Source organism: Notolabrus celidotus, chromosome 16, assembly GCF_009762535.1.
Source record: "Notolabrus celidotus isolate fNotCel1 chromosome 16, fNotCel1.pri, whole genome shotgun sequence".
NCBI lineage: Eukaryota > Metazoa > Chordata > Actinopteri > Labriformes > Labridae > Notolabrus > Notolabrus celidotus.
In genome coordinates this window covers 474,643-541,217 of record NC_048287.1, presented here as the reverse complement: position 1 = coordinate 541,217, position 66,575 = coordinate 474,643, and the positions used below count along the sequence as shown (strand labels likewise).

Below are 66,575 nucleotides of genomic sequence, written 5' to 3'. Positions count from 1 at the left end.
TTAACCACAGTCTGATACAGCACCTTTTTCTGGCTCTCCCTCACCACCAGCCTCCTCCTCTCTCTCTCCTCATTCTGTTTTTATAATAATCAGCTATAGACCGCTTCATTTGTGGAAATAGTGAAACGCTTGTTGTGAAGTTCTGTCTGTCTTTGGTGTGTGATGCGTGTGTGTGCTGCACGTGTGTGCAACGGCGCTCTCTCTTCAGAACAGGAGAGAGTGCAGGTGGAGGAGACTGCCTGAAGCCAGTGAAAAAGAGGGAGACTTTCAACCACAATGTCTAATACAGTGCCTGTGTTAGAGGGAGCATTAATGCACTCGCATGAACGCGACCAGATGAAATTTTTACTCGCACATGCTGAAAAAAAGTTTGCATATGCGCATTTTGGTCACAGTCTCGAGCCCTGACTTAGCATGGATATAAAGATTTAGACACAGCCTTCGACTGACATATCTCTCCATGATACATGATGCATTGAGTTACCCAGGACTTCCACCAGGTCCATGTCCGGTCTTTCCCTGATCCACTGTGGTCCTGCTCCGAGCTGCCTTTCCAGGACCTCCGGACAGCTGGAGTCATGTGACCGGGGTTTTCCCTTGGTAATCACTGAATCAAGGATTCTCCTCCTCCTCTCCTCATCCATGTTGTCTTTCTGGTCCTCTGAAAACCTCTGACCTGTTGACTCCAGGCCTGGCTCCGCTCATCATGACTTTGGTTTGTTGTTGTAGTTAAGTGAAATACGATCTGGTGATAACACAGAGTGTTTTATTCTGAAAATTAACCGGATGTTTTCATTTTGTTTTGGTGAAACCTGACTTCCTGTCCCGCTCCATCTGCTCTGGCATCCGGCAGAAATAGAAGTCTTGTGTATCTGATCCTGAGGATGCCAACCTGCTGGATCAGAGATGCAGCCGGAACCCAATGGAGCGGATCCAGTGGAAGTTAACACATTGACCAGAATGCTGTGCTGTGACGGATCAGAGACGGACCAGACACAGATCTGGTGGAATTTTGCACATACGTATATACCATGAATGCAGGTTACTAACTCTGTCCCTTTTTAAAGTTTATCCATCCACTTCAAGCAAAGTTCTCCCAAAGATTGCTGTCTTTAGAGGAATTATCCTGCTTGCTAATTTTGTAACATTTGGCTTTCAGTACAGTTCTAGAGAATATGTTCGGGACCTCCACTGTATTCAGATTGTTTATGCAAATGTTTTCTTGTGAGCTCCAAAACTGAAATGTTCTTGTCTTAACACAGAGCACAGAAACAAACTGCACCAACCAAACTCATATTTAAATGAAATAATACATTTGTTTAAAGGTGACATATCATGCAAATGGACTTTTTAATGGTTCTCTACCTGAAATATGTTTCCCTGGCATGTCTACAAACCCCCCGAGAATGACAAAAATCCATTCTGCCCCTGTTCTGATTTCTACACCTTTCTGTAAATGTGTGTGAAACCAGCCGTTTCAGACTTCAGTGTTTTTGTTACGTAACAACAATATCCGGTCTGTCACGGAGTCAGAGCTCGGAGCTTGTTCAGCCCATAGACTGTATAAAATACAACTCAACCCCTCCTCCGTTTTTCATTACCGTTTTTCATGTGTGCTAACAAGGAGCTTGGGAGGGAGGCATGCTAGTTGTAGGCTGTTTTAATAAACACAAAGGTCGGTTTTACTCCCCACGTCTGCAGATTTGAAGATCTAGTGGATGATTTTTATTTATCATGGATAAGTGCTAGCGCTAGTTAGCATAGCTACATAGCTACATGTCGTAGCTGTAGCTGTAACTGACAAATAAAACAACAAGAAACACTAAATCTGTGACCAATCCTTCAGAAAAGGTCCCACTGCGTTTCTGGCAGAGGTCGGTTTTACTCCCCACGTCTGCAGATTTGAAGATCTAGTGGATGATTTTTATTTGTCAGGGATAAGTGCTAGCGCTAATTAGCATAGCCACATAGCTACATGTTCATAGCTGTAGCTGTGTACCAAGACACACGTCGACATACTGACAAATAAAACAACAAGAAACACTAAATCTGTGACCAATCCTTCAGAAAGGTCCTGCTACAGGCGCCTCTCCGTCAGGATCAGATTCTGGATCAGATTCAGAGGGTTGAAGTAACGTGATCTCTGAGCAGCCGTGTATAATCAGCCAACATGTAAACATTAGATCAACGTGCTGGAGAGCCGAGGCCACATCCACTTCCTGAGGGGGCGTGGTCAGAGAGAAAACAGAGTGTTCTGATGAGGACTGAAGAAGAGGGTTTTTCAGGCAGACCAAAATCTGATTTCAAAGTGTTTTTTTGAGCATAAACTTTAAAGACATGTTTTGGGGACCTCTTAGACCAATATATATTGATGAAAAAAGCTTGATATGTCACCTTTAAGGCTTCTGAACGAGGCCGAGGGCAGAGTGGTGGCAGTCATATCAGAGGCAGGTCCAACCTGACAGAGCTGAATATGAAAAGATCACTGCACATTTCCAGCCTGTGGTTACTGCAATAACAGTCATATATTTGGAGATAGGTGTTGTTTGACACCTAGTGGTTTCAGATGGAAAGAGAAGCATGTGTGTGGGAGCCTCATGGTTCTTCTTTGATCTGGACTGTCTACATAACATACTATACTTTCTGAGTGTTTCCTCTGTGAATGACATGATTTCAGAGATGGTTTAACATTTGGCACAATGATGATGAAGGTTATGATGTAAATGAAACAAAGAAATTGCTTAGTATTATTGCTATTAATACCGTTATTATTATAATTATTATTATTATTTAGTATTAAGTTATAGTATATTTATTTATTTAGTTTTAATTGATAATATATCCAACTAATTACTGTTATTATTATTAGTCTTATTATTATTGGTATTATTATTATTAGTAGTAGTAGTAGTAGTAGTACCCTATTTCTTACTTGCCCACTGAACAATTTCCCCTTTTTTAAATTATTATTATTATATATTTTTTTTTACTATTTATTTATTTATTTATATATAATTTGTATGTGATGGTAGTAATGATGATAACAATTATTATTATTATTTGTGATTATTATTAGTAGTAATAGTAGCCATTCTATTTTTTTCCCTTTAATTTATTTATCTTTTATTAATATTATTATTAATTGATTAATTTATCATTATTTAATGTTTGGTCTCTGTATTAATTATTAATTTAGATCCCCCCCAGATTTGTTTCCATTTCTTTCTCCCACCCAGTTTATCTCAAACTATTGTTCTTTTTGCTGCAATTACACATACAAATTGGTCTTTCACTTTGTTTTGTACGTTGTGTACAGTATTGTCATGTCTCCACCTATCTTGTATTGTGATGCAACACTTTAATTAAAAAATAAAAATAAAAAACTTTTGGCACAACACTATAACAGGTTCCATATCTCTAAGTCATCTTATTTAAACATATTGCTAATTTGGCTCCTGACACCACAGTATCATTCCTCTATACCCTACCAATGAAATCCATTATTATCCATTTTCATCCTTTCATCAGTTCCCACATGCTGACAGAGCGAACAGATTACAGCAGCCTTAAAGCCTCTGAGAGCAAATCAGCTCAGGCCTGCTGCAGCTACACACCATCTAATGATTTCACATCTTCAATGCTACTTTTATATATTTTATAAATGTTAATTTTTGCAGTTTCAATCTTTGTAGCTGTAGATTTTTTTTAGCTGCTTTCAATCTTAAAGGGGACATATCACGCTTTTTTCATCAATATATATTGGTCTAAGAGGTCCCCAAAACATGTCTTTAAAGTTTATGCTCAAAAAAACACTTTGAAATCAGATTTTGGCATGCCTGAAAAAACCCTCTTCTTCATTCCTCATCAGAACAGTCTGTTTTCCCTCTGACCACGCCCCCTCCAGAAGTGGACGTGCCTCGGCTCTCCAGCACGTTGATCTAATGTTTACATGTTGGCTGAATATACACGGCTGCTCAGAGATCGCGTTACTTCAACCCTCTGAATCTGATCCTGACGGAGAGACGCCTGCAGCAGGACCTTTCTGAACCATTGGTCACAGATTTAGTGTTTCTTGTTGTTTTATTTATCAGTATGTAGACGTGTGTCTTGGTACACAGCTACGAACATGTAGCTATGTGGCTATGCTAACTAGCGCTAGCACTTATCCATGATAAATAAAAATCATCCACTAGATCTTCAAATCTGCAGACGTGGGGAGTAAACCCGACCTCTACCAGAAAGGCAGCAGGACCTTTTATGAAGGATTGGTCACAGATTCTGTGTTACTTGTTGTTTTATTTGTCAGTATGTAGACGTGTGTCTTGGTACACAGCTACAGCTACGACATGTAGCTATGTAGCTATGCTAACTAGCGCTAGCACTTATCCATGATAAATAAAAATCATCCACTAGATCTTCAAATCTGCAGACGTGGGGAGTAAAACCGACCTTTGTGTTTATTAAGACAGCCTACAACTAGCATGCCTCCCTCCTAAGCTCCTTGTTAGCACACATGTGTGCAGGTAATGAAAAACAGAGGAGGGATTCAGTATTATTTTATACAGTCTATGGGCTGAACAAGCTTCGAGCTCTGACTCCGTGACAGACCGGATATTGTTGTGACGTAACAAAAACACTGAAGTCTGAAACGGCTCGTTTCACACACATTTACAGAAAGGTGGAGAAATCAGAACAGGGGCAGAATGGATTTTTTTCATTCTCGGGGGGTTTGTAGACATGCCAGGGAAACATATTTCAGGTAAAGAACCATTAAAAAGTCAATTTTGCATGATATGTCACCTTTAACTAAATATAAACACTTGGTTATAAACGGAACACACAACCTAAAGTTGAGGCAAACTGAATGAAGTCATTTGTATTATTATCTATAACTGTAACTGATGATACCACATACATGATTTATTGGTCTGGCCAATGAATCAGCTGATCAGTGCGCTGCAGGCGGAGGAGCACGTCTGTGTTGTGTCCACAAATAATGCAAAAACAAACAGGCTCTCTGGTGTCAAAGTGAAGTGCTAAATAAAATCACAAGTAGAGCGTACACCTAAACCGTGATGAGAGCTCGGGTCAGAGTCTTTCAAAATTAGCTGAATTACCTGGTAGGACTGACCCGGTCTGCAGAAACTGTAGCCTAGCTTGCGTGCTGTTTCTCCTGCAGTTTCTCATTACAGGGGCCGAGCTGAGCGGCATCCGTTATGGCTAGTACAATTACTGGTGACATAAAACTCATACAACCACACTTCAAAAACACTGAAATATCCCTTTAAGATTCCCATCAGAGAAATAAAACCCTGAGAGGAGGAGATGTGGATTCATTATATTAGACGCTCGAAAACTATGAATACTGATGAGGCGGCTGTGGCTCAGTGGGTAAAGTTGGTCATCTATCAATCTGAAGGTTGGCGGTTTGATCCCAGCTCCGGGAGTCACATGCTGAAGTGTCCTTGAGCAAGACACTGAACCCCAAATTGCTCCCTCTGTTGTTCAGCGGTGTGAGAATGTGTACGAATGAGATTAGCTAACACTGATGGTCCCTTACATTAGCAGCCTCTACCATCAGTGAGTGAATGGGTATGAATGGGTGAATGTCACGGTTAGTGTAAAAGCGATTTGAGTGGTCAGAAAGACTAGAATAGTGCTATATAAGTACAAGTCCATTTACCATTTACCATCAAAACTATGAAAGAACATTTATGGAATTATTGAATGAACCAAAAAGTGTTAAACAAAGCAGAATCTGTTTTATATTTTAGATTCTGTAAAGTAGCCCCCTTTTTCCTTCATGACAGCTTTGCACACTCTTGGTATTCTCTCAGTCTGCTTCATGAAGTGGTCTCCTGGAATGGTTTCTCTCAGTCTGGTTAATGAAGTGGTCTCCTGGAATGGTTTCTAATTAACATGAGCCTTGTCAAGAGTTTCATTTGTAGAATGACTTGCCTTCTTAATGTGTTTGAGACCATCAGTTGTGTTGTTCAGAGGTAGGGTTAGTACACAATGGATGTAATGTTGCAAATGTTGTAATCCAGATTATGGTAAAACCAGATTATTTCATAGTTTTGATGTCTTCAGTATTAATCTACAATGTTGAAAATAATAAATAAAAAAACATTGAATGAGAAGGTGTGTCCAAACTTTTGACTGGATGTGTAATTATCAGACATGTTCTGAAATCTGTATTATAATGCAATGTATATTTATATTTCATGAATTCATAACACATCCACATAAAGCTTGTTACTGGCAAAGATGTTCAGTTGTGCTCATACGTTTACATACCCTGGCAGAATTTGTGATTTTTTTTTGGCATTTTTCAGAGAATATGAATGATAAGAGAAAAACTTTTTTTTCACTCATGGTGAAGTGGTTGGGTAAAGCAAATTTTTATCGAACAACTGTGTTTACTCTTTTTATATCATAAAGACAACAGAAACTACCCAAGAAATCATAAATTCTGCCAGGGTATGTAAACTTATGAGCACAACTGTATATTAGGTTGTAATGTGCATGGCATAATAGATGTTATTATTACCGATGTTATTATTACTATTACATTGTTTTCCTTTCTCCTGGTGATGTTCATAAGTCCTTTCTGATGAAGATAGCATTTAATTGCACACATCTGGGAAAAGTTAAACACAGGGAGAAGGGGATCTGGACAGGAAGACAGCTCTTCCTGTGTCATCTTTTATGGTTTGATGGAATGTTAAAAGGGAAGTAGGATAGTCTGTTTTTTGGGATGACCTGGTCTCTGGTCACCTCAAAGAAAGGAGTTTTCAATCCTTCATTTTGATAAAAGTTTTTCCTGTTTTTTTATTTATTTATTTATTTTTTTTAAAGTTATGTTTTTGGCCTTTTTGCCTTTATTAGATAGTACAGCTGAAGAGAGACAGGAAATGTGGGGAGTAGAGAGTGGGGGAAGACATGCAGGAAATGGTCGACTGGCTGGGAATCGAACCGGCGACCCCGGCGACCCCTGCGACGAGGACTGCAGCCTCTGTACATTGGGTGCTTAGACCGCTAGGCCACCAGCAACCCCTTTTCCTGGTATTTTGAAACACTCACATGCGCTGTCCTCACTACACAAGCACCGGTGACAGAGAGGGAGTGCTCATTTTCTGCACCTACATATAGCCTTCTCCTACAGCACCACACTAACCAGCCTTAGACAGAGAAAGTTAAACCATGAGCGGTGGTGATGACAGCAGCAGGGTTCAAAGTTGTGACATTAGTTTCTTTTTAAAGGTGTGTGAACCACAGAGCTCAGAGAAGAAGGAGAGCTGAATGAGGACAGTTTCATGTTCAATCCACCACAACAGGCAGAGAAGAATCCATCACCATGGAACGATCACTGACGAGGAATCACTGGGACTATTTTTAAAAACTATTTTTTATTTTTTATTTATTCAATTTATTTGTAAAGGGACCATGTACAATATTTAACATAAATGTCACCATCTGATGCATTGTACCAGAGTTAGCTTAAAGCTAATTGACATCTGCAGTCCCTTTGCAGGTCACAATTAAAACATCACATTGTAAAAACACTTGCTTGCACACACACACGCGCACACGCACACACACACACACACACACACACACACACACACACACACACACACACACACACACACAGACAATCAAACAAAGAAACAGTATGTATATCAAGTTAAAAGCATCAAATCAGTGGTTGCAGTGTTGAGTGTCCTTGAGCAGACTTTTCAGTTTGGTTTTGAAGCTGCTGAGAGATTCACAGATCTTAATGTCCTCTGGTAAGGTGTTCCACTGAGTTGTGGCTTTCACAGAAAAAGCTGACTGCCCAAAGGCAGTAAACAGTAACTGTAAACAGAAATAATATAAATCAATAAAATCATCTTTAATCAATGATTTTAACTACATGTTTGTATCTTAAGTTAGTAGCCGGATAATAAGTGGGATAATGTATGGTTAGCAGGTTGTTATAACATTGTTATATCCCTTTCATATATTATATAATATATATAACATTATATATCGTCTATCGGCCAATCTGCTGACTCAATTTCAGCATCAGCTGTTAAAAAACTGCTACAGGCTGATAAATAAAACAATCAGAAACATCCTGTTCAAAATGATTAATCTCAACCTCAAAGTAGTGTGAGAGGAAAACCCAGGGGTTCACCTGAGCCTGTCAAGATGGCGCCAGTGCGGTGTGCATGGCGAGCCTTCTGTCAGGACTGTTCAGACTACTCTTTGCTCTTTTAGTTTGTAGCTGCTGTCTTAATGTCTCTGCTCTGCTTGTATGTGATCACCAGTCGCTTCTTAATATCAGAAATACTCAGGAAATGGCGTTTGAGCGCAGTCTGGGGAAACTAACTTTGTCCCCCCCCCTCCTCCATTTTTAAAGTCCATACCGGTGTACCTGCGGCGCTCGGCAGATGCCGTTCTCTGCAGGAAGAGCCCGAAGAGACTGGGAAGACGTTGTGGTGTTCTAGTGAGGATCAGGGCTTACCTGTGGTCCAGCCGTGGTAATCATCTAAGCCTCCCACGCAACTTTTCTCCATATATTCGGCGCCCGTTGGAGGTTGGGGAGCGCTAGATCCTACCCATCGTTCCCGGTGGTCTCCCATGGAGCCAGCTTTACAGATCGACAGGAGCTCCTCATCCCAGGCAGTCTCGGGCTCGTAGTGGTGGTGTGGACCATGGAAACCTTTGCCTGCTGAATCGAGTCCAGTCGATGGGCAGAGAGGAGCTTACTCTCCGGCTGGCTCTCATTAATACTAGATTGCTATAGGGGTGACCCCAAATAGTGGAATATTCGACGATTCGTTCTAACGAGCCTTAGTCGACTGCCAATCTCATAGTGGAATATTTGCATATGAAACGTGGATCATTCCATTCAAACCATGGGGGTGCTCAATGTCTAATTGTACATTATTTTCCTGTTTCCCGTAAAAATAGTGTCTCATATATCCTGTTTTGATATAAATATAGACTTATTTAATGTAATTCTGAGAACAGCTCTTGAAGTGTTAAATCTCCTTAAAGTGGTAATTAAATCTCCCCTGGTAATTAAAGGTGGACTCTCCCATTTAGCGGGACCTGTGGAGCAGACGTACCTCAGCTGGCCTTTAAATCTTTCTACATTCATGGTAGCTCAAAATGTCAGGAAATAAAACTTCAGTTGATTCTAAAACTAGTGATGAAGATGAGGAGCAGCTTCATGAAGAGGACTGTGAGATCAAGGATTACCGGACCACACAAAAACTGTACGGGGCCAAAAGAACGAGGAGGGATACCCAAAGCTGTCTGAAGCCTCAAAAACAATCCACAGCATCCCATCCACCTCCACACCATCAGAGAGGATATTCTCAAAGACAGGATTTACAGTCAACAAAGACAGGAGCGCACTTCTGCCCGTACACACGATGGTTTTCCTCAAGTACAATTTGAAAAGACTCAAGCGGACATAGACGAGATGACAGACTGTTTTAAAAGGTTCTGTTAAGAGATTTAAAAACCCTTTAGCTGGTTCAGGTTTGATTTTGAACATTATAAACATGTTTAGTCTTAAGTTGGACAAACTACCCTCCACAGTGCTGCTCTCCTCTGTGTGAACACTGTTTAAATATCTCCTGATTCCTTATTCTATAGTGGTGTGTTGTTCCATGTTTAACTGATGGTGGCCTTATTTGAGTTTTCTCTCCTTCATCACCTCGTTGTTTTTGTAATATAGATTTAAAAAATCTAAGTTTTATATTTATAATATTCTGTTGTCCCTTTTACTTTAAGCTATGAGTCTCTTAATTGTAAAGGGTTATGTGTAATATTGTCATGTGGTCACCATCATGCAGACTTTGGGTCAATAAGGAAAAACAACAAACATTCCACTATTCATCCACTATGGGCAAAATCTGATGAATCAGATTCGACTAAGCAAATCCTTAGTGGGGCTCACCCCTAGATTGCTTTCCAACAAGACTTTCCTGCTGAATGATTTCTTCATGCCCCAGGAGTTGGATTTTATGTTTCTGACAGAGACCTGGCTTCACGCTGGTGAGTTTTCAGCATTCTCTGAGCTTCTTCCTCCTGAGTGTGTCTTCATTAGCTCCCCCGGGACTACTGAATAAGGTGGAGGGCTAGCATCTGTTTTCGAATCTGCCTTCCACTGCAGACAAACGCCATTTGACAGCTTCTCCAGCTTCGAGCTGCAGCTCTTTGAAATGTGTTTAAAACTTCCCGTGTTGTGTGCATTGATCTACCGTCCACCAAAGTTCAATAAGGAGTTTATTCAGGACTTCTTGGACTTCATGGCAGGGATAATATTGAACTATGATGGCGCTTTAATCATCTGTGATTTTAATATCCATGTGTGCTGTGGATCCAGACACCTGGTCAGAGACTTTCTGGATCTCTTTGACTCTTTTAATCTCACCCAGTCGGTCACTGGTCCAACGCATGAAAACACACTGGACCTTGTATTATCTCATGGATTAACTGTCTGTATAAGTGAGATTTGCGACACACGTATATCGGACCATCTGCCGGTGTTATTCACTGTGACACTGCCCTGCTCGCTGGCTGATACGCCGGCATGCATTTAACCCTTCAACCGCGTCTCAGTTCTCCGCTGCCTTCAGTGACTCTGTGCCTCCTACATCGGAGCTTGATAATAGTGTCAAGGAGTTAGCTACCCTTTTTAGCTCTTCTTGCACCGCGATCCTGGACTCGATTGCTCCCTTCAAGGCAAGAAAAGTCTCCAAAAACATCTTTCATTTCTTTTTTTTTTTTCTCTTGTCTGCATATATATTTCTGGTTTGTGTCATGTTTGTCACAAACTGTCAACTATTAATGCAATTTATTCTTGCAGCAAAAGAAAAGAAAGAAAACCTTTTTCTTCTGTGCTTGTGACTGTGTGCATGCAACCATCACCATCCCTCTTAGAACTCTGGCCTATCTTTTATTGACAGCTAATATCATGTTCTGTAAAAGAGGGCGTGCACACCTAGGTGGACCAAAAAATAAAATAAGAGAAAGTGAAAGAAAGATTACATAAGGATATGCAAAGGGACAAGGAGAGAGAAGGAGAGAGAGACCTAACACACTTAGATGGAGAGGGACCATCTCACCATGATGCCAAAAAAAAATCCGTGTGGTGATACTAATGATTAAGCAACCCTTAGTGTCCACAATCATTACTGAAGCTTGGGTCGCAGAGGGTTGCCGCCGTGCTGTGTTCTATTTGTGTAACGAGACCACCACTGGTGCAGATGAAACCACTTGGGTCAGATCAGCCGAGCGGTTCGGCCCGGCACCCGGGCCGCGAGAGCAGTCAGACCGAAGGACCCAACCTGCCGCGGGAGACCCAGGCCAGGGGACAAGCCAAGGACCCAGACCGGAAGCAAACAGGTACCGCCGGAGCACCCAGGGCGACCCCCAGGTCACCCAGTAGGAGGAAAGGGGGGCGAGGGGGGAGAGATCCCGCAGCCCCCCCAAGGGACACCCCCACAACACCGCCCCCACAGCCCCCCAAGACGGAGCCAAAGGAGCCACCAGGGCCGAGGGTGCCCGGCACCAGGAGCAGACAGCCAGGCAGACGGGCAGGACCAGGACCAGAGCCCGCCAACCGGCGCGCCGGAGCGCGGGGAGGGCGGAGGCGGCAGGGCAAATCCCCCCCCGCTCCCCCCAGACGGCCCGACCACTCCCCCCAGCCACGCCCCCCACCCACGCACTGCAACTGATGGACCAGGCCGCGGGGGCATGGAGGGACACCCCAATGGCTGCCGTAGTAACACCCCCCCAGCTGCGCGCCACCCCACCCCCCAAAGAGGACCGCGAGGGAACCCCCGGGAAACCCGGCCCCGAGGGCAGCCGCGGACCAGGCCCCCACAGGGGAGGGGGCAGCAGGGGGACGGAGGATGACAGGGACACCAGCCACCCACCCAGCCCCAATGGGCCCCCAACGAGTAGGGCCGAGCCAAACACTAAGGCCCCGCCAAACCTGATCTGTGTGTGTGTGATATGATTTGAATTTTGTTTTGTTTGTTTGTTTTTTTTTGTTTTTTTTTTCATCTTTCATTTCTAATCTTGTATCCAATAACAGCCACAGACCTCGGGTCCTTTTTGACACCTTTAATTGTCTTATAAATCCCTGCTCCTCTCCTTGTATTGTATCCTTGTTTGTGAAGAGTTTCTTGTATTTTTCAACAATAAAATCTCCACCATTAGGTCTTCACCTTCTCCCTCCACCTTAGATCCTGCCATCTCACCTGTGGCTGTCTTCGAGCATTTTGAGCCTGTGACGCTGGCTGAATTGATTAAGGTGGTTCACCTTTTAAGACCTTCACATTACCCCTTTGACAGTATTCCTCCCAGACTACTTAAGGACGTTTTTTAACACTGGTGTCTAACATTGTGAATTTGTTAAATACCTCACTTACCTCTGGTTGTGTCCCCACTGTTATTAAACATGCTGTAGTATAACCCCTTATTAAAAAGCACAATCTAGATCCTTCTGTTCTTTCAAACTTTAGGCCTATTTCCAAGCTTCCTTTCCTGTCTAAGGTTATAGAAAGAGTAGTCTTTAACCAGCTGCAGTCTTACCTTGATTTTAATGACATTTCAGAGAAGTTCCAGTCTAGTTTCAAATCCCTTCACAGCACTGAAACAGCACTTTTAAGAGTTCTTAATGATCTTCTCCTAAGTGTTGATGCTGGGAACTCTGCTGTGCTGTTGCTTTCAGACCTGACTGCCGCATTCGACACAGTCGATCACCAGATACTTCTGTCAAGCCTTGAGCTTTGTGTAGGCATTAAAGGTAATGTCTTCAAATGGTTCCAATCCTATTTGTCAGAGAGGACCTTCTCTGTCCACCTTGGCCAACACTCTTCAGAAGAGGCCCCTCTAGTTTGTGGGGTCCCTCAAGGCTCTATTTTAGGGCCAGTACTGTTTTCATTATATATGCTACCACTGGTATCCATCTTTACAAAACATGTTATCTCCTTCCACTGTTTTGCAGATGATTTGCAAATCTATCTGTCTTTAAAATCAAAGGACTCCATGGAAGCCTTGTTGACCTGTCTTGGAGATGTAAAATTATGGATGGAGTTAAATTTCTTGAGTGTGAATGAAAAGAAAACTGAAATGATTGTTTTTGGTGATTCTGATCTGCTGGATGGTGTTGACAGTGCCTCCATGCTCCAGTCAGAGCACTCAGGTCAACACCCCAGGTGCTTCTTGATGTCCCATGAGCAAGGCTAAAAACTTGAGGTGACAGAGCTTTCGCAGTGTCTGCTCCCACACTGTGGAACAGTCTGCCTCTGAATATAAGGACAGCTCAGACTACTGAGGGCCCGATCTACTAAGGGTTTGCGTGTATAAAAACACATGCAAACTTGATAGCGCGCGCAAAGCAGATTTACCAACCGGCATGAGTATGCAGAATACATGTAGATCATCAGAACACACAAAATACTTGGAGGAGGAGATGCAAATGTAATCATTTAGCACACGCAATGTGATTTATCAAACCTGAAGCAGATAGCGAGCGGTATTTTTGCGTCTATATTTAGCACGTTTGAAAGGCAGCTGCAAACTGGCACAGCGTTACGCACACATGGCTGCGGTCACTGTAAAGCTCATCATAACATCGCTTTACAACATGCCCACAACAGCTGGGCTTACAAGAATTACTACAGTTTTTACACACAGTTTATGTCATTTTGAAGTCAATCAAACGGACATGAAGTCTAACAAACCAAGAGAACAACACAAATAAATAAATAAAACAACACAAATTTAAAGCAGTTCAGCACCACGGATAGCGACCGCATCATTCTGACACACACTTTAACTTTTTCAACTAATGAGAGCACAGTAGGTCACTGTATCAACAGATATACAGTTTAGTCAAATTGGCACAGCGGCCCACATGTTCACATACAAACAAAAAATCAATATGAAGTACTCGGCCTACTCACCACTGTCTGGACGAGCCTTAAGCTCCGTGGACTTGTCCACGATGCACTGTATGTCCATTTTCTTTGATCTGTCATTCTCAATAGATAACATGATATGTCCACTCTGTCCCACCCTACTCCTCAAGGGGTTTTTAGTTAGTTTTAACTTGGAGAATGAGCGCTCAGAAGGTGCAACGTTGACGGGAAGAGTAAAAAATAAAAGCAGGGACAGGCCTCATCAAATCGCTCTCTAAACTCCATCAAAACACTGATTGTGTTTTGGAGTAGAGTAGATGTGTTTATTTCATCGGCAGATCTTCTGTTTTTTCTCACATCATTGACCTTTTCACAGATGGCCTCCCAAATCGTGTTTCTAACGCTGAGATGTCTCTGCTGGAGTTCACCGATGTGTTTATTTCCCTCCTCCACAAAGATCTCCAACTCCATGACTTCAAACTTCATTTATCACTTAAGACCACTCTGTTCTCTCAAACTCTCCATGGTGACAGCCGATAGCACACGCAAAATGCTCATTAAAGGGCGGTCCGCATCACTTTTGCACTTGTTATCATTTGCGCACGCAGTCTTAGTAGATCACCCGCAACACGCCCAGAAATAACACGTGCAAAATTATTATCTGCACACGCAAATTAGCGCTCGTTATTTGGGATCTTAGTAGATCAGGCCCTGAGAGTTTTAAACTGTTACTTAAAACACTCCTCTTTGCATTGGCTTATAATCCCTGTTGAGCGAGACATCCTACGGAGCCCCTAAAGTGACATGTGCAGAAATTTTTTTTTGGAAAGTATCTCGTGCGCACCAGATACTTTCTCGTGAGACCAGAGCGCACCGAGACCAGAGCGCACCGAGACCAGAGCGCACCGAGACCAGAGCGCACCGAGACCAGAGCGCACCGAGACCAGAGCGCACCGAGACCAGAGCGCACCGAGACCAAGACTAGTCGATATCATCCCGCATTTAGGCAGTTATTGAATGAGGACTATGTTTGATCCTTTGTTACAATGGGTAGCCTATCTGCAAACGTTTTATCCTCACCCTGTTACTGTATTATTGATCAGTCTGACGTTCGTTTACCTGCATATGAAAAGTGCTTTAATTCCTTTAACCCATTATGTTAACACCATGATGATGTTTTATGCTTGGTCCAGATTTGCTGAAGTCCGTTTTACACTGCTGGTATATCAAAGTTAATAGAACACTGATTAGGAAATTGCTCAATGTATTTGTAAAGCACTGGAGTGCGCAGGTGTCTTCTTGCTGTGGAGAATAAGCAAAGCTTGAGTCGGTCTCTACTCTTTAGACTTTGACATATTTATTGAGGCCGTACAGGAGGTTTCATCATTAATATCCTGGCATAAAACATAATCTCCTGCTCTCCTCTTCATTAACATAACAGGGCGCAAATACTGTGTGATGACGTCACATCTGCACGCAGTGTAACCTTTGACAGAACAGTACAATACAAAGAGCAAGGGCGCCATCTAGTGACAACATTTAACAGTATTATTACCACAGATAATATCTGATCAATAAGAATAAGTTCACTTTGATTTGCCAAAGACTACCAAAGACTACCAAAGCTAAATCAGTTCTTCAGTATAATGTTCAAATTAAAGGAATTATAGCACTTTTCATATGCAGGTAAACGAACGTCAGACTGATCAATAATACAGTAACAGGGTGAGGATAAAACGTTTGCAGATAGGCTACCCATTGTAACAAAGGAGCAAACATAGTCCTCATTAAATAACTGCCTATAATGCGGGATGATATCGACTAGTCTTGGTCTCGGTGCGCTCTGGTCTCGGTGCGCTCTGGTCTCGGTGCGCTCTGGTCTCGGGCATGGCTAAAGGGATCGCTTCACAACCACATACCCTGGAATCGTGCTCACGAGAAAGTATCTGGTGCTCACGTGAAAGTATCTGGTGCGCACGAGAAAGTATCTCGTGCGCACCAGATACTTTCCAAAAAAAAAATTCTGCACATGTCACTTTAGGGGCTCCGTAACATCCAACTTTTTATTTTGCTTTTATTTATTGTGTCTTTTTCTTTTACTATCTATTGTTTTTTTTTTTTTTTTTTTTTTTTTTTTTTAAATATCTACTCTTTTAAATTTCATTAACTACTTGTTTTTATTGATTGTGTTTCTAAGCTTGTACAGCACTTTGGTCAACTGCAGTTCTTTTAAAATGTGCTATATAAATAATGTTTGACTTTGATTTTGAGCCTGAGTTATACAACTCTGTATGTTTGATCAATGGGGGCCATGAAACTCATAGCTAAAGTCTGGAAGCATCTATCAGCTTGGCAAGGAAAGTACAAGGAATTGCTAATGCACAAAAACAGGAGCCTTTTGAAATCATTATCATCATCATCAGCTGTTATCTGTATGGATGTGGCTCAGTGGGTAGAGTGGGTCACCTCTCAATCTGAAGGCTGGTGGTTCGATCCCAGTCACATGCTGAAGTGCCCTTGGGAAAAGACACTGAACCCCAAATTGCTCCCTCTGTTGTTCCTCTAGCATCAGTGAGTGAATGTGGTGTGAATGGGTGAATGTGACGAGGACAGTAAAAGAGCTTGGAGTGCTCAGAAAGAAAAGAGATATACAAGTACAAGTCCATTCATCTGACTGAGGTTGTGAGGGCATTGTTGGTGCACAGTTGTTTGTTTTTTTGACAGGTTTGAACAAGGAAATCAATGCACACACACACACACACACACACAGAGAGAGAGAGAGAGAGAGAGAGAGAGAGTTGTTTGTGCTCACAGGTAATCTTGCTCATTACATCTTGCCTGATTAAAACTTGATTAGCACCCTTTCTTAAACACACAGTATGTTCCAGACAACAGCTGCTCCTCATGCAGGTAACAGCAGAATCTTTGGCTGTAAGTCAGTTTAATACACAGCCGTATTGTTATTACTCCTCTGATGACATTAATCAAATGAGAAGACATACAAAATGTGTTTTATGTTCTTAGAAAACTGATTTAAAAACAGGACTATTCCTGGATCTTATAAAGCCACGGTGCTGGAGGACACTACAGGGAAGAATTCTGTTTTAACAGATTGAAAACATTTCGTGGTCGAGTCTCCCACTGAGTCCGACCACTTTCTTCTCCAAGATAGTGAGTAACCCATCTCTTGCCTCAAAGTGTCTCTCTGCTTTGTGACTGAGCAGAAGGAAAACAACATATTGTTATCTGTGTCTCTGGGGTAGGTGCTGTTTTCCTCTCCATCTGTCTTTCATCTTTTTATTCTCTCACTCTCTTTCTTCGCTGTGTTTTCCAGCATTGATAAAGGATGACTACGGCCCCGCTCAGCCTCTTCTCTTTAGGTCACATCTGGAAGAAAGTCTGTTTATATTCAAGCATATGGTTTGTTATGTGATAGCAGTAAGTGGATGTATCCATCATCTTAAAGTGAGTTTCCCTCTCAAAGAGGGGGATCGTATTTATCATCATTGTCTTTCAATGCACTCTTTTATGACTATGTCAATCAATCAATCTTTATTCGTATAGCGCCAATCACAGCAAACGTTCTCTCAAGACTCTTTTACAAACAGAGCAGGTCTAGACCACTCTATGTCAAATTATGAACAGAGACCCAACACCAAGACAGGATAAGACTCAGTCTGACCCCACATTAATCCACCATGAGCATTGCACCTCACAGTATTTAGCTAGTTACAGTGGAGAGGACAAACTTCCTTTAACAGGAAGAAACCTCGAGCAGGACCAGACTCATGTTAGACAGACATCTGCCTCGACCGGGTCCATCGGGGCTGGGTGGGTGGCTGGTGTCCCTGTCACCCTCCGTCCCCCTGCTGCCCCCTCCCCTGTGGGGGCCTGGTCCGCAGCTGCCCTCGGGGCCGGGTTTCCCGGGGTTCCCTCGCCATCCTCTTTGGGGGTTGGGTCGGCGCGCAGCTGGGGGGGTGTTACTACGGCAGCCATTGGGGTGTCCCTCCATGCCCCCGCAGCCTGGTCCATCAGTCGCAGGGCGTGGGTGGGGGGCGTGGCTGGGGGGAGTGGTCGGGCCGTCTGGGGGGGGCGGGGGGGATTGGCCCTGCCGCCTCCGCCCTCCCCCCGCTCCGGCGCGCCGGTTGGCGGGCTCTGGTCCTGGTCCTGCCCGTCTGCCTGGCTGTCTGCTCCTGGTGCCGGCCCCCTCGGCCCTGGTGGCTCCTTTGGGTCCGTCTTGCGGGGCTGTGGGGGCGGTGTTGTGGGGGTGTCCCTTGGGGGGGCTGCGGGATCTCTCCCCCCTCGCCCCCCTTTCCTCCTACTGGGTGACCTGGGGGTCGCCCTGGGTGCTCCGGAGGTACCTGTTTGCTTCCGGTCTGGGTCCTTGGCTTGTCCCCTGGCCTGGGTCTCCCGCGGCGGGTTGGGTCCTTCGGTCTGACTGCTCTCGCGGCCCGGGTGCCGGGCCGTACCGCTCGGCTGATCTGACCCAAGTGGTTTCATCTGCACCAGTGGTGGTCTCGTTACACAAATAGAACACAGCACGGCGGCAACCCTCTGAGACCCAAGCTTCAGTAATGATTGTGGACACTAAGGGTTGCTTAATCATTAGGATCACCACACAGAGTTTTTTTTGGCATCATGGTGAGATGGTCCCTCTCCATCTAAGTGTGTTAGGTCTCTCTCTCCTTCTCTCTCCCTGTCCCTTTGTATATCCTTATGTAATCTTTCTTTCACTTTCTCTTATTTTTATTTTTTATTTATTTTTTGGTCCACCTAGGTGTGCACACCCTCTTTTACAGAACATGATATTAGCTGCCAATAAAAGATAGGCCAGAGTTCTAAGAGGGATGGTGATGGTTGCATGCACACAGTCACAAGCACAGAAGAAAAAGGTTTTCTTTCTTTTCTTTTGCTGCAAGAATAATTTGCATTAATATTTGACAGTTTGTGACAAACATGACACAAACCAGAAATATATATGCAGAAAAGAGAAGAAAAAAAAAGAAAAAAAAAAAATGAAAGAAAAAAAAGACATCTGCCTCGACCGAGTTGGGCCTGGAAAGAGGGATAGAGGAGAATAAGAGAGAGAGGGAGCGGTGATAGTGATGAGACGAGTAGTAGTAGCTGTTGCTATTGGAGTCTGGAACGTCCACAGCAGGAGGACGTCTACAGCAGTGCAGAGGAACCTACGAGACAAGGGAGCTCAGGGACTCCAGAAAGGTCTCTGGTTAGTAACTTTAATGGGACAGGGAGAGTTAAAGTAAGTGATGAGGGGGTTGGGGGGAAGGGGGTGAGATAGGATCCCAGTGTGTCAGTGCGCCAGTTCCCCCGGCAGTCTAATCTTATAGCAGCATAACTAATGTAGCGTTCACATCAGACGTGAAAATGTTTTGTGTTTACTCGCTCAATTCCCGTGTCAAAATTGCATGTACACGAGTGCTCAAGAAGCTAATATTCGCGAGAGGGAGGGGGACTCCCTCGCCACACCAGTCTGTTGTTATCAAACAAGGTCGAGCTCGCGGACAAGCTCAACTGAAGGAGGAAGCCGGTTTGGCTAAAGGGGGCAGAGCTAACTTCCTACTACAACCCATAGCTGACAGACAAAGTTTTTCACAACTCAGCAGATAATCCTCCTCCCTCTCTGTCCTCACAGTGAGCTCCTGTTTATTCCTGATCCCATACAAACAGGTAGAGTCACAGAGTTTGGGGAAGCTGCTCAGAGATAGAATCAAAGTGTCCCATATATTCTAGATGAGAGAATCTCTGCTGGTCCATATGTCACACCTCACGTCACCGGGTGATCTGCACGCTGATTGGCTATCGTGGCGCGATGGATTCGCTGGAGTTCAGATATTTCAACTCTTGCGAATCATTTGTGTTGTCCACTTCGCGCCGCCAGACCTCCACTCGCGTCTATTCGCGTCTCCACATTGACATGTAATTAATTCACGTGAATGACTTTATTTGCGTCTGGTGTGAACACAACATAAAAGCTGGTCCAAGCCTGATCCAGCTCTAACTATAAGCTTTATAGTGAACATGTATCCATATCTATTCAAAGTTGATCTAGTTGGTTTTGTAATATCTGTTCGGTGCAGGATGGAGGGTTGTTCTGATCCTTTCTGTCCCCAGTCTCAATCGGGCATAAGAGCAGCACTGAGCCATCCTGTCTTACTTTGCTCCATTCATGCTGATGGGTATTGTCAGTTTATGGACACAGCTGGCAGCATGTACATGTGGGTCATAATGAACTGTGCTTTGGCTTTGCAGAGTTCGCCAGCTGGCCACATCTTATCCGTGTGCCCTTGCCCTCTGCTGCATGAGCCAGCAGCTTCAGCCCACTGCGTTGGAGCTCATAAAGTCCACATGAATGTCAATCCATCAGCGTTTACCAGCAGGGCCTGGCTCCATGGTGTTGTTAGCAATATGGCTCTGGATCGACAAGCCCTAGATGTTGGTGCTTTCTGGCTTTTATTACCCATGCTCTGCCGGGGAGATCCAATTCAGCTGGGAACAAATGAAAACATTCACCCATTTATCATGAATATTTGTAAGGAAGGAGTGGGAAGTGATACGGTTCTGCTTAATGTGCGGATTGAAAAAGGAGAGTGAGCTTAGAAAAGATAAAAAAGATGGTTATGATAAAGTGGGAACATGGAAGAAGAAGAAATGATGTAGCGACAACACTCAGACTCTAGCTTTTATATTTGCACTGAGTTGAAGAATCAATCTTAAGTTATCATTTTGAAATTTCCCACATATGAATGGGAGGAGGACTTGGGCGAAGAGATTACTGATGACCTGTGGGAGGTAATTTTGCATTGAGTCTGCTCCTCTTCATTTTGTGCTAGACACGGACTAATTCAATGCAAAATTGTCCATCATACACATTTCACTAAAGTCAGATTAGCAAAAATCTATGGAAATATTGATCCCACCTGTGACAGGTGCCATCAAACACCAGCATCATACAGTCACATGTTATGATCCTGCCCTTCCCTACTTACATTTTGGACAGAAATCATCCAAACAGTTTCTAAAAGCCGAGAGGTCACCGTCAGGCCATCGGCTATAGTAGCTTATTTTGGCATCCCCTCTCTTAACCTACAGCTTCCAAAATCTGGTAGCATTTGTGACACTCCTAGCAAGACGATAGATTTAGCTGCATTGGAAATCACCCACTCCTCCCTCTCACTTTGCATGTCTCAAAGATGTTCTATACTTTCTTAAAGTGGAGAAGATAAGAAGTGTAACAAAAGGTTCAACCACAGACTGTATAAATAATGGACGTAGTATCCGTGACATCACCCATCTGTTCCTGAAGCGCTGTTTTGAAGCCAATCGTTGGCGGTAGCCATATTGGAGATGCTGAAACTCAACCAGGCTGAGGCTGTTTTCTAAACGGCCTGTTACATACTACCTACTAATGTAGTAGGCAGTGGGTACTGCCTGCTACATACTGCGTTTGAATTCAGTCTGTAGTCTGACCGGACTGTACAAGACGTCGCTGGATTTCCAGTTTCAGAAAGCAGAAGTAAACATCGGCCAAGCTGATATATAAACTCCTTCTTTAGCATCACTGATGATTCAAAAAGTTAGAAAGTAGTTTAAATGTAATTTAATAATTTTCACAGCACATGAAAACTGAGTTCCCCCGTCAAAAAATAAGAAAAAAAGAAAAAGCGGAACAAGCGCTGTGCATTATGGGAAACAGTACGCGAGGCAGACTGGTCAGATGCAGACTGAGACATTTTCCTGAATCAGTAAAACATCTGGGGAGTTTTAGCATACTGCAGATTTTGCTCTTGTTCACATACTACATACTGAATTTAGGACAAATCAGTACGTACTGCTAGTATAGTAGGGTGTTTTGAAAACAGCCTCAGTGTGAGGAAAAGAGGCGGGGTTTGAGCCTCCGAGGCAACAGCTATCTGTTCCCCCCTGTCAATCAAGTCAGTCATGTCCTTATTTGGGCATAAACTCGTAATCTTAATATCTTCTGAACCGCCTCATCAGAAAGAAATTCACCCCCCTTACAGTGTGTGCTGATAGAGAAATGAGCTACGTAGAGCCAAGCTGTTTTTGAACCAGGCTGTAAACATGTTTATTTCGGTAACACTTTACAATAAGGGTCCCTTAATTAGCGTTAGTTAATGCATTATTAAGCATTAATTAACAGTTTAATAATAGTTTAATAATCGTTATAATGTATTACCTAACATTAACTAACACATTAGTTAATGCATTAATAAGCAGTTAATTAATGTCCACTGCTCAGAGTTAATTGATACATTATTAAGCATTAATAAAAGTTACAAAACTTAATTAGTTAACCATTAGTGAATGCTTTCTGGACCCTTATTCTAAAGTGTAACACATGCATCACTTAGGTAACACATTATAAATGCTGGTTAACTAATTAAGTTTTGTAACTTTTATTAATGCTTTATAATGTATTAATTAACTCTGAGCAGTGGACATTAATAAACTGCTTATTAATGCATTAGCTAATGTGTTAGTTAATGCTAGGTAATACATTATAACAATTATTAAACTATTATTAAACTGTTAATTAATGCTTAATAATGCATTAACTAACGCTAATTAAGGGACCCTTATTGTAAAGTGTTACCTTTATTTCTGCTGTGAAGATCGTCTCTTTGAATGGATGTGTATGTGGATTCTGGTGTTTTCTGCAGCCAGCCTCTAGTGGATGCTCAATGAACTGCAGTTTATAACACTTCTTCATGGGCTACATATTTTGAGACCGGAGGTTGCCGCTTGGGTTCAACCAAAAGATTTCATAAAACATGGGGCACTTTCTTCAAATATGATAAGGGTCTGCATTTACTGGATGACTCATAATGTGTGATGACACCAGGGTTTTTGATTTCTTCTCCTGCTGAATGCTGTGGTAGTGGTGTGTGTACATCCCTCTTTTATGTGTATGTCTCTACATATTCTTGTATGTGTGTGCAGATTACACGTATGCATACTTGACAGGTTTTCCTTCTTTTGTCCTTCTATAGCCCTTCTGTATTATGTGCTATAGTTACCCCAAATACATACTGTGTTTATTTCTTTGTGTAACTCGTTGAACGGCCAACCTTAGCTTGTGTTGTGTTCTAGAGGTCTCCTTTCTTGTTTTTTTGTTTTTGTTTTGTTTGTTTTGGGGGGTTTTTTTTACTTAAAAATACTCTTATTTTACTGAAGAACCCATCCAACATATATCTGTATGTTTCAAAACTCTGAAAAAAAACATATAAAAAAAAAGAAAGACATTTCCCACATAAACAACATTTAGTGAAAGAAGACAGGCTGCTGCAGAAGGTCATTTATCATTCCAGTGCTGCCACTCGATGGTTAAGTGAAGGAGTGCACATAAATGTTTCCTTATTCAGGAGTTATGCGTTCATCTAATATAATTCACCATCAAAGACTTCAGTCTGCTCTCAGTTAGGAGTATATAAAGCACATTGATCAACATGGTTTTCATCTGCCGTTTCTTATTCATTTCAAAATGTCAGTAAAATGTTTTTAACTTGTTGCTGTTAGATTAAAATTGACCTCTGTGTTCACGGATCTAGTCCTGAATGCCATCCTGAAGTTCAAACTGCCCCGTCTGATCCTGCTGAAACCTTATCCCTCTATAACTCACAGTCATGTCAGGGCAAATGTCAGCCAAGAAACACTCTAGCTCTGTGTGTGGCTGAAGGTTGCCTCACTACATGTTAAGCTCCAAGTCCCCCATAGGGCTGCTTGGTTTAAACGAAGCAATACACACGAGGTAGAAGATTTTGGATAATTTGAGGGATTTTCAATTAACTTACATTTAAAACAAGACCCCAGACGTTTCGTCAAAGAAGAACAAATTCATGTTTTCCATTTTAAAGGAAGAAGTTCTGCAACTGCAGCACGTTTTATATAACCGAATCTAAAACATTTGTAATATCCAAGGTTATTATAGTTTTGTATTTTTTATCAGTTTCTATTTTTATTTTGTTTTGACTTTTCGTTTTTAATTTCAGTTTCGTCTTTATTTTTTTGAAAATGCTTAGTTTTAGTTGAGTTTTTATTAGTTTCAATATTAGTTTGAGTTGAGTTTTTATTAGTTTAAGTATTTGTTGAGCTTTTATTAGTTTCAGTTTCTTGTCCTGCTAGCAAGTAAAGTGTGGACGCTCTGCTAGCATGTAAAGTGTGGACGCTCTGCTAGCATGTAAAGTGTGGACGCTCTGCTAGCATGTAAAGTGTGGACGCTCTGCAGCAGGTAAAGTGAGGATGCTCTGCTAGCAGGTAAAGTGTGGACGCTCTGCAGCAGGTAAAGTGTGGACACTCTGCAGCAGGTAAAGTGTGGACGCTCTGCTAGAAGGTAAAGTGTGGACGCTCTGCTAGAAGGTAAAGTGTGGACGCTCTGCAGCAGGTAAAGTGTGGATGCTCTGCTAGCAGGTAAAGTGAGGATGCTCTGCTAGCAGGTAAAGTGTGGACGCTCTGCTAGCAGGTAAAGTGTGGAAGCTCTGCTAGCAGGTAAAGTGTGGAAGCTCTGCTAGCAGGTAAAGTGAGGACGCTCTGCTAGCAGGTAAAGTGTGGACGCTCTGCGAGCAGGTAAAGTGTGGACGCTCTGCTAGAAGGTAAAGTGTGGACGCTCTGCAGCAGGTAAAGTGTGGACGCTCTGCTAGCAGGTAAAGTGTGGACGCTCTGCTAGAAGGTAAAGTGTGGACGCTCTGCTAGCAGGTAAAGTGTGGACGCTCTGCAGCAGGTAAAGTGTGGACGCTCTGCTAGAAGGTGAAGTGTGGACGCTTTGCAGCAGGTAAAGTGTAGACGCTCTACCTAGAAGGTGAAGTGTGGACGCTCTGCAGCAGGTAAAGTGTGGACGCTCTGCTAGAAGGTGAAGTGTGGACGCTCTGCAGCAGGTAAAGTGTGGACGCTCTGCTAGAAGGTGAAGTGTGGACGCTCTGCAGCAGGTAAAGTGTGGACGCTCTGCAGCAGGTAAAGTGTGGACGCTCTGCTAGCAGGTAAAGTGTGGACGCTGTGCTAGAAGGTAAAGTGTGGAAGTGTGCCTGCTTGTGCGACTATGCCAACTGAAGTGAAACTGGCAGAAAACAAACAAAAAATGAATATCCACTCAAAATACTGAGTTTATGTATGAGGTAGCTTAACAAAGACGAACACTAAAGACATTTTCTCTGTGATTTTACTTTATTTTTGTTAGTTTTGTGAACTCACAATACAATTATAGTTAGTTGTAGTTTTTTTGTGAAGTCTAGTTTTTATTTTTATTTCTGTTAACAAAAAAGTTTTTTCACCTCTCGTTTTTCGTTATTTCGTTAGTTTTCATAAATGATAATAACCTTGGTGATATGGTAATCTAAATGTTTTAAGCAAAACTGTCATGGGTTGCTTGTGTTTTGTGTTTTCTTTGTGGTGTCCTGGCTTTTATTTCTGGTTTCACTTGGTGTGTTTCTTGGATTCATGTTCTGTGTTTTATCTGTCACTGTTTTTGTGTTCTTGTGTTTAGTGTTTTGTCTTGTTGCTACCTGTGTTTTCCTGTGTTTTATTTTCTAGAAAAGTCTTGTGTTAAGTTTGGTGTTACTTCCTGTGTTTTCCCGCCTTTGTGATTGTCTTTACTTGTGCCTTGTTGTCCTCACCTGTGTGTTTTGTTACTCATTACTAAGGCTGTTTTCTAAACCTCCTACTACACTAGCAGTATGTACTGATTTTGCCAACATTCAGTATGTAGTATGTGAACAAGAGAAAAATCTGCAGTATGCCAAAACTCCCCGGATGTCTTCTGATTTGGGAAAATTTCTCAGTCTGCATCGGACCAATCTGCTTCACGTACTGTTTCCCACAATGCACAGCGCTAACCCTCCACTTTTTCTTTTTATTCTTTTTTTGACAGGAGAACTCAGTTTTTAGTCGCTGTGAAAATTATTAAATTCCATATAAACCACTTCTTAACTTTTTAAATCATAGGTAATGCTAAAGAACAGTCATACTACAGACTAAATCCATTCGTAGGTAGTATGTAGCAGGCCGTTTCGAAAACAGCCTCTGTGTCCTCCCTTCTGTGTCTGTTCATTGTGCTTATGACGTGTGATGTGGATTCCTGTCTTCCTGTGTCCCAGTGTTTTGTTGTTCCCAGGATTTAGTTTGGAGTAAGTTTGTTTTATATCTGTTTTTAGTTGATCAAATTCTCTTATTTTCGAATCTGCACCTGGGTCCTCCCCCTCCTTCATTTCCTTGGTTCCCTGTCGTGACAAAAACAAATGCTGAGCATGACGGTGTATTAACCTGGATGTGCAGGAGAGGGCAGTAACATCAAGCTGGCTGATTGTTTAACGTGTGTATGGAGACGCCTGATCTACAACTGCCTGCAGGGCTGAAATGCTCCAACAATAGCAGCTGGGGTGACATTTAAATAAGAATAGCAGTAGACTGCCTCTAAGGCTATAATAATCATTGAATGCATCAGAAACTGCTGACATGGAAATAACACCTCAACTGTTTTTAATTTGAATTTTAACACATGTGTAGCAATAATTGTATTGCCTGAATGAGCAGAGCCATGGTTTTATAAATGTTTGTTCCCACTCCTATTTCCAAATGTCACATAAATATATTTACCTTTGGAAACAGTGGAAAACACCAACCAGACGAGTCTACATGGACACTAAGGCACCAACTGAAGGGTATGGCTTCTTGTCAGGAGCTAAAGCAGTAGATAGAAAAGTGTTTCAATATTCTGTAATAAAGCAAATTTACATTCTTGTGAAATTTAAATGTTTAAGTTATGTCCTGTGTTACACAACATTGCTCCTATTTTTAACCCTTTAAAGTGCAACTTGCAGGTTAAAATTCTGACAACATTAATGCATAACAATGTCTGAAAATAGCTGCTGTGAAAATAAACTATTGTTTTATATATATCAGACATACAGGAGCAAATTTAGAGGGAAAAGGTGTCTGTGTTTAGTTACAGCTTATATTATACATCACATCAGAGACTCTGGCTCTACCACTCTGCCTCCCCTCAGTAAGAGCTCATAGTGCCCTATTGCCCCTCTAGAACACTACGCTCCCAACATGCAGGCCTGCTGGTCGTACCTAAAGTCTCTAAAAGTAGTATGGGAGGTAGAACCTTCAATTATCAGGCCCCTCTCCTTTGGAATCATCTACCAGTCAGGGTCCTGGAGGCAGACACCCTCTCTACTTTTAAGAGTAGGCTTCAAACTTTCCTTTTTTGATAAAGCTTATAGTTAGAGCTGGATCAGGCTGGGACCAGCTCTTAGTTATGCTGCTATAGGCTAAGACTGACACACTGCGATCTTGTCTTTCCCTCTCTCTCCTCTCTCTGCCTGTCTCTCACTTTAACTCTCCCTGTCCCATTAAAGTTACTAACCATAGACCTTTCTGGAGTCCCTGAGCCCCCTTGTCTTGTAGGTTCCTCTGGATCTCTGCTGCTGTGGACGTGCCAGACTCCAGCTGCTACAACTACTACTATCCATCTCCCCACTATCATCTCTCTCTCTCTCTTCATCTCCCTCTATCCCTCTCTCCAACACGGTCTCAGCAGATGTGTCTAACATGAGTCTAGTCCTGCTGGAGGTTTCTGCCTGTTAAAGGAATCTGGTATGTGTCCTGCCTGTGTACAAACCTCTTGTTCACTGACAGCCTGTGGTCAAACGCACTGTGAAGAGATGGTCTGAGGAGTCTGAGGAGGCTCTGAAAGACTGTTTTGAAACAACTCTGTGGGAAGAACTCAGTGACCCTCATGGGGAGGATATCAACTGCCTCACTGACTGCATAACTGCATTACATCAACTTCTGTGTGGATAACATCGTACCCACCAAGACTATCAGGTGTTTCTCTAACAACAAGCCCTGGATTAAACCTGACATTAAGGCTCTGCTTAAGGACAAAAAGAGGGCCTTTTTGTCAGGCAACAAAGAGGAGCTGAAAACTGTTCAGAGGGAGTTGAGGAGGAAGATCAGGGAGGGCAAAAACCAATACAAGAGGAAGATGGAGAAACAGCTGCAGCAGAACAACGTCAGTGGAGTCTGGAGGGGCCTGAAAACCATAACTGGGTACAAGGAGCATGACACCCAGACTGAGGGGGATCTAAAGTGGGTGAACGACCAGGGAACGGACACTGAGATTGTGAAATCTTACAAGTACCTGGGTGTTCAATAAACAGAACACCAGGTACCCAGGTAACTGAACAATAAACTGGACTGGTCTGACAACTCAAATGTGCTGTACAAGAAGGGACAAAGCAGACTCTTTCTGCTCAGGAGACTCAGGTCTTTTGGTGTGGAGGGGGCTCTTCTGAAGTCCTTCTTTGACTCTGTGGTGGCATCAGCCATCTTCTTTGGAGTGGTCTGCTGGGGAAGCAGCATCTCTGCTGCTGACAGGAAGAAGCTGAACAGACTGGTGAAGAAGGCCAGCTCTGTCCTGGGCTGCCCACTGGACCCTGTGGAGGTGGTGGCTGACAGGAGGATGATAGCAAAGCTATCTTCTCTGATGGACAACACGTCACACCCCCTCCAGGACACCATAACAACACTAAGTAGCTCGTTCAGTGACAGACTTCTTCACCCGCGGTGTCTCACGGAGAGATGCCGCAGGTCTTCTCTTCCTGCAGTGCTCAGACTCTATAACCAATAATATATATATATGTGTGTGTGTAAGATATGCTTATTTTTTACCCCTTTAATTTTAATTTTTAATTGCTAATAACTTTTTAATAATTGTTACTCTATAGGCTCTTGTTTGCTTTATATATTTCTTTTGCACTGTCTACTCTGTTACTGTGACACTTGAATTTCCCCGTTGTGGGACGAGTATAGGACTCTCTTATCTTATCTAAAATTAAAAACCTGTGACACAAACACAGTGTTACACACAGAGTTAGCATTATCTGCTCGGTCTCATTGCTCCTAAACTGTATCAGTTATTTCTCCTGATCCTGACCTGCTCCTGTTCTCTTTAACTAAAGGATTAATGTCTTACATTAATGAGTATTTTCTTCCTCTTTATATTGATAAAACTGGTATTTAGATCCATATTTATTTACATTGAACATCAGCTTAACTGACCGATGCTCCATCTCTTCTGGTTGTCTATTTGACAGTGACATCTTTTTACGGAGCCCCTAAAGTGACATGGGCAGAAAAAAATAATTAGATATGTCCTCTTGTGCACCAGAAACCATATTGTGCTCACGAGAAATTTTCTTGAGATCACAAAATATTATTGGGTGCTCATGAGAAACTTTCTCGTGAACACGTAATAATTTCCTGTGAGCAGGTGAAATAAACTGCATATCCCATTGGGCTAAACACACTTCAGTGAGGCAGAATGTACGTTTTAGGTGCCGTTCTAAGACAATAAAGTTAGTTGAGTGCTTCCTCATGATGTTACCTAGAGGAAGCATATATAAGGTGAAAACAATTGGTCCTAGCACTGATCCTTGTGGAACTCCCTGACTAACCCTGGTCTGCACTGAGGACTTTTCATTAATGTGAACTGAGATCGATCTGTTAGGTACGATTTAAACCAAGCTAAAGCACTTCCTGTAATGACGATTAGTTGCTCTAATCTCTGTAACAGGATTTGATGGTCAATCGTATCGAATGCAGCGCTATGATCTAATAAAACAAGTACGGAAAGAAGACCACTGTCTGAGGCCATTAGTAGATCATTGGTTACTTTTAACAGTGCAGTCTCTGTGCTATGGTGGGCTCTAAACCCCGACTGAAAGTCCTCAAACAAACTGTTGCTCTTAAGAAAGTCCCAGAGCTGAACTGACACCACTTTCTCCAGGATTTTAGAGATAAAGGGGAGGTTAGATATCGGTCTATAGTTAGATAAGGAGCCTGAATCAAGAGTGAGCTTTTTAAGGAGAGGTTTAATTACAGCTACTTTAAATGATTGAGGTTCATAGCCTGTCAGTAAAGACATATTAATCATACTGAGTAAAGAACTGCTAACTAGTGGAAGGACTTCTTTTAGCAGCTTAGTTGGGATTGGGTCTAAAAGACAGATCAAGCTGAAGAAACTGCTGAAACCAGTTCAGGAAGGTCAATGGGTGAAAAACAGTCTAGGTATACATCTGGCTTTAACGCCGTTCCAATGATCACGCTGTTGGTAAAGGGTCCTACACTAGTTAAAGGTAAGAGGTTACTAATTTGATCTCTAACCTTTAAGATTTGATCATTAAAGAAGCTCATAAAGTCATCGCTGCTGAGGGCTAAAGGAATACATGGCTCAGTGGAGCTATGACTGTCTGTCAGCCTGGCTACAGTGCTGAAGAGGAACCTAGGGTTGTTTTTATTCTCTTCTATTAGAGAGGAGTAATAGGCAGCTCGAGCATGCTGCAGGGCCTTCCTATATTTATTAAGACTATCCTTCCAAAGTGAGCAGGTTTCAGTTGTTTTATTGGAGCGCCATAATCTTTCTAGTTTTCTAGAGTTTTGTTTTAGTTCACGGGTTTGAGCATTATACCATAGAGCTAGCCTCTGTCGTCTAATAGTCTTCTGTTTAAGAGAAGCGATTAGGTCTAGGGTAACCTGCAGAGAACCTGTAGTATCATCTACAAACTGATCCAGCTGAGAGGAACTGGAGCTAGTATACAAGCTTTGAGCTAAGGTTGGACTAAATACTGAGTTTAAAGCAGCAGGGATAGCCTCTTTGAACTTAGCTCCGGCACTAGCCTAGTATCCTCTTTTATTCATTCATTTTTGATGTATTTATTTGATTTATTTATCAATTTTAATTTTTATTTATTTTACTTTGAAAAACCTCTTAAACAATGATTTATTGGTCTATTGTCTCACCACTTCATTCTGTTTAATATACTTCTAACCTCACGTTGTATTCTGTTTTGTTTAAATTCCTCCACCCTGTCTGTCAAAAGGTTTACTTTGTTATTTGAACCACGCTTTGTTTGTCAAAGCACTTTGTAAACATTTGTTTTTAAAGGCGCTACATGAATACAGTATTATTGTTATTATTATTATTATTATTATTGTTGTTGTTGTTGTTGTTGTTGTTGTTGTTGTTGCTGTTGTTGATGTTGTTGTTATTTGTAAAGCAGAAGTAAAACAAAACATGAATGACTCCAGAAGCGACTGTAGTGTATTGATTGATGAATTTCATGAAATAAAAACCTTTAATGATTTTTCTCCACATTGATTCACGGAGGTCTCTTACCTGCAAGCTGCACGTTAACATCCCTACATTCTGTGAGTGGCTCCCTCATCAACAACATACAGTGACATCTCTTTACAGTTTCATTCAGTCACATCCACCAAAGAGGAGTCTTCATGAGGACAGGCAGTAATGACAGATCATCACATCCATGAAGCCCCCTGTTAATTATCATATAAAGTCATATTCAACTAAAGCCTTTGTTATGGATTACATTATGAAATGTGAAGCAGGGGGTATTTTGCATCCAGGTCATCTCAGGTTCCGGACCTCTACTTGACTGACCCCTTGTATGTCAGCATGAGCTGAGACGTTTACATCGGGATAAACAAACTTACAAAACAGCTCTGGAGTGAAAATGATGCATTTCCACGTACAATTCAGCTTCTGAAACCTCTCAACTTCACTCTTCTCTAAAATGTTTCTCCTCCTGGTTCAGTCCTCCTGGTTCAGTCCTCCTGCTCAGACTGCCCCAGCAGCATCTGTAGTCTTGCTGTCTACTTGTCAACACTGGTGTTTTTCTTAGCATTATGTTTTTGTGCGATGCCATACGGCACATGAGCAGCAATGGTTCCCATCTCAGCCGCTCCCTCCACATGAAACATCTGATCATCGAAGTAGATGTGCGGCCTGATCTTCTCCAGCATGGGGCCCTTTGGTGCCCCTGCGAGAAACAAGGCCTCATCGATCTCCAGGCCCCAGGCTCTGAGTGTCTTCAGCGCCCGGATCCCAGAGCTGGCTGCGCTGCGAGCTGTGACCAGGTATGTCCGGATGGGACAGTCCAGGCGCTGGCCTTTAGCGTAAAACTTATTCTGCAGCTTCCCCAGAGCCTCCAGGAAGCCCTTCAGCGGACCCTGTCAGAGGAAGCAGAGATGGTGGGATGTGTTGTTTCAGTGACTTTTTGTATTTGTTTGTAACACAGCTCAGAAATACTTTTATTATATTCGTTCCTGTCTATTAAAAGCCTTTTTGAAGTCTGCAGTAACGACCAGGGGCGTCGTAATGGGGGGAAAAGTGGGACTGACTACCTAGGGCCCAGGTGGGGAGGGGGGCCCTTAATGGGCCTGAAATAAAATGTGTTTTCTACTACGCTTTTCCTTTGTTTATTATAACAGCAATAAGGTAACTAAAATTGTCTGAATAGTTAAACAAACATTCAGAATTCCTTTCTGGAGAAGAAGGGGAGTCTCTCTCAAAGCCCCCTTCCGATTGCACAAGATGGTTTAGTCCGTCCCGTTCTTGTCGACTGGATTGATCTGTCAGCGGTCAGTCAAGTGAAGAGAGGATGATGCTGCAGCAACATTTCTCCCTTCAAAAGCCAAGTTGGGTTTTCAAAAAAGAAAAGAGAAAAAGGCAAAAGAAAGAAAGCAAGCTGAGGGAAAACAGCTTTTAACAGCTTTCTTTCAAAAGAAAGGTGGGCACAACTACACAGTTTAACAATGCTTTAGCTAATACTAGCAGCTTCAAGGCAGGCAACCAACAGGAGTCTTCCTTGGAGTATATTTGTGTTTTATATAAAAGTTTATTATATTCATAAATGACTCAGCATCAAAGATTAGGTAGGCTAAGAGCTTACATGCCAATATTTATACATATTAGGCCGCCTACCTCATGGTACAGTTAGTCTACTTCAGAGCGGTATTTAGCTAACGAACCAGTAAACTAGCAGAATATATCTGATATCTGCGCTCTTTAAAGGTGACATATCATGCAAAATCAACGTTTTAATGGTTCTCTACCTGAAATATGTTTCCCTGGCATGTCTACAAACCCCCCGAGAATGAAAAGAATCCATTCTGCCCCTGTTCTGATTTCTCCACCTTTCTGTAAATGTGTGTGAAACGAGCTTTCAGCAGTTTTCAGTGTTTTTCATACGTCACAACACCATCCGGTCTGTAACGAAGTCAGAGCTCGGAGCTTGTTCAGCCCATAGACTGTATAAAATACAACTCAACCCCTCCTCTGTTTTTCATTCCCTGCACACATGTGTGCTAACAAGGAGCTTAGGAGGGAGGCATGCTAGTTGTAGGCTGTCTTAATAAACACAAAGGTCGGTTTTACTCCCCACGTCTGCAGATTTGAAGATCTAGTGGATGATTTTTATTTTCCATGGAAAAGTGCTGGCGCTAGTTAGCATAGCTACACAGCTACATGTCGTAGCTGTAGCTGTAGCTGTAGCTGTAGCTGTAGCTGTAGCTGTGTACCAAGACACACGTCTACATACTAACAAATAAAACAACAAGAAACACTAAATCTGTGACCAATCCTTCAGAAGGGTCCTGCTGCCTTTCTGGTAGAGGTCGGTTTTACTCCCCAGGTCTGCAGATTTGAAGATCTAGTGGATTATTTTTACTTATCATGGATAAGTGCTAGCGCTAGTAAGCATAGCCACATAGCTACATGTTCATAGCTGTGTACCAAGACACACGTCTACATACTGACAAATAAAACAACAAGAAACACTAAATCTGTGACCAATGGTTCAGAAAGGTCCTGCTACAGGCGCCTCTCCGTCAGGATCAGATTCTGGATCAGATTCAGAGGGTTGAAGTAACGTGATCTCTGAGCAGCCGTGTATATTCAGCCAACATGTAAACATTAGATCAACGTGCTGGACAGCCGAGGCCACACCCACTTCCTGAGGGGGCGTGGTCAGAGAGAAAACAGAGTGTTCTGAACAGGACTGAAGAAGAGGGTTCTTCAGGCAGACCAAAATCTGATTTTAAAGTGTTTTTTTGAGCATAAACTTTAAAGACATGTTTTGGGGACCTCTTAGACCAATATATATTGATGAAAAAAGCAAATGATATGTCACCTTTAAAAGATAGAAAACAGACTGAGGGAAGTTCAAATTCAAAGAACGCTTACTAGACAAACTAAAAACTATAGAAAAAAAACATAACCCGCACAGGAGAGGCAAGCAGCTGTTTACGTTTGGACCACAGCGGTCTGTCAGCAGAAGGCAGCTCCTGGGGGGCTGAGTGGACAGCAGCTGGGGAACAGACCATGAGCCTCGATCAATCAATGTGCTATTAGTGTGATTTAATCAGATCTGTATGCATGAAAACGTTTCACTAAACGGATAAAAATAGATTTGACGAGTTAAAAAAGGAACGCGGGGTGCTCGGCTCAGTGAGATGTGCGTCTCATGCCTTAAGTGGGGAGTTGTTATATTTCCACAGCATCTAGTGTGGCTGAATCTGAGTGAAAGTAAACTGTAGCTTTTAGAGTTTGACTTCATGAGGTTCGATTATACCAAATAATGCCCCCTTGTTGTTGTTCAACAAGTCACTTGGCTTCAAATAATCTTGTTTACAGATCATGAAAAATAATATTGATATGTAGCTTAGATTTGAGTCAGTTAACCAGGATAGTTTTAGGCATATATTTTTGTTTAATGCAAATAAACCAGTATTATAACAGCAGTGTTATATGTTGGCTGTGGTGACGGGGCCCACTGAGATATCTTTTCAGGGGCCCCAGAATTCCTGGCAACGCCCCTGGTGATGACAGAACAACATGCTGACAGTATGAATCCCAATTAAACTTTTATTACATCATTTTGAATAATAATATATTCATGAAATACTCAGATAATTGAATGGATTAAACACATCAAGAACATCTGCATAATCATATCCCAGTGATTAGTGCTGCATGAAAGCACCAATGAAACGCTTCAAGGGAGACTTTTTTTTTTCTCAACAAAATGAAATGTCCTCATCTTCTCTTAGAAGCTTTTCATTTCCCTTACTCACAGATGCTTCAAAGACAAAGCTCACCTACTCTGGGACACAGTGAAGAGACTCTACTGATGGTAATATATCAACACTTAAACAGGAGTGTCAGTGAAAGTGTCCAAACAGTCCTCCAGTAAAAATACGTACATGATCGAGGAGTGTGTCTTCATTGTCCCGCTCGTGTTCAAAGAACTTGTCCAGCCCGTGGGCCTTGAAGATTCGCTCAGATTCATCAGAGAAGAGGACAGCATCACCATCAAATGCTACCCTGAGCTGAGACTCGGATACCTCCGTCTGCTTCTCAGGCGAAAACATTGTGGCTGCTGCAATGCCTGGAAGACACAGACACAGACACAGACACAAACACAGACACAGACACAAACACAGACACAGACACAAACACAGACACAGACACAAACACAGACACAGACACAAACACAGACACAAACACAGACACAGACACAGACACAGACACAGACACAAACACAGACACAGACACAGACACAGACACAGGCACAGGCACAGGCACAGACACAGACACAGACACAGACAGACACAGACACAGACACAGGCACAGACACAGACACAGACACAGACACAGACACAGACAGACACAGACACAGACACAAACACAGACACAGACACAGGCACAGGCACAGGCACAGGCACAAACACAGACACAGACACAGGCACAGGCACAGGCACAGGCACAGACCAGACAGACACAGACACAGACACAAACACAAACACAGACACAGGCACAGGCACAGGCACAGGCACAGACCAGACAGACACAGACACAGACACAAACACAAACACAGACACAGGCACAGGCACAGGCACAGGCACAGACCAGACAGACACAGACACAGACACAAACACAAACACAGACACAGACACAGACACAGACACAGACACAAACACAGGCACAGGCACAGGCACAGGCACAGACACAAACACAGACACAGACACAAACACAGGCACAGACACAGACACAAACACAAATACAAACACAGACACAGACACAGGCACAAACACAAACACAAACACAAACACAAACACAGACACAGACACAGACACAGACACAGACACAGGCACAGGCACAGACACAGACACAGACACAGACACAAACACAAACACAAACACAGACACAGACACAGACACAAACACAGACACAAACACAGACACAGACACAGACACAAACAGAAGCATCGATAAGAATATGTGGGGAAAAATGTGATTTATATGGTACCTTTCAAATCCTAAGTTACAAAGTGCTTAACAAAAGGGATAAAACAAACAAGCAAAACAAAACAGAGATGACTTGTGCAGATCAAAAGTAGAGAGCATAACCAAGCACAGAATTATTTTTTTTTTTACGACCTGAGGACCCAGGGTCTAAATTTAGTTCAGGGGTAGATAATCTCCCCCCTAAAAGCCCCTGCTGGCGGGTAGTACTTTTCAAAGGTCCCGGGAATTTCTGGGGCAGGGCCTGCAATGCTGAACGTGTCTGATTGGTAGATTAACCTCAGTGTTTTTATTCCTCCCTCCGTCCACAATAACATCACACACATCTGTGATTCACTTGATTTCTCTTTCTTTCATTAGTTTTGATTTGTTCTATCTTTTTTGTATGTGTGTGTACTTTTCAAAAGAAGAAGCTGTGATTCTCTTGATTTAGCAGCTTGTAACAGTAGTCTTCTCCCAGCCCACCGTGAATGCGTCTCTCCCGGTGTTACAGTTTTAAAAGTGACCCTGTAAACTGGAGACCTTCAGCTGAAGGTGTCAGTGTTTGTGGAGTTTACACAGCTGTTGAAACACAGAGGGAGTTCCTGGGAAGGCAAACTAGTTTAGTTTTTATTAAGATTTCAAAATATCCTCATCAGATATTTAATGATGGTCTAAAGACGTTTATGAGGGATGCCTGTCCGTCTGCTTCTATGGTGTCATCTGTGATGAATGGCATTCCTCTTTGTTTTACTGCCCTCTACTGGTCTGGTGGTGTAGTGCATTTACTTTTTTATTTTCTCCATACGTCACTGGCCTGATTTACACAATCTACCCGGGACTTCAGCCTGCGATCGAAACGCAGACAACAATGGGGGCACAGGAACCTTTTAGTTCAGGGTAAAGTAGTTCTGGGGGCTAAAAGACCCCAGAACTCTTGGTCCAAATGTAAACACTGAGTAAAATGACAGGTCTTCACCTGTTTCTCAAACACTCTGTAGAGCAGGGGTGTCAAACATGCGGCCCGCGGGCCAAAACCGGCCCGCCAGAGGTTGCAATCCGGCCCACAGAACGACTTTGCAAAGTGAAAAAATTACAGATTAGACATTAACTGCAAATTTTCAATACAAGTAACTACTATTTTAAATTTGTCCTCTGAGGGTCGCATACAATCATAGTGCTGATGGAGCGCACCTGAACAGCACTTTTTCCCAGGACTTTTTTCTCAAAGTGAGAAAATAGATGACTTGCTGTTTGCATAATCCGGTTAAGATTCATTAAGTCTTTTTAGAGCACTATAAGATGATCCACTAACTACTAACACTAGCACAACACCCCTGCATACAACACTGTCCAGCAAGCAAACAGTTCCTTTCGGAGCTGAGGGGTCCAGGATAGCCAACTTTACCTTCTTCATTATTATAATCTCTCTGTTCTTTTGCAGTAAAAATGACACTCTGTGTCAGGTGAATTGATAACTTGTTTGGTGTGTTTGCAGCAGGTTTCAGTGCTTAAAGAGTAAAATGTTCTGCCCCACTATGAGACTCATCATGGAGAACTGTTTTTTGTAGAAAGATACATTTTCAGCACATACTTGTACTATTTTGCACTAAAACAAAGGGAAAAATGTAAAGTTGTCGTTATTTATAGGTTATTATGTTATGATTTTACTGGTCCGGCCCACTTCAGATCAACTTGGGCTGTGTGTGGCCCCTTAACTGAAATGAGTTTGACACCCCTGCTGTAGAGTTTGCTGATCTGACTCCCAGTGAGAGACTGTTCCTCAGCCAGGGACCCAGAACAGCTAACCTACAGTCCCCTCCTGTTTCAGTCTCTAACAAGGAACAGCTGACAGATCTTATTCAGAGGACCTGGGGGGCCGGGTAGAGGTGTATGGCATCATCAGCTCAATGATATACTCTTGAGGAAGACTATTCAAAGCCTTAAAGATGATGAGGAGGAGGATCCTGAACTGGTAGTCAGAGGTCTAGATGTGAGGATAAAAGGTATGCACAACCATTTCACACTGCTGGGAGAAGGAGAAAAGGCGTATTTTTGCAATGTTCCTCGTGTGAAAGTAGCAGGACTGAATAAGTAAAATTTCAAAATTTCATTTTGAATTCAAATATGACTCAGAGGTTTTTGGCAAAAATATTTTGTATTATCACCCGGCTCTCTTCCTGATCTTCAGGTTGTGTAAGAAGCTTGATTCTGATTGGTCCAAATCCCTTGACAGCGGTTATTAACTTTCACTAACATGAGCAACACCAGAGACAAACTGATCACACGTCATGTCAAATCAATCCACAGAAAAGAGTTCAGACACATTTAGCTTCTGCTTGTTGACACCATAGACAGTAAGGTGAGGGGAAACCGTTAGCTTAAGTTAGCATCAAAACAGTGTAGCTAAAACGTTAGCTTTGGTTAGCATGCTAAATCAGCAGGCTACAGATGTTTCCATATTGGATCCTGTCCATCAATATGATGAAGGAGAGGAGCAGGTGAGAGAAACTTTAGGTTAGTGATCTCTCCAAAGAAAGTTAAACCATGAGCGGTGGTGATGATAGCAGCAGGGTTCAAAGTTGTGACATTAGTTTCTTTTTAAAGGTGTGTGAACCACAGAGCTCAGAGAAGAAGGAGAGCTGAATGAGGACAGTTTCATGTTCAATCCACCAAAACAGGCAAGAATCCATCACCATGGAACGATCACTGATGAGGAATCACTGGGACTATTTTTAAAAACTGTAAACATAAATCATTTAAATCAATAAAATCCTCTTAATGTATGGTTAGCAGGTTGTTATGGGAAATAGAGTCCTGAAAGGGTGAGATAGGACACGAAGCGGAGTGGCCAATGAACCAAGATGTTGGATGAAGCTAGTGGATACCTGATTGAAGGCAAAAACCAACAAATCCGTTTCCCTGTGATTTAGCGGGAGGATTTTGTGGGACATCTAGTGACCACTTTGAGCCAGACACTTGTGCAGAGCAGCTAGAATTAAGAGGTCACAAAGTTGAACTAACAGATAGAGCTGCGTATCGTCAGCGTAGCAATGATAAAACACACAACCAAACTGACAGGTAAGGTCCCGTAAAGGGAGTGTAAATGAAGAAAGTAGAATGGTCCAAGGATTCACCCCTGAGGCACCCCACAGAGACAATCGAGCAAATGAAACATCGTTGCCAGCACACACACACACACACACACACACACACACACACACAGACACACACACACACACACACACACACACACACACACACACACACACACACAACATAAATTAAACTGCCCAATCAAAATCAACCAAAGCATCACCTTCCTGTTTCAGCAAGTTTCCCATTGGTCTGTTCACCTTTTTCCACTCTACTCACACACTGGTTGGATCAAGTGAACATAAAAAACACTCACTAAAGTTAAACTATTACACTAACAACTTACTTCTTAATTTGCTGCTTTACAGAAAGTAAACCTGAAGAACGTTTCTGTGTTATCACTCTAAGAAGAGATGCATGTAAGCCTTCAGCTCACAGCAGTGTTAATTTCATTAACGAAATTATGTCATTTTTTCATGATGAAAACGAGACTATGACGAGCATCACTGATAATAAAAACTCTGACCAACATATGTTTTGATGAGACGATGACGAGATGAAAACTTTAGTGGCCGACGGTCAGAATCCATGTACCCCCGCTGTGTGTCTAATCTTTAGAAATAAAAGTGAAGCATTCTGTGACAGGCTGAGTTATTATCTGAGGGGCTCAGTGTTAGCTTGGTCTCTACCTGCAGCAGGTGTGCTTTATGAACCAGCTCTCCTCACCTCCATGCATCTGTCTCAATGATTTTTACTCCGGTGTTCTTTAGGGACAAAGACACAACCGGGGGACGTCTGTTTAATATTTGATGTTTGAAGTTTTTTGCTGCTACAACCGTAAAAAGCTCTGCGTCTACAGCTTGATTTAATCCAGTTTGGGGAAACATCAGACACATTTAGTAAGTTTGGATCAACTCCTTGTCATCAAAGATGCAGATGCATTTCAGAGTGCCGTGAACTGACTGTCTGTCCAATGCGCCTGTCACTGCGGGTGCATTCAGGGACCGTCGTAAATGTGCAAGACAGTCCTTTCATGGCATTTTTCTGTGAGTCAAGAGAATCAAAATACAGTCACAGTGGTCACATCAACAATGTTTTCTTTTGACATTGTAGCAGGGACAGGCTGAATTATTTAACTTAAGATATTACACAAGCAAGAGTGTGAAAGAAGTGAAATGTTGATGATTTGAACATTTGGTATAACCCTGTTACACGTTTCTGATCGACTACATGAATTATTTAAAGAGTGAAGATGTTTTAGCAAAAATCAAAGAGTAAAATCTTTTGAGTTTCCATTGACTAAAACTAGACTAAAACTATAAAGGGCTGAAAAGACTAAAATGTCTAACAGGCATTTTCATCTAAAGACTAAGACTAAGACTAAATCTAAAATAGCCGCTTAAATAAACACTGGCACACAGGAAGCATTAACAAATGGATTTGCAGCGAATCAGGACCCTTCAAATAAAATGTCAAGGACTGTTCCTTTGACTCAATCTGTGCTGGGGGAGACGGGGGAGGGGGTTCTCACAGGGTCGCTGCATCAAGTCCATTAAGCATGTAAGTCACTTGAAGAACATCCATGAAGTCACCTTGAGAGCTATTCAGACATGCAATGAACAGTCAGCACTCTGTTTCCCTCAGGCCTCTGCACCTAGAGACTGTGACCCTGCAGGTATCTGGACCTGATACCCCCACACAATTAAGATTATTTTCACCCTGTAAAGCCGGAACCATCAAATAATTGTCAGAATATTCTAATACTTTGAAAATTGAGTTTTTAGTAGACCTTCTGACAAATTAAATTAATAAAAAATTAGCAATTTTCATATATGAGTTTTAATTTGTATCGTATTTGATGCATCAGGTATTTTGGTGCAAATGTTTTGCTCAAAGTTTCTTATTTTTTAAACAAACTAAAACATATAAAAACAACATTTTTAACCTATTAAACTTTGAGTTTCCTTCAAATGTTTCCCAAAGTAATTTCAAAAATTGAAATTATTTCTTTCCATATTGCATGACAACATCATAAATATTCTGTATCTACCAAACAAAAAAAAAAAAACTTAATGTATTGTATATTTCTACTCTGAATTGTTCAGTTTTTAGTGGAAATCAATGAGCAAAAGAGAATTATTAACTAGGGAGCCATGGCAACATTCAACCAGTCATCAATCATCATGATACAGCAGGTTACATATATAAAAATACAATATACATTATAAATATCTCAATTTATACTCTTAATATACTTCATTATGTCATGTTAATGTGTTCTTAAATAATAAAAGACTGTATGTTGAAATGTAATAAAATGATGATTGACAGTAAATAAATGTCCTTATATACCTGCTGTATTCATTTTTAATACACACATTTTCAATACAGTTTTTCTATAAATTAAGTTATGAAATATTTATTAATTTTTAAATTGCATCAATCCAGTAACTATTCCTCTTGAAGTTTCAGGAACAATTTGAAAGTTTTTCAAACTTGGTAAAAAATATCCCTGAAAAACCTGGAGTGGGTCTCTGATCCACAGCTGACATTTTGGATGTCTCAGGTGACGTCCTTCTGGTGCATGAATTACTCACACCTGGTGGATTATCTGTGCACTGCATGTCTCTGATTGTATACATCAGGGGGGGTTTTTTCAGAAAGAATATATCACACTGATGATGTAGAGGTCTCAAAAACTGATGTATCAAATATGATACGCTTGGCGTTAAAGGGTTAAAGTGGAACATTATTAGCTGACAGCGCTAACGCTAACCTTGTGAGTTCCTTCCTTCATACTGAAATTGCTTTCAGGATCCTACAGAGTTCTCAGGTTCTAGATTTATTCGTCTAGGTCTTCTCGTTTTCTGCGCTGCACGATTACTTTTTTAATCAGGCTGTCTTAAGTTCGAGATCTTAATAGAGAACACTTAAACATCCAGGAACTATACATACTATAACCTTCTTTATCAGATCTGACAGCTTCAGCCCAATACGTGTTCCAGCAGTGAACATACAGTATAATACGTCAACAGGATACAACCTGACAATGATTTATTGATTTAACTGGAATATTGATTCTGAAGTTGACCCTGCTCCTTTGTTATATATCATCACTTCATGGTAAATGGTAAATGGACTTGTACTTATATAGCGCTTTTCTAGTTTGTCTGAACACTCAAAGCGCTTTTACACTACTCGTCACATTCACCCATTCATATTCATTCACTCACTGATGGTAGAGGCTGCTATGTAGTGAGGGACCATCAGTGTTAGCTAATCTCATTCGTTCACATTCACACACCTCTGAATAACAGAGGGAGCAATTTGGGGTTCAGTGTCTTGCTCAAGAACACTTCGGCATGTGACTGTCGGATTGATAGACGACCGACTCTACCCACTGAGCCACAGCCGCCCCACTTCAAACAAACTAAAAACATTAAATACAGCTTATCACTGAGAAGGAATAATCCAGCAGGTTTAATCCTTCTCTATTTATTAACCTTTACCTGAGAGTCTGTTTTTATTATAAAGTAAGACTTCATTGGCGCTGGCCTACCTTCAGCGAGCGCCTCCCTGACTTTGTCCGAGTCAGCAGACAGGTAGAGGTTGGTATGCCAGGCCTTCAGGTAGCCGATGGGACTGCTGCCCCCGGTCATACAAAACCTCTCGATGAACAAGTCTGGAAGCAAGAGGAACAAACAGTCACAAGGTTTTTAGTTTCAGTACATTTCCCCCAGGGTAGAATGTCACGCTGCAGTACATCAGCAGCAGAACGGATCCATCCCAACACTGTGACACGTTTTCCATCCTATCTTGACGGACCATAATGGAGTGATGATTTCACATGTTCAATGAAGTGGCAGAAAAAAAAAACTCATTCTGGCTCTGGGTATGTCATGTAGTGCATTTAAAAGGTGAATCCAGGGGTCATGAGAGGTTATGTGGAGGGGGGACGGGGGTGAGAACTGGGTGACAGGATAAACTTACAAGCACTTAAATGGTGGAGGGGGTCCAAGGAGGGGTTCACTTAAAGGGGGACAAGGACAGTTGGAAGGGCGGGCTGTGCAGATGCAGAAGGAATTAAGATGGTTGGAGAGTGTCCGTTTGCAGATTGGCGTGGGGAGGCTCTTAATTTCACCGGTGTTGAGCCACGGAGGGATAGTACTTGGAGAACGAAGGGAGAGTCATGTTAAGTAATTAGATCCTTGCAGAGCTGTTTAGGTAAAATGAGCCAATATGTATGAGGGTCAGAGATAACAGCAGATTAGGATCTGTTGGAAAGGCCAACAGAGTAAAGTAACAGACTGACTTTGTGAAGGAGGAGGATGATTAAATGTGAGGGAGAGCTGAAGGTTGTAATAGAGAAAGAACACATGGGTAATTGTTAAGAAAGGGGGTGTACGGCTCTATCAGTGAAGGTCAGTATGGTCAGGAAATGAGTGTGCTTATTATGAAAAACATATATCAAGGTCACGTCTTTAAGTCAAAGCTCTGCAAGACAAATCATATCTGTTAGACTCACTAACCATCAGAAGGGCTGTTTAGCTATTTCACATTCTACCATAAAGGTGAGGTTGACTGACGGATTCATCAGCAGAACTGTCAATGTAGATGGATATATTACAAGCCCACACTCTAGGGTCCTGATCAGGTCAAAACCTGATGCCTGACCTCTGTGTGTTTTGCACACACTGGGAGTGTGGGGGTGTTTTTATCGTGGACTGGCACATGCTGGCTTTCTAAAAGGCGAGAAATGGCCTCCCTTCTCAGAGTGAGGTGTATCAGCTGCACACTTTCTCTCCTTCAAAAGACATTGATTTATAGAGGAGAGGATTAGGGCCACCAGAGAAATTAAAAAAATTGAATTTTGGAGAAAAAACTTTGTGTGTTTATAAAGTCGTAAATCTTTGAGAAATCAAACTCGATATTTTCAAGTTTATAAGGTTGTAAATTTTCAAGAAAAAATTCAAAGTTTCAGAGATTATAAAGTCGTAGATTTTCAGGAAAAGATAAAAATTCTAATTTTTAACCATGTAAAGCCGGAACCATCAAATAATTGTCAGAAAATTATAATTCTTTGAAAATTTAGTTTTTCTTACACCTTCTGACAAATTAAATAAAAAATAAAAAAATACCAATTTTCATATGTGAGTTTTAATTTGTATCATATTTGATATGAGGCATTTTGGTGCAATTTTTTTGCTCAAAGTTTCTTATTTTTTAAACAAACTAAAACAAATAAGAACAACATTTTTAACCTATTAAACTTTGAGTTTCTTTCAAATGTTTCCCAAAGTAATTTCAAAAATTGAAATTATTTCTTTCCATATTGCATGACAACATCATAAATATTCTGTATCTACTAAACAAAAAAAAAAAACTTAATGTATTGTATATTTCTTCTCTGAATTGTTCAGTTTTCAGTGGAAATCAATGAGCAAAAGAGAATTATTAACTAGGGAGCCATGGCAACATTCAACCAGTCATCAATCATCATGATACAGCAGGTTACATATATACAAATACAAAATACATTATAAATATCTCAATTTATACTCTTAATATACTTCATTATGCCATGTTAATGTGTTCTTAAATAATAAAAGACTGTATGTTGAAATGTAATAAAATGATGATTGACAGATCTCCAAATAAATGTCCTTATATACCTGCTGTATCTATTTTTGATACACACATTTTCAACACGGTTTTTCTATAAATTAAGTAATGAAATATTTATTAATTTTTAAATTGCATCAATCCAGTAACTATTCCTCTTGAAGTTTCAGGAACAATTGGAAAGTTTTTCAAACTTGGTAAAAATATCCCTGAAAAACCTCGAGTGGGTCTCTGATCCACAGCTGACATTTTGGATGTCTCAGGTGACGTCCTTCTGGTGCATGAATTACTCACACCTGGTGGATTATCTGTGCACTGCATGTATCTGATTGTATACATCAGTTTTTTTCAGAAAGAATATATTACACTGATGATGTAGAGGTCTCAAAAACTGATGTATCAAATATGATACGCTTTGCGTTAAAGGGTTAAAGACGTAAATCTGTGAGAAATCAAACTTGAAAATTTCGAGTTTATAAAATCATACATTTACAAGAAAACTTTGAATTTTTAGATTGTTAACAATCTGCCCTTTGCCCATTTCACTGCATCATGGACCCACCTGACAGCCTTATCAAATACTTCCTAGGTGGACTCAGCAATAAGGAGATACTACTGATTTTAGTCCAGAATCATCACATTGTTAGAAGCATCTGGACTTTGGAAAGACATTACTGTATATTTGGGCCGTTCAGAAGAAAGCAGCACACTGATCTGGAGGAGGTGATTGCAGTTATCCAAGTTTTTTCTCACAAATCTACAACTTTATAATCTCACAAATTTCGATTTTTGTCTAGAAATTCATTTATTTATTATTTCTCTGGTAGTCCTAATCCTCTTCCGTAGATTTAGTACAGAAGATGATTTGGGCCACTGAAAAAAAAAATAAGGTACAGTATTTTTCATTTTATTCTGAGACTAATGTCATTAAATTCAGAATTCTGACTTTTTTTCTAAGAATTAAAAAATTTTTTTTACTGCACCTTAATCTTTTTATTCCAGTGCCTCTAATCCTCTTCGGTATATTTACAGAGCTTTTGGGCTTTTCCACTTTTGGGGAGGACAGGACAGTGGACAGAGGAGGAAACTGGGAGGGAGCAGGGGAATGACATGCAGGAAAGAAGCCGCAGGCTGGAGCTCAGGCTGCCCTTAAACAAATGCTCAGTTGGAAATATGAAGCTTTCTTCAGCAGCTTCATGATTCTAAACTTTTGATGTCAGGGCTACTTTAAAGAAAGGGTGATCAAAAATGTGATGAGGTCAGCAACAAATGTTGTTCTTTTTTTTCATAAACACTCCATCCACAACACCAGCATTAATGTTTTTAAAGCAAACCTTAAAAGACCGACTTTTTTAGTCTCACTTTTAACTGAGATTTATTCCATCTTGCTTCATTTATATTTTATCTAGTTCAAATTTTAATCACTATTTTAAGTAGATACTGTCTTATTTTGAATTATTATACACACATAGGCCTATGTAATTTATTCAGCAAATTTTTGATTTTAATTTTTATTAAGTTATTAATCTGACAGATTAATTACAGATTATCTCAGCATTTTGATAATTCATTCTTTATTTACTTTTAGTGTAGCATCTCAATTTCTTTTTGTGGTCTTTAATCTCTTCAGTGTTTTATTTTCTTATTAATCTGTTTTATTTTGGTGAGTTTCATTTCCTGTGTTGAGTTTTAACATCTTATTTTACCTCCAGTGTTTCCTCATTAAGATATCATGACAGTGTTTCTTCAGTTCGTTCAGCAATTTCTTTTTTATTTTTCGTTAATTTATCATTATTATTATTATTATTATTATTATTATTATTATTATTATTATTATTATTATTATTATTATTATTATTAGCATTTGTGGTTGTTGTTGTCATTATTATTTTATATATTATTATTATTATTATTATTATTATTATTATTATTAGCATTTGTGGTTGTTGTTGTCATTATTATTTTATATATTATTATTATTATTATTATTATTATTATTATTATTATTGTTATTATTATTATTATTATTATTATTATTATTAGCATTTGTGGTTGTTGTTGTCATTATTATTTTATATATTATTTATATTATTATTATTATTATTATTATTATTATTATTGTTATTATTATTATTATTGTTATTATTATTATTATTGTTATTGTTATTATTATTATTATTATTGCATATATCATGATCATAATCTTACATATGGATTGTGGGGAGGGTTCGGGGTCATGGTTGGGAATGGGATGGAGGATCTCCTATTTTTGTATATTTGATTTTTTTTAAATCATTTTCATGTACAGCACTTTGTGTCACAATATCATTCAAAGCACTTTATAAATAAAGTCTGATTGATTGATTGAAGTCAGGTACAAACTAGTGGGGGAACAAATTCAGAATCCTTGTCAGAGACATCTTCTCCTGTCCTTTGTTTATTTGTTTTTTCTCTTCATTTTTACAGTCTTTATTTGTTTCATGATTTATTGAATACAGTTTTAGGTTTTAGAATCACCATCAACAAACATGAGGGCTTGAAGGATGTAAATCACAAATCATAGCAGTGATGTATTGCTGCATATTTATGGAAAAGGACCCTGCTTGTTTATTATTAAAATCAGGGCCATCAATCAAACCACGGCTGTGCCCTCCCTGAATTTGTAAAATGGTGTGATGATAGCTTCCTTGATCTGAATGTGTTAAAAACCAAGGAAATTATCATAGATTTCAGGAAATCCAGTGTCAACCCCAAAACCAGCGCTATCCATGGTGAAGAGGTACAAATAGTACAATCGTATAAGTATTTGGGCGCCCTGTTTGACTCCAATCTGAAAGTCAGTGAAAACACTGACAGCATTGTTAAGCCAGCAAACCAGAGAATCCATTTTCTGAGAAAACTCAACTCTTTCAACAGAAATATTTTATGTTCCTTTTATCAAAACTTTATTGAAAGTCTCTTAACGTATTCTTGTATATGCTGGTTTAGAAGTGTCTGAATGGCATCATCAGATTGTGCTGATGAGTCCAGCTTAAGGACCTCTGCTCCCTTTGGACGATGAGGGTGGTCCAGAAAGCAAACAGATTTTTAAACCAACCTGATCACATACTTGGCAGTGAATTTGTATTAATGCCCTCAGGTCGGCGGTATTATGTGCCGGTGCAGAAAACAAACCGCTATGCAAATTATTTTATTCCTCCTGCCATAAGGCTGCTAAATGCACAAAAAGCAGAATAAACCAAGAATCACTCCACATCCCGCTCTGCTGTACGGTCACTAGTTGGGGTTGATGTCACAATGTATTATTTATTTCCTTTACTGTATATTTTGTACTAAGTATGAACAGGTTGACTGTAAAACTGAATTGTCCTTCTAGGCCTAAGAAAGTATTCTGGTTCTGAATCTGAAAATTCCTCAGAAATAATAACTGATTATATTTTTTAAAAACTCTTGTTTGTACACAATACCTGCAAAAGACAAACCTCCAAGTGAACAGATGAATGCTGAGCATCTGTATACTCATCCTGATTGATTTCATGATGTCAAAGCCTTTCTTATTTTCTACTTCTGGAAGTGTAAATAAGTTCAGCTCTCAAAGAAAGCCCTCTCAGTCACAAAGACACAGAGATAAGACATACACAGACTGAAGGCACACGCTGAAGGAGACTAAAAACAGAGACACTCTTCTGAGTGATCTTAAATCCAGAGAACCCACAGTCCTGTATGTGTTTCATTAATGGTTTATCCAGTTTTAAGACATGTATGAGTAACTCTGGCCTCGCACTGTGCTGAGCCTCAACACATCAAACCTCCCTCACGTCCCCGTCCTTTAGGACAGTTGCACGAGTGTGGGAAAATGTCTTCATCATTTATTTCTTTGAATTCTTTCCTTGTTTTTTTTTCCTTGCAACAATGTTTTGATACAATTTATCTTTGTGAGATGTATTTGCTTGTTCAGAAGATCTAAAACATGTTAATCGGAAAAGCAGGAAATCAGCAGGAAATCAGCAGGAATGCAGAGCGGCTGCCGTCACATCAAAGACTGAACAGCTCCATCATGCAGGACAGCCCAGTGTGTTTGCATACAGGACACTCAGCAAAGTGCATGCATATATGATGTGTTGTAATAGAGCTCTTAATAGGACCTGTCAGTCATCTGCGTGCATGCATGTAGAATAGGTGCACTGGAGCCATGCATGTCCTTCATAGCCATGCACTTTCTGCGTTGTTGCTACCAATCCAAATCCAAATGCAGGGTGTGAAATTGTATTCCTTATCCCACAGCTGATAAGAATAGCTTCTGTAAGCAGCTGGTGAAAGATAAACGACTATGACTGTGTACAAGTGTCTCTGTGTGCTTGTGTGGTGCACCCAAATATGTGCAACCACATTTGTTGTGTATTGAGTAACTGAACTTTGTTTAATAAGCACTTAGTGTTTACAAACATGCTCTGATAATCAAGACAAGTATTATTTTACATTTATGAGATGTAGTCCTGTGTGAATATTGATAAGTCAAAGAGAGAAACAGTAAAGGGAACCTTTGTCACTGTAGTCGCGCACCCCAGTTGCCTACTGTGGACGGACGTCACGCCCCCCTCAGACGGAATCTGAAGAAAGATACGAGTGCTTCTGTTCTTCTTGCTCTGAGACTTTGCTTTTATTCTACAGGTTAGCTTTAAGCTTTGTGTTACTTCTGTGAGTGACAGGTTGTAACGTTTGTATGAATGTGATAACTCTAGAGTTAAGTTTAAGTGAACCGCGGTAAGCTAACGGCCGCTAGTTTATAAAGCACTGAATGGTTTAGGCCCAAAATACATTGCTGATCTGCTACTACTTTATGAACCACCTCGACCTCTGAGGTCATCAGGTACTGGTCTGCTTTCAGTCCCAAGAGTCAGAACGAAACATGGTGAAGCAGCGTTTAGTCATTATGCACCACATATCTGGAACAAGCTCCCTGAAAGCTGTAGGTCTGCTCAAACTCTCACCTCTTTTAAATCAAAGATTAAGACTTTTTTATTTACCTCTGCCTTCCTATCTTAGATTATTTTAACCCACTTTAAATTAAAATTTTAATGTAATTTTTAATATATTTCTAATTTTCCTTTTCTTTTCTGTTTTATCATATTTGTCATTTTAATTATGTTCTTTTATGCTTGTCTGAATGTCTCCAATGCTTTTAATGTGTTAATGTAAAGCACATTGAGTTGCCCTCGTGTATGAAATGCGCTATACAAATAAAGCTGCCTTGCCTTGCCTTGCCTTGCTAAGCTAACAGCGTTGCGCCGGAAGTTATCGCGAGAGTTCGCCAGCTCACGCTAAATACTGTATAATCTCACAGTACTATGTGTGTTAATTTGTTTACACTTAGTAATGTGCTCCTGTTTATTTTGCAAGGCTCCTGATGTGACTTAATGTGTTTGATGATTACAGAATATATATTTGTTTGATGTATTTGGTTAAGACAGTCATGTTAAGCTAATTAATTCACAGTCTAGTTGCAATGTCCATATATGATTAAGTTACAGCACTTATATAAGAGTATGGATGAGTAATCCTGAGTTTTTGCACTATGTTCATTGAAGTCAATGAAAGATTAAAGGTGCCATATGTGATTTGTAAGTCGAGTTTGTAAGTCCCCTTAAAAGTGTTTTAGGCAACAGTTTTGAGTATTTAAACATGCTTATTGTGACAAAGGGAACTTATTTCGGTTTTTTTTAGAGTTTATATTCACAGGACAAGGAAATGCACTGAATGTGAAATGTAAATAGGTTTAAGAAATTAAAAGACAGAATCTGGAGAAAGATACGAGTGCTTCTGTTCTTCTTGCTCTGAGACTTCGTTTTATTCTACAGATCCGTTCTTTTTGTTATTGTTGTCACCGTGCCCGGGACCTGTAACAAACTGTATTAAGCTTCAAATGTGTTGGAGCACTGGTGGCCTAGCGGTCTAAGTGCCCCACCTACGGAGGCCACAGTCCTCGTTGTAGGGGTCGCCAGTTCGATTCCCGGCCATATCTCTGAGCAGCTTCCCCAAACTCTGTGACTCTACCTGTTTGTATGGGATCAGGAATAAACAGGAGCTCACTGTGAGGACAGAGAGGGAGGAGGATTATCTGCTGAGTTGTGAAAAACTTTGTCTGTCACTTTAATCATGCTATTGGTTTCAGTAGGAAGTTAGCTCCGCCCCCTTTAGCATAACCGGCTTCCCCATGCAACGTCCCCGAGCTCAACCTTGTTTGATAACAACAGACTGGTGTCGTGTGGGAACCCCCTCCCCCCCTCCCTCTCTTGAAAATTTACATCTAGGGCACTCGTGCACGCGTGATTTTGACACGTGAATAGAGTGAGTCAACAACACAATTGTTTGCATCTGGTGTGACCAGGACATTAGTTATATTCAACTTGAAAAGGTCCGATTCTCACTTCCTGGGTCAAAAAGTTATTTTGACAAGACCAGAGGCCCTTCATCAAATACTAAACAAAACAACTGTCCACCCAGATGAAGCTTAGTTGCCCCCCTCCCCTTCTCTCTTTCTCTTTCTCTACCCCTCTTACTTCTATCTACCTTTAATGCCTTAATGTTTATCTAAACTTTTAGTTATTGATTTTGGTTTGTCTGTTTGTGCTATTTGGTGGTGGGCTCGTTCATCACTGGGGCCGAGGTTGCGGAGGCAGTCAAGCAGCTCCAAAGCGGCAGGGCCCCGGGGGTGGATGAGAGGTTCTGGATGTTGAAGGGCTGTCCTGGTTGACACCCCTCTGCAACGTTGCATGGACATCGGGGACGGTGCCTCTGGAGTGGCAGACGGATGTGGTGGTCCCCCTTTTCAAGAAGGGGTACCAGAGGGTGTGTTCCAACTATAGGGAGATCACACTCCTCAGCCTCCCTGGAAAAGTCTACTCTAGGGTGCTGGAGAGGAGAGTCCGGCTGTTGGTTGAACCTTGGATACAGGAGGAACAATGCGTTTTTCGTCCTGGCCGTGGAACACTGGACCAGCTCTACACCCTTGGGAGGGTGCTGGAGGGGGCATGGGAGTTTGCCCAACCAGTCCACATGTGCTTTGTGGACCTGGAGAAGGCTTATGACCGTGTCCCCCGAGGTATCCTTTGGGGGGTGCTTCGAGTATGCGGTGGATGGCCTGTTGCTACGGGCCATTCAGTCTCTGTATTGTCAGAGCCAGAGTTGGGTTCACATTGCCAGCAGTAAGTCAAATTTGTTCCTGGTGGGGGTTGGACTCCGCCAGGGCTGCCCTTTGTCACCGGTTCTGTTCATAACTTTTATGGACAGAATTTCTAGGCGCAGCCAAGTGATGGAGGGTGTCCGGTTCGGTGGCCTTGGGATTCCGTCTCTGCTCTTTGCAGATGATGTGGTCCTATTGGCTTCATCAAACAGTGACCTCCAGCTCGCACTGGGATGGTTTGCAGCTGAGTGTGAAGCAGCTGGGATGGGGATCAGCACCTCCAAGTCTGAGGCCATGGTGCTCAGTCGGAAAAGGGTGGCTTGCCATCCGGGAGAGGCTCAAAGTAGAGCCGCTGCTACTCCGGATCGAGAGGAGCCAGATGAGGTGGTTCGAGCATCTGGTTAGGATGCCTCCCGGACGTCTCCCTGGTGAGGTGTTTCAGGCATGTCCGACTGGGAGGAGGCCACGGGGAAGACCCAGGACACGCTGGCGAGACTATGTCTCTCAGCTGGCCTGGGAGCGCCTCGGTATCCTCCCAGAAGAGCTGGTGGAAGTGGCCGGGGAGAGGAGTGTCTGGGCTTCCCTGCTGAGGCTGCTGCCCCCGCGACCCGGACCCGGATAAGCGGAAGAAGATGGATGGATGGATGGATGCTTGTGCTTTTGATTGTCCATTGTATCTCTATTTATTATTTGTTTATAACTTGTATCTTTTGTATTATTTAGCTAAGGGTGGTTGTTTTTGTTTTTATCTTCTGCAAGTAATGTGAGGTTTGGGTGGGAGGGGCTTAGGGTTCTGGTCATGAAAAGCCAGTAAAGTTGTTGTATTTAAGTACTGCCACTGGTGCACACACTCTTTGTATCTCCTTTTTTTACACTGGTAATGCCTATATGCACTTTAATTACAAAATCAATAAAAATAATTGTGAAGAAGAGTTTCAAATGTGAAACAACGATCAAGTTCATGTTTCTTTCATGAAGCCCCGTCCTCAGCCGACACGGCATGGATGATGCTCAACAAACATCCATGTCTATGACTTCAGAGAGGCCATGTTTTCCTTTAGCTCAGTAAGAAAGGTCAGAGTTCAGGGGCCTGTTTGGATGTCCGGGGCCCCTCATGCAGAGAGCCACCGAAGAGATCTAACAGTGTAGCATCAGAGGAGATCGTGTGGCTTTGGTGGCTCCACTCAGACCTGTTTGTGTTTCAGGCCTCTCGGATTATTCTTACATCCCAGAGGATTTAATCTTGAACTCATCCGGGCCTGGAGTTCTGAGGATCTGAAAACATCTGAGGGGCTAAACAGGAAGTGGTCTCGGAGGGAAACATCATCACAGGGTGGGAAATGTCTCTGGGAAGGGTCCTGACAGTCAGCTGTCAATACACGTTATTGTTTCTCAGCTGAGCTTACATCAGCCTTGGTATTTAAAAGCATTTGGATCATGTTATTAAATCAGTTTCTGGAACTCAACTCTTCCAAAAGTCATGTTTTAAAGCTGCAAGAAGAAAAGTTCAGCCATTGATCATTTCCTCTGTGTATTAATCAGCAGTGAGTGAGGCTGAAATGGAAGAACTAAACGTATTCCTCATGGATTGAAGACATTTCCAGACCAAGACGATGACCAAGTCTGCAAACAGTCAGACTTCTAAACCAACAGTGGTTTCTTTTATAGCCTTCCCTGTTCTGCTTCCAGAGCGGCTCCAACTCTTTGCTGGTCTAGAACCACGAACCGCTTACGTCAGGGGCAAGGGGCGGGGTTGCCATGATCAAACACACAAACCCAACGTGTTTCCTCCATTGTCCTTTGGAAATACAACCTGGTTCATGTTGGTCGAAAAGAGGTAACAGTCTAACTTTTATAGTGATGCTCAGAGTAAAACACTTTCATATTTCAGTATCTATAAAAGCTTACTGTGATGGTTGATGGTGTTGATGAGTCGGATCCCTACGTGTGCGTGGTTGTAGGTCACCAAAACGATGTCAAACAGTTCTTCACTTTGTGGGTACAGCTCCCGCAGACGAGTGTTTACGGCCTCCAGAGCCTGTCAGGACACAGCAGCAGTCAGGTTTGTAAGAGAGTCAGTGTTGAGCATTACAAGTCAAGTTGGTACTTTATTAAATATGCCTCATAATCTGTCTGACTTTCACCTTTACGAAGGGGAACGCAGGCCCAGGGGCGAAAGGTTCGTTCTCATGTTCGATCTGGTATCTCAGATACTCCTCCACTCCTTTCTGCTCAAACACCTTCTGCTCCCGGTCGGTCCGGAACAAGACTCGAGTGGAGACAGCGATAGTCACTGCGTTCTCTGGTTTTGGCTGAGGAGAGTCAACAGAGGAAACGGTAAAATGCAGAGAAATAAGGAAAAGAAGATGATCAAGCAGTGATGATGGCTCGACAACACAGGAGGAGACGAGGTGAGAGGTATCACAGGAATGCATGAGCCTTGTTTTAACTGTAGTGCACAGAGAACCATCAAAGCAAAGTCTGCTAAAAATACTCTGAATATTTCCTTTCATGCTTCTTCAAGTGCAGCTATTACTCTTTAACAAGTGACTCCAAGGGCAACTTCATAAAACTTTATGACGACATCTACGTCACAACACATGCTGAGTTACATGCAGGAGTGTGGTACTTTCTACATGTTGTCATGCCTGTTTACTATTTTCATCCCTTCGTGTTGGACACACAACAAAAAGTAGGAATCAAGATATGTTGTTAGAGGAATGATGTAATCTGTAATCACTTCCACTGCAACCTTTGTACCACTAATGCTTAATTCACGACAGCACGGCTCCAACCACAAAGGGCCAAACCAACACTACTGAGGAGGATTATTCATCAGTTATTACCCAGAGTTCTTACTGGGTTAAATACTTGATTCTGATTGGTCAAACCCCCATAATGACAGTTATTAATTCTGGATAGTAAAGTAAACAAAGGGGATGACCTCGTCACACAAATCCATCCACAGAAAGCAGTAACAGCTAATTTACCCCTCTAGAACACTACGCTCCCAACATGCAGGCCTACTGGTCATACCTAAAGTCTCTGAAAGTAGTATGGGAGGTAGAACCTTCAGTTATTAGGCCCCTCTCCTTTGGAATCATCTACCAGTCAGGGTCCGGGAGGCAGACACCCTCTCTACTTTGAAGAGTAGGCTTCAAACTTTCCTTTTTGATAAAGCTTATAGTTAGAGCTGGATCAGGCTTGGACCAGCTCTTAGTTATGCTGCTATAGGCTTAGACTGACACACTGGGATCCTATCTCACTCCCTGCCCCAAACCCCCTCATCACTTACTTTACCTCTCCCTGTCCCATTAAAGTTACTAACCATAGACCTTTCTGGAGTCCCTGAGCTCCCTTGTCTCGTAGGTTCCTCTGAGCTGCAGTAGACGTACTCCTGCTGTGGACGTTCCAGACTCCAGCTGATACGGACGAGCTGGACTCCATCGGCAACAGCTTCTACTACTCGTCTCATCACTATCACCGCTCCCCCTCTCTCTTATTCTCCTCTATCCTTCTTTCCACCCAGAGGAAAATGTTACTGCTCAAGGCTTTCTCTTCTAAGTCTCTGGAGACAAAATTGAGATTCTCACTTCAGCCTCATTCAAGTTTCAAATTGTTCTCATTCGTTTCTCATTAGTTTCTCCTAAAATTCACTAGGAGAAATAGTTGAGACCATGACATGAGTCTTATTTGAGACTTAAATGAGAGATCTCATTAAATCTCATTTTTTAAAACATATTTTTTGCCTTTATTTGACAGGACAGCTGAAGAGAGACAGGAAATGTGGGGAGTAGTGAGCGGGGGAAGACATGCAGAAGATGGTCAACCGGCCGGGAATCGAACCGGTGACCCCTGCGACAAGGACTGTAGCCTCTGTCTGTGGGGCGCTTAGACCGCTAGGCCACCAGCGCTCCATAGAATCCACCTCTTTAATTGTAATAATCTGGCTAAATCTGGTCAGCCCTTTTGCGGCTCATATTTTAAATAAATGGTCGGTCATACCTGTTGTATGAAATCTCTATCTTTTGCAATTTCTCTCAAATCCACTAAATCTTTGTGAAGTTGTTTTGTTCCAAACAGACTTGTAAAGGAATGGCCATAGTGTGAAGTTAAAGAAGAGATCATTTCACATCTTAATAGCTGATCTTGCAAGTGGTTCAAATGTTTTAATGAGAATTGTAAGTTTGTGGACAATTACATTGAAATCTTAATTTTTCAGGGCACTATAAATGTTCATGAAAAGATGAGCTCAGGCTCTTTCTTTGCTCCATCTGAGCTCAGCTTGAGACACAAAAACTGAGTCTGACAAAAACAAATGGATGAGGTTAGATTGAGACATTTGAGAGAGCTCCCTGATTTCTCTACCTGAGCTCAAAAGGAGTCACAACACTTGAGAAATACCTGAGAATCATTTCAGACTCAGACCAGATCTCCTTTTGAACTGAAAGGGAGACTAAGCTGAGACTGTCTGCAACTTTTTTCTGGAGGCAAGAATGAGAAACAGGAGACATTAGCTATAGTCTCACTTTGCTTTCAAACAGATCTCATTGTTGTCTAGGAGACATAAATGAAACACTTTTGAGATCTCCTCTCTGAATTTATTTTCCTATGGGCAGACCCAACTTGGTCGAGGCAGATGGCTGTCTAACATGAGTCTGGTTCTGCTCGAGGTTTCTGCCTGTTAAAGGAAGTTTGTCCTCTCCGTTGTAACTAGTTAAATACTGTGAGGTGCAATGCTCATGGTGGATTAATGGGGGATCAGACTGAGTCTTATCCTGTCTTGGTGTTGGGTCTCTGTTCATAATTTGACATAGAGTGGTCTAGACCTCCTATGTTTTAAAAGAGTCTTGAGATAACGTTTGTTGTGATATGGCGCTATACAAATAAAGATTGATTGATTGATTTGCATCACTTAAAGCTGGGGTTGGTAGTCTCGGAAAACTAGCATGAATTTGAATGTAGCATTTCCTCATGACTCCGTCTAAACCCCTCCCCTCCTCCCTAGGAGCTCCTCCAAAACTAAATCTGACTACCAACCCCAGCTTTAAAGGGATATTTCAGTTTTTTTGAAGTGGGTTCGTATGAGTTACATTACACTATTGCTCCTGCTCACCACCGGCACGCATTAGGTTATCCCTAAAAAAAGACATAAAACCAATGGCAAGACATTTATATAAAAATAAAATAAAAATAATGAGTTTTGCTTTTAAAATGTTGACACATTTCAGATTTTTCAATATTTCACTCCTTTAAAAGTGTGGGAAGTGTTTCAGGCGACCTTTTTCAAGCTCTGGTTTATTTACTGGCCTGTAAATACTGAGTGAGGAGACGACATGAGCTCAGACTGCTCATATGATCAGTACTAGATAGCACACTGGCTTATGTTGTGCTCATATTGCCTAGCGTGTGTGTGTGTGTGTGTGTGTGTGTGTGTGTGTGTGTGTGTGTGTGTGTGTGTGTGTGTGTGTGTGTGCATGTGTGTGAAGGGGGAGGAGACATTCCTGTGGGGGCAGCCAGCTTTGGTGACCACAGCAGGCGGCTGAACTCAGGTGATGCCTGAGTGTTTGAGGGTGGTGGGGGGCTGTGAATCTGTGTAAGAAGGTTGTACCAGGTCACAGGACTTGGTCCTAAAGTGGGGCTCAATATGTAGTACAGTGTCACACGCATAGCTGCTGCTAGATTATAAATGTTGCCTTTATTTTTAAAATGCATTTATTTTACAACATTTGAATAAATCTATTTGAGTATCATTTTTATTTAAAACATTATGCAATGTAAAATATAATGCCAATGATTGCATGCTTCTCACCCAAAATATGTCCACATCCACTTTGGGTATTATGCGTGAGACGTAATCTGCATGCATGCACTTATTCCTCTGTGCTGGTCAATAGGCCACAAGCACACAGGGCCAGTGAGCCAGTGTTCCTGTGTTTAGCCTTACTCCATTACAACAACACTGCCTGCTGACATATCACCTACTTACCTTTAGAGACACACACAAACACACTTCAGAGACACACACAAACACACATCAATGCACACTCTTACTTGCAGGTCAATCTCAAGTTTCCCCTGCTGTATACACTTAAACTGCAATGTATTACACACACACACACACACACACACACACACACACACACATGCATTAAGTAAATACAGCGTGTGTATTCTCATCTTCATGCTTTCTTGTGTGTTTAAAATACACAGATAGAAGACGAATGACACCAAATGCTTGACAGGCAGAGACACACATCCCCTTCAGTTTGTCAGTGTCCACAAACACACAGGTAAAGGTGGTGTTTGTACCACACACTGATTAGAAGAGAAGCTCGCAGTTATTCTCACACACCAGAATGAATCTTTTCTTCTTAAAAAACAGCCAATTCATGAGAGTCAAACTGCAGAAAGGAAGCTGCTCTGTGTTTGAACAAAGTACATTTCCCTCCTTCTGTTACTCCTGTGCAGGTTTGATCTCTGGATCCTTTATGTTTACCATCATCAGATGACCTACACATGCTTTCTGTTGGAAAACCAACACTGATGTGGACGGGTCCAATCCGAGACACACACATCTCGGTTAAATTCAACAGCTCGACCAGGGACTGGATGTCCTTGATCACCTCTTTCGGATTCTTGGGGCAACCAGTCCACTTTGATGACAGCTATAAAATGCATGGCTCCTCTCACTGCCAGGATCTCTCAGTTGAACGCCAACAAATGGCGTTCATCATCAGCCGTTGGGTGCTCGTCCCTCTGCATCCAGTTAGTCTCAAAAAAAAAAAGATAACAAGATTTGTGAAGTCTGTCATGAATTCAGAATATAAAGCATTCCAACTCCTGAAGGGCTCGATTTTTAAGAGTTTGCATTGAATAAATCTAATCAAGACTACAGGAGTATCTCAATACCCACAGTGTAATGGCCAAATTCCACCAGATCCGTGTCCGGTCCATCTCTGATCTGTCACAGCACCAGATCTGATAGGTTTCTATTCTAGTCAATGTGTTAACTTCCACTGGATCCACTCCGTTGCGTTCCGACTGCTTCTCTGATCCAGCAGGTTGGAGTCCTCCGGATCAGATACACAAGACTTCTATTTTTACCGGATGCCGGAGCACGACGCATCAATCTCAACAGAGCAGATGGAGCGGGACAGGAAGTCAGGTTTCACCAAAACAAAATGAAAACATCCTGTTAATTTTCAAAATAAAGCACTCTGTGTTATCACCAGATCGTATTTCACTTAACTACAACAACAAACCAAAGTCATGATGAGTGGAGCAAGGCCTGGAGTCAACAGGTCAGAGGTTTACAGAGGACCAGAAAGACAACATGGATGAGGAGAGGAGGAGGAGAATCCTTGATTCAGTGATTACTGCAGGAAAACCTCGGTCACATGACTCCAGCTGTCCGGAGGTCCTGATCCGTGCAGCGTTCCGAAAACACAACCGGTGGGTGTTGACGAGCGAGAGAGCACGGATGCAAATCATTCATGAAAACCTTTACCTTCATGAATCTGCAAATATGCAGTTTACATTATTGCACCTTCAAAAACTGAAAAATGAAATGCTATTGAATAAAACTACGCATGGGCTCTCTCAAAATGGAGGAGAAATGTCACACAACAACACACAGACACACACACACACTATGGAAGTTGACACTTTTCTCCCACCAACCAACACAAACAGTCAGCTGCTGCAGTGACAACATCCAGACAGACATTTGAAACTCTTCAAAAACTTGTGTTTGTATACAGTTCTCTCTACTTTCAGCGCTGGGACATTTGAACTATTAGGTGTTTTTTGACCAAAGGAACTTTACCCCTGAACTATGAGCGTTTCGACCGGTGGACCCAGGGTCTAAATTTAGTTCAGGGGTAGATAATCTCCACCCCAAAAAGCCCCTGTTAGGGGGGTAGTACTTTTCAAAGGTCCCGGGACTTTCGGGGGGCAGGGCCTGTAATGCTGAACGTGTCTGATTGGTAGATTAACCACAGTGTTTTTATTCCTCCCTCCGTCCACAATAACATCATTAGTTTTATTTGTTCTATCTTTTTTGTATGTGTGTGTACTTTTCAAAAGAAGAAGCTGTGATTCTCTTGATTTAGCAGCTTGTAACAGTAGTCTTCTCTCAGCCCACCGTGAATGCGTCTCTCCCGGTGTTCCGGTTATAAAAGTGACCCTGTAAACTGGAGACCTTCAGCTGAACGTGTCAGTGTTTGTGGAGTTTACACAGCTGTTGAAGCACAGAGGGAGTTCCTGGGAATGCAAACTAGTTTAGTTTTTATTAAGATTTCAAAATATCCTCATCAGATATTTAATGATCGTCTAAAGACGTTTATGAGGGATGCATCTGGCTGAATGTCTCCAGTTAACAGGGTCGCTGTTTAAACCAAAACACCGGCCGATCTCTCCCACGGCTTTTTGAGTTCAAAAGGATTTTAAAGGCGTGTTGAAACGTCTTTGCTACTTGTGCTTATCTCCTCTCACGTGTTGATTCAGTGAATCCATCTGTGATGAAATATAGCACCATCTAAAACAGACCAGCTGAGTCTCTTCATGCTAACAGGCTAACTGTTGTGTTGCTCATAATGATACCTGCCTGTCCGTCTGCTTCTATGGTGTCATCTGTGATGAATGGCATTCCTCTTTGTTTTACTGCCCTCTACTGGTCTGGTGGTGTAGTGCGTTTAAAAAAATGTTCTCCATACGTCACTGACCTGATTTGCACAATCTACCCGGGACTTCAGCCCGCGGTCCAAACGCAGACAACAATGGGGGCACAGGAATCTTTTAGTTCAGGGTAAAGTAGTCCTGGGGGCTAGAAGACCCTGGAACTCTTGGTCAAAATGCACCTATTGATTTTATTTACTGGTTTATTTCCATCCAACAGTAGAGAATCTGTCAACTGATTTACAAACACAAAAACCACAGCAGCATTAGTTCACACATCAAAGAGCTGTCTGTGGCGGTCTAATGATTCGAAAACAGCATGTTGGTTCTTTAGCCGGACTAGCAGCTACAATGTGAACCAACATGACAGCACACGAGACGATGCATGGTGCATCAGGCCAGGTTGCTGGTTAGTGGAGTGGGGTCATGCAGGTACAACACAGGCTGCACAGTGGAGGTTAAAGAAGGTGAAAGGGCAGTGGTGATGGTCATTCAGGAGCAGCAGGCACAGCCTTTGACCTCACATCATGATAGGACATACTTACGAAGAACACGCCCCCTTCCACCTTCCGGGATCGTCTTCCTGTCACCTTAGCACAATGACAGTTTGTTTGTGATCATGATCAGAAATCAGCAGTTTACAAGGGGGACTTCATTGACAAAGAATAACACAAACACAGCCCTTTACACAACAGCTTGTTTTCCTTGTAAAGAATCCGACAGTAAAGTTTGGCATGGTTAGAAAACAATGACTCAATGTTCCATGGGAACATGGGGCCCTTTTCAGATGCTGCTCAGAGACGGCTTTGTATATCCGAGACCTTTAGGGAAGCTTACCCATTAGAGTAAGTTTACACTATGAATAAAATGTCACACTGTCTGCAAATGATCCCAGAGCAAGAGTCCAGTTCTGCTGTGATACGATACGAGCAGTGTTTACAGCGTGCCCTCTTACAGGGAACGCATCCATCACAAGGGACCCACAGTGACTAAGATCTCCTCCTATTGATCTAGTTGATGAATGGCAGGTCGATAGAGTCAAACCTGCTGGGAATTTGGAGCTGAATAAACACCTATATTTATTTTTTGTTACACCTCAATACAACAGTTTTAATTCCGTCCTCCAACCCTCCGTAATAATCCAGTCAGAGATCTGGAAGATCAGCAGGACTGGTATCTGGGCGTGACCCAGATCTGTGAGTAATCTGTTGGTCACCTCTCTGAGCCTGTAAGACCCTCTCCATCGAGTATGGGAGGGGTTACCTGGCATGCAACATTTAGAGAAAGAGAGAGTGAGAGGGACTGGGGTTAAGCAGAAGTGTGTGTGTGTGTCTGTGCGTGTGTGTGTGTGTGTGTGGTGGGCTATTCTTAGATAAGTAAAAGGCCAGTGATGATGTAGTGTTTCCACACCTTGGCAGATGTAGTGACACAGGATTGTGACTGACCACTACGCAGAAGCAATATTGATTTCCTGGTTCTGCTGACATCAGAGCAGTAATGCTTTTTTTTCAAGAGCTAAGACCTAACCATTCTGTATGACTGAAGTGTTATCAAATCCCTGAAAACAAGAAATGAAGATACTCTGACATAGTTTTGTTAATCTAACAAAAACAACAGTTTCAACCAGTCCCTGACATGACACCTGTTGATTTTATCAGCTAGCTTGCAAGCTTATTTAGCTAATTCTCACTTTACGTAAACTAAGGTCGTTCTATATGGGGCCCCGTTTTTTTTTAAGTTGGTCACACTGAAAATAACTAAAATTCTCCACATTTAGCTCAGAAATTTCATAAAAAGAGTGAGTTTTTAAAAGTTACTTTTTATCACATTTAGAGGATATTTGTGATCTACTTCACATTTCATTTTGTTATGAAAAATATATTAAAGGCACTGTGAGTTTTTAACTGGCTGAGAAACAGACTGAAACTGATACTGATGCCTCTTTATGACCCTCAAAAGCAAACAAGACCATCTACAACAACACTGATACTTTCTCTGTTGTCATTTTAATGTCCAAAACTGCTCTGAGGGGGTAGGTGTCAGAACAGATGATTGACATCTCCCTTTAGAAACACCCTTTTTTGGCTGTTTTCATTGCAAATAATCACATTGTAAGATATGTCTAAATGTTAAAAGACAACAGGATGAGGTTATTGTCTGAAGACACTTATTTTGCATGTACAGGATAAGAGATAAGAGGTATCTCTTTGTGCACAAGGGGGCGTCAGAATCGATACAAGCTAAAAGTTCCTCACAGCAGCTTTAAGTTAAAATCACTGTGAAATTCAAAGGCTAAATATAAATATAAATGTTACATATAGATGTTCAACGTTGAATCTAAATGTTAAATATAAATCTAAATGTTAAATATAAATATAGATGTTCAACGTTGAATCTAAATGTTGAATATAAATATAAATGTTAAATATAAATATAAATGTTCAACGTTGAATCTAAATGTTAAATATGAATCTAAATGTTAAATATAAATATAGATGTTCAACGTTGAATCTAAATGTTGAATATAAATATAAATGTTAAATATAAATATAAATGTTCAACGTTGAATCTAAATGTTAAATATAAATATAAATGTTCAACGTTGAATCTAAATGTTAAATATAAATATAAATGTTCAACGTTGAATCTAAATGTTAAATATAAATATAAATGTTCAACGTTGAATCTAAATGTTACATCTAAATGTCAAATATAAATCCAAATGTTAAATATAAATGTTAATTGTTAAATATAGATGTTAAATGTTTCTCTGCGATCCTAAATATTTAGCTAATATTCAAATTCACACTGCTGGCTGGTGGAAATACCAAAATAAAAGCTTCATAAAGTGATACAGACTTAGCAATAGCAACTCAGCTTGTCTGCAGCATAGACTGGGTCAGTTCTGTCTCTGAGCGTTGTGAAATCTCTTTATAATCCAAAACTGCCTTTAAAACATTTTTACAGCGGGCAGTCCAGCTATAACCCGTAGGAGTTAGTACTGACAGACTACGGTTAGGATATCTGTATCACTTTATCATGCTTTTATTTTGGTACTAATTACACCCCATACAAATTCCTACTGCCGCCTAGCAGAAGTTCCAAAATAAAAGCAGCATAAAGCGACAGACACACTTTATATATGTGTATATATTATCTGTCCTTGATGATATCAATCAATCAATCAGATTTGATTTATAAAGCACTTTTCATACAATGGCATTGTAACACAAAGTGCTGTACATATAGAAACAGATTGTTATATTGATTCCTTTAATTAAGCAGGGCTCATTCATAGAAACCTGTCAGTATGTAAATACATCTGAGGTCAAAGTCAGATACTGAGACACTTTAGGGTAAATGTTCTGCTGTAATTTAACGTGCTGTTGGGGATTTTTTACTGATAGATATAAAGCAGCATGTTGACATGTTCATTTCTGATTATATCTGATCAGTAATGAATATATGGCGATCCGCTCAGATGAATGGGGGACCTATAATCTACCTCTTATCAGTTAGATCCAATATCTCTAAATATAATCACATGCCATCTGCAGTATACTCTAATAAGTGGAAGTATGGTATTTGTACAAGTGAGCAGGGTTAAATCCCCCGGAGTAAAGCATGGATCCGTGTCGTCCATTAGTCCAGGGTCACACATTATCGTAATGTAGAGCAGCAATATTGGGATTGGAAGTTTAGCAGGATGGATGTTTACAGTCTAAAAATACACCACAGTGGCCACACTAATCCTCCCTCACAATGATTACTCAGCTTTTAGCCACTTTTAGCTTGGGTACATTGAACAACACAGAGATGTGTTTCTTTCTAAAAGTAAAAACAGATCCACACTTTAATCATATATATGCATCTTTGGCTGCACTTTTAGTTTGTCCCACAGTTTTACCCCTTTTTTTAATGTCCTATGTGCATGTTGAAAGACTACATTTATATTTTGACAGAGCTATGTCATATTTTGTTGTTTTGTTTTTTTTACTTTGCAATCTCTAAAATATGTGTCACCACCTCGTGCTCCTGGTCATACCCAGTGCTTCAAGCTGTAGGGTGTGAATGGGGTCGCAAAGCAGGGGAGAGAAGCAACAGGGCAGAAGAGAGGAGAGATGGACGGAGGGGGTTTTGAAAAGCAGTTTTTGGTGCAGTTAACATTTTAACTGGAGGACTGTGCAAATAGAATAAAAAACGGAGTCCTCTAAAACGTGACACAGTGACAGATGGACTACACGAACTAGCACTCATGAAAGGTCAGTCTCACTTACTGGTTTTGGCTTGGTCGTGAGGCCCAAGTTGTCCTGATCGAACTCTTCTTTCTCTTCCCATGATCCTCTGCTGTCCCCATTGGATGAAGGGGCAACTTTGAGTTCCTTGGCCTGTCCACTCAACACCTGCACAGGGTCCAGACTCATCTTCACCATAGAGAATCCCTCTCTCTGTGCTTCCAAAAGTCCCTATGAACCCCGGCTCACTTTTCTACCCTTGAAAAGATGCAGTTCTTGTCTTCATTAAAATCAAACGAAAGAAAACGTCCTGCTGCCCCGGTAGCATTTATCGAGCTACTCCTAACAAGTGCATTGATAACAGGCTACTACAGTAGATTGCTGGGCTTGCACCTGCTGGTGAAAGCAGGCCAAGTGTGAAGAGCAAAAGTGCTCCCTCTTCCGTCTCCTGTTCACTTGTCTGTATCCTTTTTATCTCAAGAGGATTATTGCTCCCTGCATCCAATTTTAGAGGACAAGACGCTCCCTAACTCACAACCATTCTCCTACACACAGCTTCTGTTGTGCATGCATACACAAATACACAGACACACACACTGACACATATACAGTCTGTCCTTTGTAAGTGTGTTGCAGGCTGAGCAGTGGTCCATCTGCTGCTCTCCCTGTGACTCTCCCTTTTCCACACTCAGTGCCCCCCACCCTCCCCCCTGTCTCATTCAATCACACTCTCTGCTCTCTGGCTTTATTCGTTCCCCTCTGTCCTCCTGCTGACCAATCACAGACCTGCTTCCTTATTCAGGGTGGCTCCGCCCCCCTGCTGTTCCTTGTTGACTGTGCAGTTTGTCCAAGAGGCTCATGGGACATTCAAACGCACACACAGAGTGCACAGCAAAAATAGCTATCATGATGAGCCTTCCTTTAATCTGGAAACAAATCTCTCTGCCTCATGAAGACACCAGAAAGAAATGTTTAAGAAACAGGATTTAAAGATTTAAAAGGCAGGAGTCTCTTCAAAAGCCTGGCATTTCCTATTATACCTTTAACATTTTTACAATGCTATGATTCATTTCATCCAGCTTACCTTCTTTATTTTTATTCAAACTCGAAAATCATTGAGAACGAAGCCCTCATTTACAATGACGTGGAGCATTAAAGAAATGTTGAAATGCATGACAAGCAAATAAAAGATAAAACCTTAAAATAATGATGATCAATTAAAAAGTCATTTTAAAACCATTGAAAAGTAATGGTAACACAGTCAGTTAAAACAGTTGCAATCAGAGGTTCAAAAGTTTAAAACTAATGATTTAAAATGACTCAAAGAAACAAGTGCATTCATTTTTAAAGAGCTTTGATGTGAGTTCTATGCAGATGGTGCAAAAAAGCCAAAAGCAGATTTTCCCAGATCTGAACTAACTCTGGGAACCTGGAGAGTGAGCCAATTAGTAGATCTGGTGTGATGTGCTCCAGAGGACATAACCAGCATGGAAGATAAATATGAGGGTAGCATCCCAATAAGAGCTTTATAATAAACAGGTATGAGTTCAAATCACGCCTTTCAGTCAGAGAGGACCATCCCACCTTATTGCACAGGATGCAGTGATGAGTGCTGTAACTATCACCAGTAATAAATCTCAGTGCAGAGTGAAA

General features: G+C 41.5%; 1 protein-coding gene across 2 annotated transcripts; it reads right to left on the bottom strand.

Moving 5' to 3' along the window:
* Positions 1 to 31,079: 31,079 nt before the first annotated feature.
* On the bottom strand, positions 31,080 to 65,613 carry nt5c1aa (5'-nucleotidase, cytosolic IAa). Of its 2 annotated transcripts, XM_034705000.1 has the most exons (7): positions 64,965 to 65,613; positions 61,233 to 61,277; positions 54,153 to 54,320; positions 53,917 to 54,046; positions 42,763 to 42,885; positions 35,028 to 35,212; positions 31,080 to 31,994 (listed from the first exon to the last, which is right to left on the bottom strand). In XM_034705000.1, exons 1-7 carry the CDS (start codon positions 65,118 to 65,120, stop codon positions 31,638 to 31,640), a joined length of 1,164 nt encoding a protein of 387 aa, XP_034560891.1. In that variant the 5' UTR covers positions 65,121 to 65,613; the 3' UTR covers positions 31,080 to 31,637. The 2 variants fall into 2 exon arrangements, with proteins under 2 accessions (XP_034560891.1, XP_034560892.1); XM_034705001.1 differs by lacking the exon at positions 61,233 to 61,277.
* Between the last annotated feature and the right edge of the window lie 962 nt (positions 65,614 to 66,575).

Excerpts from the sequence above, each read along its gene's own strand:
- nt5c1aa (XM_034705000.1), bottom strand. The coding sequence starts at position 65,120 with ATGGTGAAGATGAGTCTGGACCCTGTGCAGGTGTTGAGTGGACAGGCC. Across the intron at positions 61,278-64,964 it reads TCACGACCAAGCCAAAACCA|GTGACAGGAAGACGATCCCG; the intron begins GTAAGTGAGACT and ends CATTGTGCTAAG. Across the intron at positions 42,886-53,916 it reads CAACACCATCAACCATCACA|ACTTGTTCATCGAGAGGTTT; the intron begins GTAAGCTTTTAT and ends TCTTGCTTCCAG.